This window comes from Brachionichthys hirsutus, chromosome 16 (assembly GCF_040956055.1).
Source record: "Brachionichthys hirsutus isolate HB-005 chromosome 16, CSIRO-AGI_Bhir_v1, whole genome shotgun sequence".
NCBI classification, from domain to species: Eukaryota; Metazoa; Chordata; class Actinopteri; order Lophiiformes; family Brachionichthyidae; genus Brachionichthys; species Brachionichthys hirsutus.
The window spans coordinates 6,401,920-6,469,296 of NC_090912.1; the positions used below are offsets into that span (position 1 = coordinate 6,401,920).

The following is a 67,377-nucleotide window of genomic DNA, read 5'->3' on the forward strand; positions in this document are numbered from 1 at the left end:
GAGGTGATCCCTCTTGACCAATCAGAGAGCTGCTTGTAATGCCGATCACACGCTCCACGCGAGAGAGAGGGAGCGTTGTCTGTGAACTCTCACGAGGTTACTGTCGGTCAAGTTCTGCACCAAACTAATGACAATTTCTCCATCTCTCTTTTATTCTTTTTTTTTTTTTTTTTTTTCACACTTATTCCACATTTTACGCTCTGCTCTCGTTCCTTCTGTTCCCGGTCCGGTCTGACTCAACCAGAACACTGAACCCAACAAGAGGAGGAATGAACGAGAGTAACCCCTGACTGGTGCGGGGGGGGCATACTCGTGTTCACTTACCAGCACGTTAGCATTAACTACCTAGCCTCAGATTAGCCGAAATTACAGGTGAAGACTTCATAAATACTAAAACAAATGATGTGAGAATGAATCCTATCAGCGCACAGATAGCATGGCAGCATGTAGCATTCAACGACACCACGCGCTAAAATGCAAACTGTGAACACATTAAAAGTGACACCGGTTAGCGCTCTGCCTTCTTACCGTCAATGTCGCTCAGGAGGGCCGTATCAATATCGCTGGGGTCGTGGAGCGACAGCGTCGGATCCAGGTTATCCAACGCGGGATCGTCGAAAGACAGATCGTTCATCTTCTCGCTGGTGTGTGTCTTCCCAATGCAGACTTAAAATCACGGCTTTCCACGTCCCGACATTTGCCGACGCGTCAGAATCACCGAGTGCGCCTGAAACACGCGCTGGACTTCACCTCGACCCGAACTACTCGCCGCTTCGCCCCATGATCGCCTCGGGAAACCCGTCAAACCGAGCCAAACACTGAACTCACCACCAACGCGCTGAGGCTGGTCAGCGGAACCATTCCGCCCGGTCGACGGTGATTGACAGGCACGCTAGCCAATCGCAGTCATTGACACGGATGACCACGCCCCCCAGTCTGTCAGGATTGTTTTGATTTTCAGACTGGCGGGGGGGGAGGGGGGGTAGCACATGGTTCATATTTATGAAACGCATATGATTATTATTGTAATCAACAAACTGATATGATTATATTTTACCTTTTGGGATCGATTCAACCAATCTACTATGGATAAATGTTATAAGCGTTTCAGGTGTAACACATTATCCTGTCATGTAAAGCAACAAGAGTATCGGGAATACGTTTCATCATTTCAAAGGACGGAGAAACAGCATGGACTTGTTTGTTTATTGTGGGTTTACCCCCCCCAACAGCCAATGAGAGCCTTAAGGGCGGGCACCACTGAAAAACAAGTTTGTTTGACTCGACACTAAAGGCACCTCCTGTAGAACCAGGAAACTCGTCCAATGGGAAGCTCAGGAACCGAGTGGGGTGATCTGACGTCACGTCATTGGGTCTAGCGATTACGTCATGGATGTCTGTCTTAGAATAGCCGTGCTGCAGCAGAGAAATGCAGTGCAGTGATATATAGGTAGTAAAAATAAAATAGATAAGCAGTAGATTTAGGCAAAAGAAAATTGTGATCAGCCTCCGAGACAATATATGCAGTTTCGTTTTTTTTCAGTGGCCACTAATTAATAATAATGTAAACAATGGGCAAGGAATGGATTCAGGATAGCAGTAGCTACAGTGAAAGTATATGTGAGTGTACTCATATAAATATAAACAGGAATACTGCACCACAAAAGTGAGGACTGAGGTCACTGACCTCGAGCAGCATTGTGCGGTTAATGGCATAGAAATGGAGGAATTTTAAAAGCACATCACAAACCTGGTATTGTTTGCGATGGGGCGTATTTGTGTAATGGCATGTTTTATTCACTTCTTCAGTACATGTTTAAAACTGCCAATTCAATGCTACACGTGCTTCGTTTACATCCAGTGTGTGCTGAGCTCCCGCAGCGTGGACACCATGTGATGATGAATGACCGTTGTAGTGGAAGGGTGAGGGTGGGTTGCATCAGCATGTGCAACGTGGAGAAGCGGAAGGGTATCCACACACTGTGGTTTGTAAAACAAAAACAAAAAAAAGAAACATTTGTGAGGTAGAATCGCACATTGCTAGTGTTTTATTGGGCAGTTCCAGACGTGCATTCAGTCAAACAAAGATTCTGACCATTAGAGACACCCGCCGACAGAAAACAAGCCCGTCTTCCATGACCGCGACGTATCAGTTTAATATTCTGTATTATCAATATTAGAATACATTCAGTAACCATTTTCAGCCAAATATTCAATGAATACATGTTCAGAATTAAAGCCTCGTAAAAGCAAAAAAAAGTAACACTGTTAGCGATCCAGAGAGATGTAACAAGAAGTTCCCTTTTATATATTTAGTAATCCTCTTCTTTCCGGCAGCGAGAAAAGCTCGCGTGAACACTGAATGTAAATTTAAGACCATTATGTCAGGAAACGCACCAAAACCTATATTTCAGTAGAACAAAAATGTCAAAGCTCATCAATCACTGATTTTTACCAAGAAAAAAATACATCTAAATATTCTGATTAGGTATGTAGACAAATTATTATTTGACATCATTGCAATTCCACTGTTCTGTACTGATAATTGGTGCAGAAATTAAAATGGAACATGGACAAGGCTTTTGGTCTTAAATGGACTTAGGGGGGGGGATTAAGTGCATAGCAGTCACAAAGCTAGGACGGAGAAATGCTTGCTTTTTGCCTCAAAGTCCAATCTTTAAAACACCAAAGACAAACTGAAGTCGCAGCTATTTTGGTGAAATCACAGAAATTCTCGTCAGCAGTTCACTATTGGACGCATGAAACGCACTGAAAAGTATTAATGCATGTCTTTCTACACAACTCAAGGATTCAGTTTGGTTAGTTTTGCTCCATACTTCAACCAAAATGAGAGGATGATGGTTGAAGACATTTCCTTTTTCACTTGAACTATTCTGGTTATATATGAACCAATTTATTTAGCCTTATAGAGAAACTAAAATCCTTGTCTATTGAGGTAAATAGATTACACTGTATAGAGTAATTGAATATGACCTACTGTGTATGAATATGTAGTTTATACTACTGCGCTACAGCAAGCTATACATTCTGTGTTAGCAGTAGGTCATGCTGATGCTATACTGTGTCTAAAATATTTAGGCCATTTTTAATCAAAGTTAAATTTCATAGTCCATCAATTCGTTTCAATGTGAACGTGTGCTGCAGCTGCACTATTAGAACATTTGTGTGCAAAATGTCAATCCAGACAACTTCCCCATTAAAAATACAAAAATAGTAATTTTGTAAACACAAAGGACAAAATACAGATGTGTGTTTTTGCTTCAAAGTCCACAAAAATTAATACAGCAAAGAAAGGAAAGTTTTCACATGAATGTTGTTACTGCTCCGAACTGAAATTCAGATTTTGTTTGCAATTAAAGCCTTAATATTCTTTGGAATGGGTAAAAAGCATTCAAGAGATTACTTTTCATTTGATTTAGCTTTCCAGATGGACGTGAAAAATCACAGGGGTTACATTCCTCCACTTTAGTCTCTTGAAATGCAGAAGACAGAATCCTAACTAGTGCTTTTCAATTCTGTTTTTTTTTTAAATTCCCTTTGGTTAAAGGAATGCTGGTAAGTTTATCTGAGCGTTGGATCATTAGCACGCCCCCTGCAAGCAGGATGGGTAACACACATTATGTTGACATTCAGCACACATGTTACAAGCACGACCAGAGCGCTGAGTATTTGAGCCCAAAGATCAAACAGATCAACAGTGCTAGTACACAGCAGAAACCAACACAACAAATGAATTATATAAATTAGCAGTTAGCTAGGTGTAGTTAAAAGACACCACATTAAATGCACGCCTTCATACTGACCCAATGCAGTGTCCTGCAGCACAGTTTTCTATTAATGTTGCAGTAATATACCACATTTTGAAGCCACATCAGACAAGCCACCTTTCTTTGGTGGTGCGTTATGAGACGGGCTGCGTAGCAAATCCCACGCGTTCAGATGAATACATCCCATCCATAGTAAACCACAACAGTTTGCACAATAAACATGTCGAGCGCCGGCATGTTAGAGCAGCATGGTGGCATGAGCATGACTAAGAGGTGTTGTTACACCACTTGGTAGCCAGCGACGAAATGGGACAGGAAGGATCGTTTGGGAGGAACCGTTTGGGTCAAGGATCTTGTGATGCGTTTGAAAAGAGATATTCCTAGGATAGTCATCTACAAAGCGAAGAGGGCATCCTCTGTCCGTTCGGCCTTTCTGTGGGAGCCACCGGGGGCCCGGACCGAGCGAGACGGCTCGGCTTCGGGGGGTGAAGGCAGAGAGTCTGCCACTTTCGCTCGCTCTTCCAGGAACTTATCGAACTCTGCAGAAAACAAATCGACAGAGATGCACAGATCTGAGGGCTGAACAGTGATTCATTATCAATCAGAACCGGTGAAAACGAATATATAACCTCACAGGTTGGAGCAAGTCAGACAGAAATAGCATATACCGTACCTTCACTGGTCACCCCTTCTTCTGCAGCATCCCCTTTCTATGAAGAAGGGGGGGGGGACATCATGACATAAAACCATTAATGGGCTTGTCTTTATTTGAGACTAAATGAACCAACGTGAACTGTATAAAAGCATCAAAACGACTCATATAAATGTAACACGATCTGAGATATATTCATAAAAGGTCACGAGGGATGCAGAAATAGCCCATCGGTCCAACGGGTGGACAACAAGTAACTCTTCTGAGCCCATCGCCACAGCCTTCACATGCATCCCTCAGCTAGCAGTAGCGCTTGCCAGCATTTGTAATTCAAACCTCAGAGGAAACTTGTCACACGACAGTGATTTGTGGAAAAGCTATTCGTTTACAGTGAATGAAAGGACATGTGAAAGGACAATAAAGTCACATTTTCAGAAGCGCATAAGGTGAATGGAGGGAATATGCTACCAAAATAAGAAATACACAACAAAAGAGTGATTGGGGAGAGAGAGAGAGAGAGAGAGAGAAAGAAGAGAAAAAATATAAATCAAGGTAAACAAGTCTCACCACATCGGCACTGAGCCATTCCTCTATGTCATCCATGACAGAGGACTGCGAAACGGGGATCTATGCAGCAAAGCCGTGGACAAACCAAGGAGGAACGCAACAGATGGACCACACAAGACAACAGAAACAGCAAAACACATGACAAATAACAGGAATCAACTGAGGCTCAGAAAGGAAAATGGTCAAAAAATATATTCGGCAAATTTCTTTTAACAAAAATCCGTCAAAATAAAGCACTCGACGCCCCCCTTGAGTCTGTGCTCTTATTTTGTCATGTGTGACAATCTGCTACTCGGCCATCTTTGACAAGGACAAGAGCTCCCAGGTTGTGTATTGCTCTCATTAGTGCTGTAGCGCTGACATGGCTTAACAGCTGCAGACTAATGTCACACAGCAGCACTAATTATTCCACAACATTAGCTAATTAGCAAATCACTAGAATGTGATTAAGAGATTGATTGCATGGGAGAAGCTGCAGGCGCAGGGACCGTCGAGGGGCAGACGCGTTTGTGAAGCGCGACCAACCACACAGAAACTGCACTCATGAATGCTGCATGGTTTGCAGGGACTGCGGTGATCGGCAGTGTGTGTGTGTGTGTGTGTGTGTAACTGGAAACTTGAACTTGTCGTCTTCCACATTGTTTTACTGCTTACATGATGAAGTCAAAGTCAGCGCTGGACGGTCATCAGACAAACAAAGCTGAATGGACAAATAGAACCTTTTCCTGTGTTCTTGTTATGCCACATTAAAAATCCAGGTCATGTCGCTGTGAGATCAAAGTTAATTTCAAAATAAGAGGTCCAGGCAAATGAAATTACTCGCAGGAAAAAAAAATCAGGCAACGGTGAACAGGTGGGGGAAAATAAGACATTACTTCACAACATCATCTCTAGTCTCACAAGGTTATCAGTGTTATTGCTCGTGGTTTAATCAGTTAGTTCAACTTAGTGTGATACTACTAACCAGCGCGTTATCTAAGATCCAAGGACTGTTAGAGGACAGCTGAGAAATACGCTCTACACAGCAAACAGCGAAGCAGAATTCCCTGATGCGTCAATCCTAGGAATCAGCCCATGCGTTTTGTCATTGGTTGATCCCTAGGACTGTCAAAATTGATACAAACACGTGTTAAAATGTAAAGTAAATATGGTATGTGCATTTACTCATACGAAATGCAAAGTACAAACCTGAGGTACTTTTACTTTATTTGATTATTTCTGTTTTTACATTTCCTCTGCACTACATTTAATAAAAACATAGTTGCTATTACTTTGCAGATTAAAGTTATTGATAAACATCAATAATTAAGATACATTTCATAATTTAATGCACAAATTACAATTGAGTTTGAGGACACAGATGCTACCGCTCCTGGAAAAACTCAATAGTACTGATATTTATAGGCCCTTTCATATACGACTGAGAAAACTGACATGAAAATCACAAAAGTTCAAATAAGCCTCGATGTCGAGTCCAAAACTCATATCGTATATTGGTTCTGATATTCGGTCTGCTTCAGTCCGTTGCTGTGTAGTTGAAGTATCTGTTGTTTTAGCATGTCGCAGCTAAGAAACTAATTCAGATCATGGAAATATTCCATCCAGGAACATTTGAGAGGAGCCACAGATGAGGAAGTATTACAAATGCTTGCCCATGTCAGCGCTACAGAGTTGGGTAATATGATTCAAACCTACATCTCTTTACAAATAATATTCTCTCACCAAAGTAATGCATTTTAATTTTTATCCTGGAATCTGTTGTATGAAATGTCCGTTTTCAATTAATCCAGTAAATTAAATACAAATAATCCAGTTTCCTGATTTGTAACGTTGCCAAAGGATTACAGATCACCTGCAGTTGATACGCTTTCAGGTTTTAACATATCATCAGATCACCCATCACTATATTATCTGCACATGACATGGAGGTAGATGTTCTCAGAGGGGGGGGGGAGCTAGGTTTGGTACGGGGCTTGAGTATTTCAGGACAGAGAGGTGAGAAGTGGCTGAAAAATGACGTGCAGCTCATGAGGGTAAAGCTGCAGGTGGTTGATGGCGGATAAGCGGGAGGGGCAAGGAGGACACACTGTGGATGGAGTCCTCACCATTCCTTGGGTGATAAGCCAGCTGTCTATGGGCAGCTCCTGATCTGCTGGATTATCATCCCCCTTTACCCTCAGCTGAATCAACAACAGAACAACACCTTACACCAAACGACGGTAGCAAGCCCACGACAGCGTAGCACAGAGAGAAGAAGTCAAATATGCAAGTGTGATTTAAAGAGGGGGGGGAGAACTGAGGGAAATGGTGAAAAAAGTTCATTTCACGAAGATGAAAGTGAGAGAAATAAAAAAGAAGGAAGATTCAAAGGCTCAGGATGCCTGCGGTAATAAAATGGTCATGTTTGTATACAGCGGTTCAGGTTTCAGAATCATCTGTACACACAGGGATAACCACCGATATATATATATATATACTGCTTTGTGTTCAGGCTGCAGAAGGTAACATTACATCAGTGTGAGGTTTTATTTAAATAAACAAGCCCCGAATGGAATACTAAAAAAAAAAAAAAAAGAAATCTGATACCTGCTTTAAAATCTGAATCCATGTTTGGGTAAGAGACAGAACAGATGTCTACGCAGAAGAAATGGCATTGATTTGTTTCTTATGAAAGGCATTTCAGGTTACAAGATATTATTCTAATGAGGCTCACTGCAGACAGGCCCGAATGTATTCAGTCATTACAGAGCGTTTCATTTAGGGCGAGGCCGAGGACAGACTGCTGCAGAGACGTCTTGTGGATGGACGTTGTGTTAAACTCCGCGCATCAGTACTCACCCCTCCCGTGTTCTGTTGTCTCACATCCAAAGCCGAAACCAGGCCGCCCAGAGCCTGAGGGTCCTCGTACTTCACACTGCGCATAAGTGCAAAGAACAAAGCAAAGTACCGAAGCAGCAGAATGAGAATGCAGAAATTAAACAGACACTATTAAAAATGAAGACAGAAAAAATGCTGTTAAATATGTCCCCGGCCCAAAAGAACAGGAACAGAACGGCAGAACGCGGTGAACATTTCAGAACAAAACTGAACATGACAACATGAAAAGCAAAATAAGAGCGTTGGGGCTCGGCCCAGAGGTGAAATCGAGAATGCTAGACCTACTTCTTGCGCTGATCGGCCAGAGAGCTGCTCCTGGTTTGAGCGAACATGTCAAAGTCATCCTGTTTGTGTCCCGACTGAGAGGATGGGACGCTGCTGTCTGAAGCCACATCTGGAGAGGGAGGCCGCAACAGGACAATGTAGAAATGGAACCGCGATACCGAGCACAGTAAAACGCAGACAATTCTGGACTCCAAGAATTGAAGTGGCCGGTCTTATTTCCGCTTCATAGCCAGATCAGGAATCGTCGCCTCTGCTGCCTGCAGAGGCTCGTCGGGAGGAGCGATGTCATGTTACAGCTCCTGGGAGACTGAATGCGTGGGCGTGATCCATCGGATCTCGAGGCATCAAGGGCCTTTTCCCTTTTCTCTACAGCACCGACACCATTTTGTTTTTACCTAGAGCATCCAGTGCAGAGGACAGCGAGGCTGTGGTGGGGTTACGGGCTGGGGAGGCAGTGGCCGTGGAGTTGGATGGGGAACTGGAGGAGATCCTGGGCGCGACCACAGAAGGGGAGCCCGGACCCAAATCTATCAGGTTGTCCTCTGTGGCTTCACTCAGCATCTGGAGGAAAGCGGAAACACATGGGGCTTCCGAGGTTTGTTAAAAGTGTCACACTTGCCTCCATCAGCTAGCCACAGCGTAAACAGACGGGACACGGCAGATTATCTTCAGAAACCGGCTAGCGCCAGCGCGTTAGCGACACTCACCCCGTCGTTCTGTGCTGCTCTGCCCGACCTGTACCTCTCATACCTGCAAGTGGCACAAAAGGGTTCCGTTAGAACCGAAGAAGCCTCTTGGATGAGAGACGGAACGTCTTCAACCAACTTTAAGCAAGTCCACTTCTCGAATACAAAGACCGATTGATAATTTGATTGATCGCACCTCTCGTATCGGAGGAAAATGTTGTTGAGGTCATCATTGACATGCAGCAGCTCCTCAGTGACTTCTTCATTAGAAACTCGTGAAATCAGCTCGACCATTCTCTGCTGCATTGCTCTGCAGGTTCTGTTCAGCTCCTTGATAGATTAGAACATCGACAGATTGATCATTAGCACTGGTTCACAACCAGGTCCATGAATATTTCCACATCCACTGCCGCTGGTTCGGTTGTTGCAGGGATGAGCGTTTTTGTCTGAAAACTGAAGTCCTTGCTCCCCCTGGTGGCTGAATGTAATCCCAACGGGTTTGAGGTTGACTTGTTTAAATGACAATTATATTTATGTTATAATATATGTGGAAATGTTCATGTATTAAGAGTGATTTATTTATGAACCAGACAGGATGCACTTAATAGACTTTTTTATGTGGGGAAAACATCTAATTTGATTGCTCTAGTTGTTTTTGCCTTGATCTTCATTTAAAAACAGAAAAGATACTAAGTTCACTTTAGGCTAAGCACAAGCTACAGCACGCAAACTAGCATTCATGAGTCTCTTACCTGAAGCAGCTCTAAGTCAGACGCGTCTTCCTGTCCAGGGACCATCTCCGTCAGCATCTCTGACATGACTTTGGTGTTCCCCCTCACTACCTCCAGCTCACTCCGCAGCCGCGTGATCTAAAAGTAAAGCAGGTCAAAGAGCCTCTTACTTACACCCGGCAGAGCAGACGCTCCTTCAGGAATCAGAGCTTCCAGTTATGAACCAAAAACGTAATGACTTTAGCTCGAATAAATCTGTATTACTGACGGACTGCAGTGAAATGGGCCTTTACGGATAAATGGCTTCACTTTAAGAGTGCTAAAAAAAAATCCATTAATGCCCATCACCTGCTCAGGGGTAGCTGTAATAATGCTGGGTACGTGGGGGGCTTGAGTGGTAGTTGAAGGCCTTGGGGAGGGGCTCGCAGTCCCAGCAGCAGGTGAGGCAGGGGGGGCGAGGTACTTGATCATACCCGGGTCCACCTCCGGTGTACCCTGGTAGAGAAACGGCGCTGTATACATTTACACAGATGTTGTTGTTGTTGTTGTTGTTGTTGTTGCCGTTACGGTTTGTTTCTCCTCACCCGTTGGGGCGTGTGGATGGGAGACAACGCATCCAGGTCTGCCATCGGGAATTCGACGCCTTTCCGCTTCAGCTCCTCATAGATGTGGACGACACCAGTTAGATCTGGGCAACTCCTGAAGGCATCGGCCCAGGCCTGCCACAACACACACACACACACACACACACACACACACACACACTGTGTGACCACCTGCACCAGGACGGTGGGTCGGTCAGTAAACAGAGGGGTCACTAAAAGAGACCCAATACCTGTATGAGGGACAACACTTTGTCTTGAACGATGGTGGGGGGGTTGGTTTTGGGGGAAATAATTTTGACCAGCACGCCATCAATGAAATCTCGGCTGGCCACCTGGACGTGAAATCTGTGGCCGCAGTTCTTCACACACGTCTCCAAAGCCTGCAGGAACAGAGAGAGAGCGGAGATGTGACATAGACAAATAGATTTTTTTATTTTTTTTTTAAATTGGAAATCAGGAGGCACTGGAGAAATAAATCAGATCAGGAACACTTTATTGATCCCTGCTGGGACCAGGTAAAAACACAAATAGAAAGACTGTTCTTATTCCACGAGATATCTCACTTGGGATGCCGTCATCACATCAAAGGGGCTTCTAACAGAGAAAGACAGACAAACGGCGCTCAGAAGACATGGACGTGCGAAGAGACAAGGAGCACAGCAGCTTTATGCAGCGGCGCCTGGACTAACAGCAGGACAAAACGTCCTGAGAATATAAACAATAATAATTCTGACCCCCCCTCACCGTCAGCGCCAGCATCACCTCTCTGTAGTTTCTGTTGCCACTCAGTCTCTTCTTCAGGGCCCGCATGGCGTCTCTGGGCCTGGAGGGAAACGGCACAGGAGAAGTCGGATAGCGTTCCCCAGCAGAGAGCGGGCGCAGTGTCTTTAACTGGAAATAAATAATGCATTTATCTGTAGCATCGCACCGTCTGTGTCTCTCTTTTCTTTTATCTGACTATTGATTTCTCCAAAGGGCTAAATCGAAGCCGAGTAGCCACACGCTACTCGTCTATTAGATGCAATAAGCTTCTTACGAATTTCTCAGTGAGATGCGGTACATTTATGGAGTGAGGGGGCTGAAGAGATGGAGAGGGAGACGGATCATTAAATCTGATACGTGGATTCTTTGGGCAGCAGTCAGCTTCAGATTTCGTCTCACAGACGTTGTTTGGTTTTGAATGTTTTGGTCACGCATTTGAAAACTGAGTTTTGACAAAACACTCGAGCAGAATTCTTTTTTTTTTTCCTTGCAGCATCTCTTGAACCGCGAGACCAAGTCTGGAGCCGCACGCACAACGTCTCACTAGTCGAAGACAAGACGCTCTGTGTTCTGCGGAGCCGAACTCCCGTCCTGAATGTGCTTTGGGCGTGACAGCGAGCTCTCCGGGTCGCATGCCAAGACAATGACGGTGTGTAGGCATGGGGAATGTGAGGGAGCGGGAATGGAAAGAGACAGATTCAATAATCCTACTGGCAGACATCTTTTCAGAATTTCATTTGTTTAGATGATAAAACTTTGTCATTAATACACCTCAGTGTGCGGAGCTAGAAACCTTTCTTCAATAGATAAGCGCAAGTAGCTCCAAAAGTTAGAAAACGTTTTATTGCACATTAAATCCCCTTAATATCTCGCATGGGGGAGATCTGATAGAAAGGAACCTTTATAAACGATGGAGAAAGCACAGCAACGTAAAATCAAAAGCGTGTCTTATAAACCCAGGGGGGACATCTTCTGACGGAGGAGACTGACATAAGTAGTTCATTCATAAATACACAGAGCCAGGCTTCCTGTTGTGCTGCTGGAGGCATCGAGTCACACCGTGTGTCACAAAAAACAGCGAACGTTGTTGGGGTTGACTAATTCAGGAACCAGGAGTCTTTCCCTACCAAATAGACTTGCTATTAAAATAATAGAATGTCCATAAAGTTGATTTTTAAGCGAGTGTTGTCGGTGTAATCGCCGGTGTAGCAGCTCACCCCTCGTCTGTCTCATTTATAATATCACAAATCTCCATGTTGAGGGTCCAGTCCTCCGTCTGCAGGCCTCCATCTGTGGCCCTTTCTGCAGGAAAACATAAAAACACAATCCATCACATGCTTTTATTTCCACATACCTTTTGTGACTGATAATTAGGTGTGAATGAGTGTGAGAAGATGTCTGTCGTGTAAGCATTTCAGCGAAAGAAATCTGTCGTTCTCTCTTTTTTATTTTTAAAGCTTTCTTTAGATTTGTGCACGTGCTTCGTTATTTCACTTCTTTAGGTTAGAGACAGATCTCACAGGAACGTGAAGCGATCTCTGTGCATGACTCAGCTGCGCTCTCAGCCAGAGACCCGCTTCCCCCTTCACACTCCACCCCACCGATTTAATAGTACTGTGGGCTGCAGCCAGGAAATCATGTGATCCAGACTGTGACAACCGGCAGCCATCGCAGCGTTCCTCGCTCCGTCTCCTTCCTCCCCCCACGTCCCCTGAAATCCATCCGTTATGTCAGCGTGCAAGGTCGTGCATAGCGGGGGTTAACAGACAAATAGAGAAAAGGAAAGAAATAATCATCTGTGTGAAACAAGCGAGAACGACGTCGAACGGGAGCGTTGCTGATGAAGCTCAGTGCCTCATGTGTGCATCTATTCAAAGTCAATCCTCCCGGCCCTGAGGATGGACGCCACCCCAGTCAGGCGTTAGCGGCCACTAAAGTTACAGATCTGTGCCCCTCTCAATCTCTAAAGGTTCTGTCCCGTTCTGATTCTTTCCACACACACACACACACACACACACACACACATTCCACTGGCGCTAATCATTCGTCCTCTTTTGACTGCATTTACACCATTTCTGTTATTTTTTGCTTCCGCTTTCCACAATAACAGGAGTTTCACAGCAGAAATAACCCAATAGATGCAAATAATAATGAATACTCTTAAGCGTGTAGTTAATAATACTTAAAGGAAGGCTGTCTGGTCAAATAGCCGAAATTCCTTCATTAGAAAACACAGAGTAAAATACAGATTTCGTGTATTTTCTCATGCATTTAAAGTCGCTTGTTTTATAAGCTTTTATACTTGCCCGTGTCTATTTACTACAACTGTGTACCCTTTGCAGGATATCACGAGGGGTTGACGAGCCTCAGCATAGCCAATGCAACGTTGCACACTCACGTTCACAACGCTGGACCATTCAGTGACAGATCAACATCACCTTTGTGCCTTTCACTGTGGAAGAAAGTCAAAACACCGAGAGGCGAGGAGGAGGAGGAGGAGGAGGAAGCATGCAACCTCAACACAGAAATACCCAACCAGCTGGAAGGTTTGAACTCAGGTCCTTCCTGCTGCAACATGACTGTGCTAACCACTTCACCACCAGGACGACCTCTCTGTACACACCAATTCACTCCGATACGCATTTGTTAGGAAAAATGGAATTCAGGGAGAACAGCGGGCAAAGGGCCTCGACCATGAAGAAGACAAGTAAACATGAAAAACTTCCCCTCATACATGACATCCTCGATAAATAGCTACGGCTGAGCGTAAACAGATTGTTGGACGTTATTTCACAGAATCCTCTGGCGGTATTTCATTTGTTGCGTATCAGATTTGTTCAGCGTCACGTCAACAGAGACCGGACCTTGACACACACACCCCTCTGGCTAAACTTGAGCCAACGTGGTACCCACCCTGCGTGGGCTATTCACCACCTTCTCAGTCACATAGAAACAAAACTCTGAGCTGTATTAGTTTTTTCAGAATGCATCACCCATCAGACGTTATCCGTCAGTAAAGATCTCTCACACATCGTCTCTCCGCACAGACACCTGGCTGAACAATGCCACACACTGCAGCAACGGAAGGCGACAGATGCCGCCATCTTTGTGATATGGATCCCAGCCCCCTGCGTACTTTAGGGCCATCTTGGCCTATCATGACACACAGCGGCTGACCAGAAGTGGCTGGCAAAATCCCACTCATTCAAATGGATGTCCTTCCTCCAAACTGTTTACATCCAGGGTACAAAGAAGCTGTTTAACAATTTAATTGACAAATTATTTAGAAAAGGGCAACACACTCTCCTTTTAGACACACAAGATGAGGTGGATTCGCAAAATACTTTAGAAAACTGCAGTGTTTGACAAAGGTCAACAACGAAAACATTATATGTTGATATAAAGTATGAGTTGGTTCCCAACTGGCAGAGGCTTAGGTAAATATGAATGAAACAGGAACTGTGGAAACTTCATAAACTTTTGTATTCAAATGTAATTTAAAAAAAAGTTTACAAATCAAGAAATTAAAAGAAAGGCTGGTCATATAACAGTGAAGACAGGTCAAAGCTGATATATCCAGATGCAGCAAAGAGGAGCGTTAATAACCTGAATAATCACCACAGCATTGATCCTTGAGTTTAAGAACTACAGACCAGGTAGACCAAGTGTCACCTTTTGTCCTGGAACTACAGGGATACTCAACTTCAAATTGGCTGAGGCTCAAAAATACATTTTACCCCATATGTAGCTTCATTACGCAGAATGTCTCCAGTTTTAAATGTCTTGCATTGTAAAAGTAAAGGCACTGCTCTGACAGCGGCGTTAGGCGTGTTAGATTAGCTGGCTAACATTAGCTAGTAGCTCGTTCCAAGCAGATGACGTTTGCTGTGAGGATGCTCGCTGGCGAGAGACGGCGTTTCATGTCCCGTAAATTATATTTTAAAGTCCCGAATCCCTGCCCAAACTCAAATTGCGTAAAGCGGTGGGGGGGTATCATATCTCTCGCGGATACTTTCGAGGCAAACGTACCGATACATTGTCCCACGGGCGTGCTGTAAGGATTGCCAAGCAAGAACTCCATCTTGACAATAAACAGTCCACTCGGGAATGACGGAGGCTGTGGCCACAGAGGCGGGGCTACTAATGGCTGCCTGAGAACTAATGCTATTGGTCAAAAAAACAGACCATTGATCTGACCAGCCAATCATGTTTAGCAACTCATGCTATGTTCAAAAACACAATTAATCTTGCAGTTATTCTCAGGTTTGTTAAAATAAAAAAGGGAAACTCGTGTGTCGATGCTAAAATCCAGAATATTGATGTTCATGATTATTATATCCACTTATCTCTAAGTATACCTCTTAATAATTGTATGCAAAATTTTGCGTCATCACGTCAGCAAAAATTCAATTTCTTATTGTCGTTACACTCAAATCCGAGTTAATGTGAACATCTGTTTTCATATAATATGAAAGTCTTTGAACGCAGCTTATCTGTGAGCTAGTTGCTATGCAACGGTGTAGTCAACAGAGGTAAGCAGTTTCTTACTTAAATGGTTATTCCATTCCATAATATCAATAGGAAAACAATGAAAACTAAAGATATAAGATCAAAATATATCTATATATGAATGAGTTGTTAACATCGAGTGATGTTTGTCTCGTAGATTAATCCATTTATTCGTTCATCCTCAGCTATTGATTGATAACGAATCTACCACAAACGTATCTACGCCATCGTGACTGAACAAAACAAGATCAAAACAAGCAAAACATGATCGAGTTTCTTTTATTTAGGAGACGCTTACGTAATTTGAGCCTCTAACCTCCCTAAGCAGCAGGATGGATGCGCGTTGGGTTCAATCTGAGCCCATCGTGATGGATGAGGAGATTGTATGGGAGGCAGTGAGAGAGCAACTTCCTCAAGACTTTGTTCGGTGTGTTGAAATGACAGAGGGAATCAGCTACGGTGAAATCCTTCAACTAAAACTGCCATTGAGAAGTGAGATATGTTTCTATATCGATTCTTATTTGCGTCATTATGTTATGTTGAGGTTAATTTGTTTTGTTTTGTTTTGTTTTTTTTCTACAGGAATTGCAAAAATTGGCCACTTATGTGAATTCACACTCTTGACCAGGCTGGAGTTGAATAACAATCTCATAGATAAGATTGAAGGTCTAGACAGTCTGGCTAATCTGACATGGCTGAGTAAGACCAAACTCTATGTTTTCATTCTGTTCACACTTTCTTACATAATTATGGAAAGATGTAGAGAATATCATAAACACCGCCTTAGTGACCACCAGTAATAATGCCTCTTACTGTGTCTTCCAGATCTGTCCTTCAACAGCATTGAGAAAATTGAGGGATTGGAATCATTGAGGAAACTCGAAGTGCTGAATTTGACCAACAACAGTATCTCTGTCATTGAAAACATGGACACGCTTGAGAAACTCACACATTTCCACATTGCAAATAACCTTATTGGACAGCTGGACAATGTAACATTTGTTTTTTTTTTTGTTTTTTTGCAGAAATCACACACTATGAGCAACCCTTGGGTGTTTCAAGTGTTTTATTTTATGCAATAAAATACCTAACCAAATGCAAATGTCGTGCATTTCAAAGGTGTTATATCTAAGGAAGTTTGTGGATCTGTTCAGCCTCATCCTACATGGGAATCCTGTCTCTAAGGATGACAGTTACAAACTTTCCATCGCAGCCCACTTCCCAAAATTGATGTCAATGGACAGTAGATTAATTGACCAGGACACAGTAAGTACAGTCATTTGTTTTGACACAAACTCATGTTTCATAATGTTTTGTTGTTGTTGTTGTTGTTATTTTGTATGGTGTTGAAAACTGTATACCTAACTCACATATGTCTGTGTGCAGAAAAAAGAGGCATCCATCAAATTCCAGTCTGTTATTGAGAAAATAAAATTCGACGAGCTGGAAAGAGCTAATGAGGCTAAAGTGGAAGCTGAAGTCAAATTACACAGAGTAATACTAAGTTGGATATGGTTATTTGTTTTCCTCTGAGCTCTACACAAGATATATAAGTTCAGTGCTTTCCTACAGAATGCCTTTGTGGAGTTCCTAAATGGGTCTGATCTGCTCAAGAACATGATCAAAGACGATCCGGAGGCAGAGAGCCTGTACTCTGTGCCTGGGGTAGCGCCTCTGCTGGAACAATATCCTTTGTTGCCTTTTTTTTCTTTTTCTAATCCATGCATGTGTATTATTAGTGGTGTATAAGATACATTCCTTGACCTTGGCAATTACATTTGAACAGAAAATGCTGGCATTGTTTATGCAGATATTTGAATTAGGCTTAGCTGAACACAAGCGCAGAGAAGCAGAGGTGAGCTCCTTCTACAGCGGTCACATGGAGGCTATGACAGACTGCCAGCAGAAAGCATCACAGATTTTGGTGGAGTTTGAGAAGCAACACAAAAAGGTAAATAAAGAGTGCCAGGATGTTTTCAAACTTACATGTGGCTACGCTCATCAAACTTTGTAAATGAGTTATTAGTGCAACATGAACTCTCGTATTCGCCCCTTTCTATAGGTAACGGCGGAGCTGAAGCAGTTGTCAGACCCAAATCTAGTGAGCGTCAAAATCGACCACCACCACAATAACATCGACCAACTCTGTAACAGTCTCCTGGCATTGGAGTGTCAGCTGGTGAGCCAGCTGGAGGTAGGTGTGGGTGGACAAACTCAATTTAACCTGATGAAAAGTATAGTCCCAAAAATCAAGGCTTAATTATATAAGTAACATGTCTTTGCAGGTTCCAAAATCACAGTTTAGACTTCATCCCACATCCTACATCATAATAAAGTTTTCTGTTTCAGGACATCACCCAAATTTTTGACGTCAGCATCTCAGACATGATTGACAACTTTGCTGAATCTGCTCAAGGGCTATATCCTTTTCTGATGTGCATCATCTTAAAGGCTTTCTATCATTTTTAATAATTCCGCTTCCTGGTCATCGCCGTTGGAATATTGGTGGTTGATTTACAGTTTCCTTGACACAGTTGTACATTTTCACAGTGTCAAGATTTGGACAAAGATTATCACGAGAAGGTAACAGAGATTGCTATGGAAACTTTGATGAATGCAACGGAGGATGACATGCCGAAAGAGGAAGAAATGGTGAGTCTCACTATCACAAGGCGTGAAGGCCAATTTACTATGTGGCCCTGAATGTGTCAGACTCAGATGAGGATATTTTTCATTGCCAGTGTCAGTTACTTTAACCCTTCGCGTGTGTTTTCTGTGCAGCTGTTTACAAATGAGACAGAAGTGAGGAGTGTTCTGGCCACCACCCATGATAACCACGTGGTAAAGATCAGGGACAGAGAAACTCAGCTGGTTACTGGTGTCAATGCCTGGAAAGCAGCTCTCGTTGAAGGGGTGTGGTCCTGAAATCCAGTTTAACAAACACCCATATTTACACTTTTTATAGATGGAAAAAACTCTCCTCCTAATCTGACAATGATGTTTTCATTTTGTTTTAATTGGTTGATATAGATCAAAGACAAAGTAGCCAAGCAACACGACATGCGCCTCGCAGATGTTCACAGATATGCCGTCCATTTGAGGAAGCAACTGGAGGAATCTGAGAAGAATCATCAAGAACTACTTCCCCAAAAATAGTGCCTGATGTATTAAGTGGGGGTGGGGGGACAATAAAATAAATAGAATGGGGCATATTCAAAAGTTAATGAACAATTATACACATTTCACTGTGTGCAACTGAATATATTTGTGTATTTTTTCCATATCCATTCAATATTTTTGAAAAATAATTCCACCATATTTGCTGTCTATTTGGAAATTTTAGAGATATTTTTATGATCAGTTTTTGGTTCCTTTGCTTGTTCCCAAAGCAATCAGATGCATGTGCATGTATTTATTCATTCATTCAGTCAGTCAGTCATTCATCTTCTGTCTTCAGCAGCTTATCCAAAATACAAGTCGCAAGGCTATGCTGTATAGCTTATCCCAGCTGGCTACAGGCGAGAGACGGGGTACACTCTGGATGAGTCGCCAGCTCAGTGCAAGGCCACAAATAGACAAACAAACATTCACGCTGACATAAACACCTACAGACAATCTAGACTAGAGTGTCCAATTCACACATGTTTTTGGAGGTGGGAGGAAGCCATAGATCCCAGAGAGAACCCGCTCAGACACGTGGAGAACAACAAAGTCCACACAGAATGTAAGACTTACAGAGTAACTATTAAAGAGTTATATATTCAAATTCACTAATTTAATTGGCACAAAATATGTGCAGTCAAATATCATAATAAAAATAGGAATCAGAAGAAAAGTACAAACTTTACATAGTTTTTCATTTGTTGTTTATGTGTAGGCAGACAATAATTGGATTGTGTCATCTATAAATTAAATATGAGAAACAGAAGAAATACATCTTTAGGAAACAGATCAAATGTTAAGTCAAAGCCAGAATAAATACAAAACGAGACCTTAATTATTGGTCTTAATTGTTTTCTTAATTGTTTTCTACATTGCGAATTTTTAGTATAGTAGAAATTTGAATACATCTCCCAGAATGCTTTGGGTGTGGCACATGAGTGCCACTCTCCATCCAATGAAATCCAGGGAAGTTGGATTCTGAAATGACGCGTTCTGCGTCCGCTCCACAAACATCGATCCAGTGAATGGATGAGCAAAGTTCCGGATGTCGTGTCGCTGTCGGACGATCCCGTCCCGTCCAGTCTCTCCGAGTCCGCAGCCGTGTTTTATTCATTCACAAAGTTCATGACGGTGGTGACGCTTTCGCGCTCACAATGCCTGTCCGTGCAGAGTGCTGCGGTCACACGGCCACGGCCTGCCGATCCTCGGCCTGTCTGGATCCCCCGGCGCCGATCAACACGCACCAGCCGGGGGCGGCCACCTCGCTGCTGTACAGCGGCTCGCAGTTTCGGGGTTTTCAAAAAAGCAAAGGCAACTCGTACGGCGTTGAGGTTGTCTTGCAGGTAACGTGAATTACTCTTTTGCTCTTTTGCATGCTGGCTGACGTTCGATAGTGACCCGAGCCAGCTCAGGTGACTCTACCTGGAACATTCACGCAAAGTGCCGCAGATTCCGGATTGTATGTTTTTCACTGTTCTCACAGTCCTCCTGTATTTATTATTATTATTATTTTATATTCATGACTTCGAATTTTAATACATTGATAAACTGTTCTTTTCCCCCTATCTTTGACAGCATGTGACAGTGGAAGACTCATGTTTGTGTGGATACCTGAAAATCAAAGGTCTGACTGAGGTAAAATGAATAAATACATGTATTAGACATACTAAGATCTACTCCATTATAGACTGAATTAAAACTTTTATTTTTTTGTTAATACAGGTTAAATTGTGATTAAAGTTTAGAAAATGTACGTAAATGTGAGCCGAGGATCTCGTCCTTAACTCAAGCCTGTCAACTACATGTTCGTTACCTTTTTTAACACACTGGAGGGGAAAGGTCAACAGGATCCTGGAGTGACCCTTGGCTGCAGCCAAGCAGCCGCAGGGTGTCTCTACGCCACTGAAGTTATGCGTCTGGTGTAAACTTGCTAATTACTCTGAAACGGCAGATAATTGTTGGTGTTTCATCCTGGGCAGATGATCAATGACAGCCAGAGAAAGCAGATCAATTGTGATTATCTTCATTTAGTAGAATATATTTGTATGCACACCTGTATAATATGCGTAGAGTATACAGGTGCAGTGTGATTTTTACGTGATCATATGATCTCCGCTCCACTTTTGCCTGTTTAGATTTTCGTGTCATTGTTTCCATATGAAACTAGAAAAGCACTCAGAGAGCGCAGACCTCCACCAAGCAGCTCATTCCCCTTGATTAAATTTACATGGTGATCTGGATCATCACAAAAAGGTTCTAAATTGTTCTTGGTATCTTTATACACCAACCATGAAAAGTAGACGTGAATCAGGGTTGGTGTGTATTTTTTTTAAACAGATTTTTTTAATCTGTAAAGGAAGTTTTCAATGTTAAAATGTACTAATATTTTTTTCCCTAAAGTCATTCTGGATCTAATCCAGATGAGATTCGGTGGAGAGATGGAAGCCCCCACCCTACATACCTTTGTCAAATTCCACAAACATCGATCAATAATCAACTGAGATATTGAGGAACACATTTTGAAGCTCCATTGACTGCAATGTTAACGAAAATTTCAAAGTGATCCAGAATCCAGGATCTCTTCTGGATCATCACCAAAATGTAATCATCTGTTCCTGTTAAACATTCCCAACATTTCCTAACAATTCCATCCAGATCCGTCCAGAATGTCTTGAGTTATCTTGCCAACAAGCAGACAGACAGACAGACAGACAGACAAACACCGGTGACTCCCTGACCCCCGCCTCGCCTCAGCACGCATCAGCCATTTCTCTCCTTTCTGTTGTCTTTCTTGTGACAGGAATATCCCACCCTCACAACGTTCTTTGCCGGGGAAATTATAAGTCGGAAAAGACCCTTTTTAACAAGGAAGTGGGACGCAGATGAGGATGTGGACAGAAAGCACTGGGTTTGTCCTGTTTGATTCTCTGCTGACGCAGCGCTAACATGGTGAAACCATCGCTGGGGGGGGGGGGGGGTCGTCATCTATATTTGCATGCTTTGTGAGTTGCTTTCCACGTGAATGTGGTAAAAGTTGGACTTCATTTTTAGTTTCTGTTCTTTTATAATATTTATTGGAACTCTTCACAGGGAAAGTTTAAACCTTTTTACAAATATGCCAGAAGTTTCAACTCTGACGACTTTGACTATGAGGCGCTGGACGACGGCGACTACGTCTTCATGAGGTGGAAGGTCGGTGCTCGATTCTGCTCTTGTCCTTCCTTTGGCACTTGCGTTAGCTTTAAGTTCTAACCTTCACTTCTCTCCCAGGAGCAGTTTCTGGTCCCAGATCACACCATCAAAGACATCAGCGGAGCTTCTTTTGCTGGCTTCTATTACATCTGCTTCCAGAAGTCGACAGCCACTATTGATGGCTACTATTTCCATCGGAGCTCAGAATGGTGCTTACCAGCATTTTACAGCAGTTAAATCCACTTTTTTTTTTTTTGCTAAGTTAATGCTTGCTCTTTTTTTCTTTGATTTCTACTTATATCTGCAGGTACCAGTCTCTAAACCTAAACCACGTTCAAGAGCACAGTATGCCTATCTATGAATTTCGGTGACAAGCAAGTACACGCAGACGAGTACTGCGTCAAGCAGGGGACAGTCCACACTGACCTGCGCTTAAATGGGACACGAATGATGAAGAGTCCTCTGCTGCAAAGAGTGGAGCTGACCTGGATTCCTCGCCGCAGGAAGACAATCATCCGGTCAGAAAGGAAAGAGTTTTGTTCAGTAAAACCCAAAGATTTGTGATATTGACCCAACACAGTAAAGAGGAGCACCGGCGGGTAATGATCTACTTCTCCTGCGAGCTCTGCAAGACTACCAGCGGCGTTATGGTCTGTTACTCGGGAGCGTTTGATCGGGGAACAGCTGAATGTGAGAGATAATTGGGTCAAGATTACCGTGAGGCCATAAATATCCAATTGTGTGTATATATAATAGACTTTAAATTAATATTTCTTTATAGAAGCCAAAGATTATTTCCATATTTTATAACCAGGTTGCTTTATTTTTTTAATCATAGCAGACCTTGGGTAGGATAACGTAAGACAATGAGGAGGTATATTTAATAACGGTGACCAGTATTGGAAGCTTCGATAGGAGTAATAAAACCTCCTTTGACACTTATGGGGAAAACTTGCTGCCTTATTTTTAATTGCTATAAAGTTTTCTTTAAAAAAAAAAGGGAATGATTATGTTTGTAATGTTTCATTTGAAAAAAGATTATGAATGAATGTTTCTGTGTTTGAAATGCAGAGCTGCCACTTTTGTTGCTTCCACACATGCAGTTGCAGCATAAGTCGATTCTCTTTGCTGGGGGGGGGGCGTTGCCATTCAGATGACTCTAAAATAATGAATAACATTTACACATTTTACACACAAAATGTTGCAAAGCAATACAAGGAATGTTAATGAGAGTTTCCTTGCGAATCGTGACTGAATAGTACACCAAATACTTCAAAGAATCTGTTGTGTTGATGAATCTTGAGTGCATTTTGTGAAGTGAAATAAAGAGTGATCTATTTCTTACACTGATTGTTAGTTGACATTTTTGCTTTCATTTTAAAGAGTGTAGAGACACAGAAATAGTCCTCGACTTGATTCATAACTTGGCACTAGATGTCAGCAGAGAACCGAATGTTCCAATTCCCTTCCAATCGCTTCTCACGGATTCCCAACCAAGCTATATAATAATAATAATAATTTATATATTATAATTGGCGCTTATCTGATTTACTTAATTCTCAGCGACAACGAATCATTTGTTTAGGAAGCTCCTCCAGAATAGATCAATGACTAATCCTTAATCCCTTCTCGAGAACATTATAGGCAATAATCTTAAAGTGTGGTTCGTCCATGGCGGACATAATGGACGGGTACAGTGACACACAAAAAACCCACAAAGTGACAGCATGGCTTTGGCATGGCTTTCTGTTGTTTGCATGAGCGGCATTAAGAGCTAAAGATAGCTCACAATGAGGAGTGTCCGGGTTCCAGCTCCACTGATGGGGAATACATTTATTCAGATGAGGGAGCGGACAGGACATTCCTCACACACACACACACACACACAAAAAACACACACACTCATAAACATTTATTCAAAAACTTTATTTTCATAAGGGAAAACAAGAACAACAGAAAAATAGAATGAGATTAAATAAAGATTTTTACAGTCACGTGTTTATTCTGGTGGATGGACTGCGCGCATTTAAACAGACCTGCCTCCAATCTGGGATTATTTTAATAATTCCCTTCAGGATCCATCTCGTCTCTTCTTCCTGATGAGATTACAATTATTAACAACCTTGCTGATTTTGAGGCATGCTGCGTAAATGAAGCTTGACTTGATTGACGAGCTGCAGCTTTTTGTGCAACGTCGGACTTTCCTGGTATCCATGCAGGTGACGCTGCGCGTATACGTGGCATCGGGACGGGCCACACCTGCGTGGGGCGTCGCTACAAATACACCTGCGGAGCGCGCCTGCTTCAGTAGCGGACCAAGGGCGCGACGTTGTGCCTGCGTCGGTGCACCATGGACGGCCAGCGGTATCCAATCAGCGTCCGACTAGTTGGAGTCATACGCAAAGAAATAGGCAAAGTAAGCGCCGCAGAGCGCGTTCACAAGGATCTGCGCGTTCATGCGGTGTGATTAACTATCATTTATTCCCTCTTCCAGATGTACATCGCTTCCGTGCTCTGGTCGGACAAGAATGAAATTGTGGTTTACAGAACTTTTGCGGCTTTCGAGAGCATGCACGTGAGTATAAAACCTATACTACAGCCTATACAGCGCGCGCACGGTCGCCCGTGCGTGTTTGTTAATAACACTTTCATTCATGCGGCAGAAACAACTGAAGAAATCGTTCCCTTCCGGAAGTAAAATGAAGAAGTCCGACAGAGTCATCCCCAAATTTCGAGGTATATATATGTGTGTGTGCGTAAATTGCGCAATGGGAATTACGCAGTCGCATCCCGATGGGACTCTGACAGCACGCGCGCACGCGCTCGCTGTGCTTTCAGACAAACATATGCTGAACACCAAACAGAAGAAGGGCACCGGGAAGTCTCTGGAGCGCCGAAAGTTCCTGCAGAGCTATTGTGATGATCTCCTGAACTGCGGCCCGCGGGTCTGTCAGTCTCCAGAAGTGGTCCAGTTCTTCCACCCCAACGACCAGGACCTCCAACCCGAGTTCACCAAGAGTGGGTAGGCGGAACATCCATATGCATCCATTGCCTTTTGGGTTCTGGACGAGAACTAACCTACATCTGCTGCACTTCAAAGAGGATGCGGAACATATTTTATATTATATGAACGAAAAGGCAGTCCATTACATCGAATTCTGCTTTAAAGGCCATTTTCCAGAACATGCATGAACATAATTTGATAGAACCTTTTAACAAGGACACAGAAGTAAACGATGCAGCCTTTGTTATATGTGTAAATACATATAACAAAGTCTTTGACCCTTTACTAATTGTTTCTTTGGAAGAGAATCAATATAGAACCCTCAATGGTGCAAAAAAAAAAAGTTCTTTACACAAATGAATGAGTTTGTAGTTTATCCCTAAAATGATTAACAATAGAAGGAAGCAAGAATGTAAAACAACTGAGATCTATAATGTTAAATGGCATCTGAGAGGATCCACCTGGAAGCGTTTTGAAAGGTGTGTGTGTGTGTGGGGGGGGGGGGGGGTCGTATTCTCTTTCTCTTTGCAAAATGAAACCACTCCTCTCCTCTCCAGCATCCTGATCATGCTGTCGGACGACGAGATCAGGCCCGATGCGGGGCCGGCTAGCATCAGCCACGTGACCCAGCCGTTCGTCACGGAGACGTACAGATGTGTGGCCGCTTACGAGACCAAAGACACGAAGAACAAACCGTTCAAAGTGGCCGCCGACGAAAAAGTCGATGTCCTCATCAAAGACAAAGGAGGTGGGTGGGAGAGTCCGTGTGGCGGTTCGAAATGCGCTGAGACCTGATGCGTGGTGTGGGACGCAGGGTGGTGGCTGGTGGAGAAGGAAGACAAGCAGATGGCCTGGTTCCCCGCCCCCTACCTGGAGAAGCTCGAGGATGATCTCGATGATGAAGATGAGATTGATGGGTCTTTTGAAAAAGGTATGGCGAGGAGTCTGATTTATGAGCGCTTTGCACACACACACAACGCAAACGCAGTCGAAGCGCCGCCATCGTGTCCTGAACTCTCCATCACTTTTAGCAATGTCCTACACGGCCATCAAGAACTACAAGGCCACCAAAAGCGACGAGATAAGTGTCGCCATCGGCTCCGTGGTGGAAGTCCTGCTGCAGTCCGACAACGGCTGGTGGCTCATCAGGTATTACTCCACTTTTGGCTGAACCGCAGCGTCATTAGAGAGACTATGTAGTTGCCACGGTCCCCCGAGACATGCCGGTGGAAGTCAGCGGGAAGGGAACGCGAGGATTGTTGCGCCTTTCACCTTTCCGGTTCGTAGGAATGATTAGGCGGATGCGAGAACAATCCTCAGCGACTGTCAGACAACCGAGAGAACAGGTTCTGGGCAGGATGATGAATGGACGTTGTGCAATGAGAGGAAAGCGATCTGCAGCGAAAGCGTCGAGCGTGAATTTCAGATTTCAACGCTGCATTCTTCTTCATTTGTTTGTTTTTTTACACACAACAGGCACAATGGCAAAACCGGTTACATCCCCACCATGTACCTGCAGCCCAACAACAACAACAGCAGCCCTCGACTCCGCCTCACTGCGAGCCAGCTCGACCTTAGCGTCCCCTCCCCCAACCCGGAGCCGCAGTCCCCTCAGCTAAGCAGCTCGCAAAGTAGCCTGCCGCCGCTTCCACTCATCAGGAGCCCCTCACCTGGCCTGCGGCCCCCGGAGGCCAGGCAGAGGTCCAACTCTCTCACCGTCCTCGGTGAGATGCCTCGTCCTCTGGCGTCGCCGAGGAACGTGCGGCGTGCCGCGCGCACCCCATCCCCCATGCCGTCGAGGCGTAACCCTCCACCAAAAATCACAGTGGAGATGGACGAAGACGAGCGGAGCTATCTGAGCGACAGCAGCGAGCTCAGCTTCAGCGACGACTTCAGCTCCTCCTCGGAAAGCTCGGCCCTCAGTTTGACCCAGAGCTTGAACGAACAGCAGCTGCGTCACAGAGATACGCCCCAGCCCAGGCCTCGCAGCCGCCTGAGCACGACGAGCAGCGCCGACACCAGACTGAGCCCCAGCCTCTCTGATGCCAACCTATTCAAATACCCAGCGTCACCCAAGGTCCCACCCAGACCGCATGCCAGCGAGATCCGCACCCGCTGTTCCACCGTCACCCGCAAGAACGCAGCCAAATCCCCGTCGCCCACACAAGCCCCGTTAGTGATCCTGTGAAGCCGTTTATATACGTTTCTATCGGCATAGATGAAGTTTCGCAAAGGATTGAATTCTGCTAATTACAACCTTTTCTATTTTCAAATAATGAGACATTAAGAAGAGAGAAATCCATAGCTATCAACTTCTTTCACCGTTTTCTTTTCTTCCCAGTAAAAGTGTAGAAATCTGACTGGTTAAAAACAGATATCCTTGATGTTTCACGTGTAATCTTTGAGAGATGCATCACTACTGAACATGTACAAAAGGATGCGTTGTAAAAATCATCAGCGTGCAGATCATTTGTCGGGACGGATTTCCCGATGCGCCTCGCCACCGTTTGGATTGATGCTTTATTTAGATACGTTTTGATCAGCGCTGTGCATCGCCTGCATCTTTAATGTGCGGCTTCTTCCCTTGACCGCAGAAACGTGTGCAAATACAACAATGTGCATTTGGTGGCTCCGATGGGCTTCCTGTTAAAAGCAGGTTTGCAGCCAACTCGGCCTGAAGAATGAGGTGTGTGTGTGTAAAATAATGGTGACAATCAGTTATGGGTGTATTCATGTAGAGCTTGAAAGTAATAAATGCATTTTGGGGAAATTAAAGTCTCTGTGGGTGTTTTTTTTCTTATGCCGCTGCAGATTTACTTTGATGCATACTTTCAAATAGTATTAGTTATTCTCTTAGCCTTGAGCTTGGATCAAGCTTCGTGGACACGGATTCTAAATTTCCCGTAATGGAACAATAGCATCTTGTCAGGTGCAACAAAGAAAGCATTCATCAAATGCATCGGAGGATTAGCAGCATTCCTTGTGATGACTAAGTGCTTCGTGTACACAGGACGATTTATAACAGCATTTCTGTCATGACTTTCATTACTGATCATGCGCAGTCGGTCAAAGGTTCGAATTCAGTGGGGTCAAGAAAGCATTTGGTAGCCACCGATTGCGCAAGTCACCCCCCTTAAAAAGATGAGGTTTGTAATTTTCATCATCGGTACACTTCAACTGTGAGAGACGGGACGGAACATAAATAAAAAAATAAAAAATAAAAAATAAAAACATACAGGAAATAAAATTACAGGATTTTTAAGCAATTTGTATGAATGGTGCAGAAAATAAATACTCGGTTGTCAATGTCAGAGGTCAAACCTTTCCTGTAGTTCTCGACCCGGTCTGGACACTGTATCTGGTATTTTGGCCCACTCTTCCATGCAGAGCTCTAGAGCTGGGATGTTTTGGGGTCGTCACTGGGCAACGCTGACTGGGTCTGGAGTCTGGAGTCCGGCTCGGCCACTCCTGGACCATGACATGCTTCTTACGGGCCGCCCCTTAGTCGCCCGGGGCGCTGGCCCCAAGTCGAGGGAGATTGGCAGTGATCTTGTACTTCTTCCACTTTCTAATTGCTCCAGCAGCTGGTCCTCTTCTCACCAGGCTGCTTGCCTATCGTAGATTGGCTTATCCAAGGCCTTGTCCACACCTCTAATTATGTCCCCGCTGTCCTTGGACAGCCCTCTGGGCCTTGGCCATGGTGGAAATTGGCATCTGGCTGTTTGAAGGTGTGGACAGGTGTCTCACCTACAGGTAACGAGTTCAAATAGAGGTAACGAGTGGGGAGCTAGCAGAGCTTCTTAAAGGGAAAGTAACAGGTCGGCGAGGGCCAGAGTCCTGGCTTGTTTGTAGCTGCCAAATACTTATTTTATGCAAGAATTTACAAATAAATTATTTAAAAATCATACAAGACTTCCTGGATTTTATTTTCTTCCATATCGTCTCACAGTTGAAGTTTAGATATGATGAAAATTCCAGACCTCATCTTTTTAAGGGGATAACTTGCACAATCGGTGGCTTCCAAATACTTTTTTTTTGTCCCACTGTATATAATCTAAGCTGCAACAAAAATACAAAAACATTAATTGGTGATTAATCTCTGTATAATTTCCCAATTGAAATAATTATAGTCTATTAAATACCAGAACAAATGGAAAGTGGCCAAATTAATTCCTCCAGGCCACCTTTTCCCCCCCCCCCCTGTAGCAAGAAATTCAACACCGTCTAATTTGAACATGACAGCTTAAAGCCGTGTTACACATTTATCACAAGGTCCTCCGTCAGTACCTGTAACTATGCTACAGAGAGTTGGCGACAAGTTTCAGATCAAGCGCTTTAAAGCGTGCGATCGACTCTTAATCTGTTCAATAATCTAGTCCAGACCTACAATGCATAGCAAGTGAGCCTGAGCATCGGTCCAAAATTCCAACGCTCGGCACACCCGGCAAGGATTTGGAACCTGTTTCTGGAAGGGTTGGAACGAGAATGACTCTTTACTTTAAGGCTGCTGCTCGTGCAAATTAACAAATAAGAAAAATGTCATCATCTTTTTATAAACAACAAATTTTATATCAAAACAAACATTTTTTTTTTTTTATCATATGATCATTTGAAGGCAGAGCAATTAAAAAGAAAAATCCATTGTCCATCTATAGAATGAGCCCTTTTGTGTTTCTGTGGTTTAGCCGGTCAATCAGGATCACAAGGTACGGGGGGGGGGGGGTCACATGCCTGACTGTTAATGAGGCTTTCTCTTCCTTCGTTCATTCATGCCCTCCGTCTTTTCCTTTCTGAAGGGAGCTCCCGCTCAGCTGGCGAGCGTCTGGCATGGGGGAGAAGAAGGAACTGGGAGAGGATTCACAAACTTGACCATCGTTTGATCCCTCTCGTCTTCGTCAATGTCCTCCTCCTCCTCCTCCTCCTCGGAACTCTCCTCACTTTCGGAGTTGTGATGGCCATTTGTTTTAACGCCGCCTCTGTTGTCCGTTCGCCCGCTGTCGCCGGAGGCTTTCCTGGTAACGCTGACCTCATCCTCCTCGTCCAGTTCCTCTCCGACGGGACAAGTTTCATCTTCATCTTGATCGCCGCAGCCGTCCTCTCCGTCTCGTTTCCCATCATCCACGCCGTCCACTCCTTTGTCCTTGTCGATTGTAAAGAAAGGCTGTGCAAAGGGAGTGGTATCCATGGCTTCATCCGGGCCCATGCTAGAGAGGGCGTAAGAGCACAGAGGTTAGAGCGGCTCAAGATCAGAAACACGGAGTGCACGTAGGTAATTATATATCTTAATCAATCTAAACAACAACATGCACGATCAACACAACAAACTTTTAATCCTAGCTGATTTATTTCCACACTGAACCAGCTGACTGTCAGATTAAAACTCTTCCTGCATTCGGAGAAGAACACTTGTGGCTTAATTTGTGCTTGATGAATTCCTATGAGACTGAAACCGGCTACACAACAACCACATTGTTGTGTAGCCGACTGTGTGACAACCGCGACTGGATCAATGGCATATTTTTATGTTGTGTTTTTAACTACATGGAGAAAAAAAGAGGGCATGGGGTTCTGGTTATTAAACAGAGTATCGTCTGTGACCCCAAAGTTTCAGCAAATGGCTTTTTTTTATTTTTATTTTTTTGCACAGCGATCACTCAATAGCGTTCCAAAAGCACAAGAGAAGAGATGGACGTCGAACGCCGGCTGATCGCCTCCTCTGCTCGAGCAGCGAGGAGTTCCGAGAACTCCTCCCTTTTTTTTCTCTTCCCTTTCGAGTTAGCCGGTCTTTCCAGAATCCAAGTCACACAAAGACTCCACCCACTCCACCCACATTCGCCCTGTTGCCCACTGGCAGGCGTAAGAGGGGAAAAGCCACCACTTCCAGATCTATGAATAGATTCTCCGTGTCATTCGATCACTCAACACAAACAAGCAATGATCTAGTGTAATAGGATAGTTTGTGAAAATACTTATTTCTTCTGGTTGAGGTTCAATTACCTTATGTTCAGTTATGCAATTCAATGTACTGATAAGGAGCCGCTTTACACTGACAATAACACTAATAAAGGTGCTTTCATGGTTAAGGAATCTAAAAATATAAACAAAATAAATGTAGCACAATGATTTTTGGTGTAAATCACAACATGGGGGGACTGAGGTGCTCGGTGGAGGTCTGCGTTCTCCGAATGCTTTTCTAGTTCCGTTTGGTGCAGCAGGGAAGCAGGAGACCCCCCCCCCCCCCCCCATAGCGCTCACCTGGACGGTGCCCCAGCTACTCGCATCTTCTGCCACATGTAGTTCAGGAACATGGATGCCTGCAGCAGGCGGCCAATCCGTTGCATGTGTCTCTCTGTGGGAGGGAGGCAGACGATGGTCATGAAATAGCATTAAATATGGGCCCCAAGTTCATTCATAGTTGTGGCAATGGGCAAGCAGGGTGTGTGTCTCTGAATCATGAGGACCCCCCCCCCCCCCCCCTCCATCCCATTTGTTACAGGTGTATTTTACCATGATCTGGAGAAATATCCTTACATATAAACTGTCTGCTCAGTGTCACACATACTATTAAACACACACTCAGCTGACCTGTGTATGGGATGAGCCCCTCCAGGTGGCTTCGGGCTCCCTGGTACTGAATCAGCTCCTCGGGTGGGACGTGCGTGAGGAGCACCTGCAGGACGGCCTGAGCATCCTGACAGTTCCTGCCGTTGGTGTTCCATAAAGCGCAGTAGCCCAGGAGTGACTCTGGGTGGGGGGGTTATTAAAGGGTTAATGGGGTGGAGGTCGTCCCACCAGGCTTTCCTTTCCACAGCGCGTCGAGGATTGGGTTTGTCATTTAAGTCATACACACAAACAGATCGGCCTTTTTAAACTACAATTCACTTTAAGAATAATCGCATTTTTATTCTTATTTATTTCTGTGACCTCTGATTACCTTTCTGATCCAGTCTCAGTTTCAGTATCGTCGTCTCCAGCAGTCCTTGGCTGTCTTCCACCTGGCGGATCGCTGCAGCATGAAGACGACAGATCGGAATCAAACATCTATCTGATAGAAAGACGCTGATTCTTGGCACACAGTCACAAATATCACGAGGGCTCAATCTTCACTAATCAGACTCTTCAGACCTGTTGCTGAGAAGAATTTCCCTTCTTTGACTCATGCTGCCCATTGCATGCCAGCAGAAATATCCTGGAGCCAAAAATAATTCTTCCCATTGCCATATCTCAATAGATTATTGTCAAAACAAACATTACTACAGCGCCGCAGGGCAGAATGAAAGAACAAAGCGCTGGCACTGGAATGTATACATTTAGTACACAGATGAACGGAGCTTCCACCCTGGGTTAATGATGACTTACTTAGACGTGCAACTTAAACCAGATCAGCAGATGTGCAAATGACAGAGCGCCTCCCTCCTCCTCGGACACATTTGTCGCAAAAAACCATGAACGACCGGAAAACGTTTTCCAGGCTGTGTCGAAAGAAATCCCTGCAACAATTCCCAAACGCGCAGGCCTGCAGCCAGAGAAGTCAGACCGACCTCAAAAAATGCATGATTATTGTTCCTCTCTTCCCCGAACCACACCTTCACTTTCGCTTCGCTCGCTCCAGAGGACAAATCCAACCCCGTTCCCGCGCCTGCTGTCGACAGCTAGAATCAGTCGTTTGTGACTCATCTCGCAGACGCGTGAACAACAATGTTAATCTCTGATAATTATCAGAGAAGGAAGCGCAGGGGGGGGGGGGTCGTCGACTTACGAGCGATGCGACTCGCGACAGTCCCGACCGCACTGAATAATGAATCTTTAGAATGATAGTTTCCGCGGTCTCGCCCACGATTACTTATGGTAATTTAACAAGGGCCGATTTGTGTGTCGTAAATCAACGACCCCCCCCCCCGAGGTCATAACAGGAATTTCCCCGCAATTTTTGTTTTCAATTCTGCTGGGGTTTTTTCGATCCGTGTCATGGAAATGGAACTTAAAGAAGTGCACATCACGTGCACACCAACAAGTCGAGTGACTCAACCGTCAAAACGGGTCGCTGACAGATTGAGGAGACGCCAGACGAGGTTTACCTTTGATCACAGTCAGCACGGTGTGAGGCTGGTCCAGGGCGATGGCCAGACCCAAAGCCTTCAGGTAGTTCTTCTCATGGAGCAGGTTGGACAACTTCTGCTTCCTTCACACATGCAACGGAAACACGGGGGGGGGACATGTTCATGCACCTGCATGTTAAACCCGACAAGAACGTCTGGATGGTTTCAAGTTACACAAGAAATATTCAAACTCCTTTGGATGGGAAAACGTTTCCATTTAGTACATTTTGAAATGCGTCTGTTCTAAGAGGTTTTTTTTACCTCCGCCATGGAGGTTAATGTTTTTGACGGCGTATGTTTCGCTGTCTTTTAGCAGGATTACGGAAAAACTGCTGGATGGACCTTGATGAAAATTAATCTGCCGATGGGTCTTGGTCTGACTCAGATCCCATTAAATTGCGAGAGCGATCCGGATTTGGGTGCCAAAAAAAAAATACATCTGGATTTTCTCCATTTCCTTATAATGGAGGCTTTTTCAAAATATCACATCTTGTAAAATATGCATTCAATTCACTGTCATCAGTGAATTGAATCAGTCATAAAGGGGTCCGATATGTTCAGGAAATCAGGAAAAATGTCTTCTGGATCTGATCCAGAATGAGTTCAGGATAAAAACAGATTCAAAAAGTGAATCAACTCTGATTCGCTTTTACTTTTGATGGTTGGTGTATAAAGATACCAATAACAATTAAGAACCTTTTGATGATGATCCAGATCACCATGTGAATGGTGTGTAAATCCTATTAGGAGGGGAATGAGCTGCTTGGCGGAGGTCTGCGCTCTCAGAGTGCTTTTCTTGTCTTAGGAATGTCATAATGACTTTTTGGTTGATGTGTCTGCCTGCTCATGAAGGATCTGTTACCACGCAGAGATTCAAACGTCCATTACCTTGAACGGACGTTTGAATCTCTGCCGCCTTCATTGGAATCCATCTTTCGTATCTTAAAGAGAATGTGTACGACTTACTTCAGTATCTGATCCTCCTGCTTGGCCTGCTCCTCTGCCAGCTCCACCTCAGTCACATCCTAACGGGGGGGGGGGGGCATTCTGTTGTTAATGGAAATGAGGGACAGGCCGGCCCAGATCTACCCAGATCCTCCGTGCGACAGCTCACGAATCACACTCACCACCCACACGGTGATGTTCGAGTCCGCCGAGCCCGTCACCATCTTGTCGTCTCCGCGGCTGCTGTGGAGACCCCACACTTTGTCCTGGTGGGCGTCCAGCGTCTTCACGCACTCGTTGGTCTTTATGGTCCACAGCTTCACTAAACCGTCGGAGCCACTGAGGACAGTTGGGAGAAATTCATTCAAGTTAGTTTCTCATTGAACCAGCGGGAACGCAGAGATGTCGCTTCAGGTTATCCAGGCTGCACCTGAAGTGGCGCCGCTTGTGTCGCCTGATCAACGGTTGATCAATATATTATTGAGATGAACCATTCTTTTGTTGGGACTCAGCCCCACCGTTTTCCTACCAGACCTTCCTTAGTTTTTGTTGTCTAATACCGAAAAGATAGAAAAAAATTACTTGATAATTTATTTCCATTATAAAATGAAGACGACGACCCGAGATAAACTGATAAATATAAAATGACCCTGGTGAACCCGAGCCGGATGCTCATGAGCACACAGTTCCTGAAACAGAAAACAATGAGAGGCTGTTTTTTATTTCTCTGCGTAGCTCGCAATCCAGCCCGCATGGCATTTCATCTTTTCTGCAGCGAAGGTTTGCATAAGAGGAGGGCGAGGTTACCTGGTGAGCAGCTGAGTACCTCGACTCACAAAGAGCACCTTCAAAACGGACGCATCGTGGCCTTCGAACGTCTTCAGGAATACAGAGCGAGTGAACAAATGAATAAACAAAGTGTTAGGTACTGTTAAACTTATCAGATTCGGCGCCGACACTCGTCACCTGGCCGCTCACCTTGAGGCAGCTGAAGTCTTGCAGGCCCCACAGTTTGGCGGTGCCGTCTGCGGAGGACGTGGCCAGCACCTGGTCGACGGGGGAGAAGCACACGGCCCAGACGCCACGGCGGTGACCCCGGAACACGCCCAGCAGGCCCACGCTCCCCTCCCCGGCAAGCGACCACAGCTTGGCCGTGCGGTCCTGGCAGCCCGAGGCCAGCAGCTTGTCATTGGGCGACACGGCTACGCTGTTCACGTCCTGGAGGAAGTGGAAGAAAACGGATGTAATTTGAGGCTTTAACAAGAAAACCTCTTTTGAGAAAGTACCGAATAAAAAAGGCTGAAAACAAAGGAGGGGTTGGACAGAAAGAGGTGTGAAGGTCTAAACAACAGCAGCCGATTCCATCGCTTCACAATGACGGTTATTGTGTCATTGTGCTACGATACGATCGCCGGCGACTAAAACCAGCTCGGTTGTCAGGTCTTATGTCAGGAGGCCGGCGTGTAAGGCTCCAGACGGAAACGAGGGGCGTGTTGGGATTTTCCGTTTCGGCAACCAAAGCTAATCAATTCCACCGTTCAGTTGGTGATCTGAAGGTTTTCGGCACTTCCTTACGAGAAGTCGGCTTAAAACTGTGAAAAAAGACATTGAGGCCGACTTGCTGGTAAATGGAGCCCAGCCATATGATCCATTACTTGTATTCACGGCCTCCGCAGCAGCCTGGCGCCCCCAACTGGTAGAGGAGCTGCAGGTGCAGCACTCTTTCACCTTGGGCCTTCAATTGATCCCAATCGCCACCAAAACCTAACAAATCCTTCCTTGGGCCGCCCCTCCCTCTCCCTAAACCCTCATTTTGTACCTTATCGTGTGCCTTCTCCGTGGTGCGGGGGGTCAGCTGATGCACGTTGTCCCCGGCCGTATCCCAGTCCGCTGGCAGGGGCCACACCTTCACGGTGCAGTCCTGGCTGCCAGATACTATAAAAGATGCTTTCAACCTTTCACACACACACGAAAACGGCGGATCATTCCCTGAATGCTAGGCTTGTGGGTTAGGGTTATGTCTGTATTAAATCATGTTGGAAGGAAGTGGGACGCACGCACAAACACACACACACACACGACTGTTACCTGGAGCAGGCGATGGAGCCCACAGCGTTAGCGTGGCTGGAGCCCACGGCCACACACTGCACCCGGCCGCTGTCTCCGTCCATCTGCCACACGCGCACTGACCTGTCCTAAAGGCGCAAAAACTCTTGTTAATGTGAATGCATTTAAATATTGTGCCTTTATAATAATCATAATAAAAAAAAGACACAGATGTGATGCCATTTGTGGATTTGTGTTAATCTTGTTTGCAGAACTGTTTCCTTGCTGCTGGGATGCATCAACCTGAGCTCACCTTGGCACAGCTTGCAAAGAGGAAGCCCTTTTTAAACACGTCCAGCGAGAGCACGGTGTCTGTGGGAGAGGAACGCAGTGGTGGTGGTGGTGGGGGGGGGGGCAAGCATGTGAAAATGAAACTTTCAGATTGTGCTACATCGTGCTGCGTCTACAAACACACACTCCGCTCTGCTCTGCTGGTGACTGACCTGTGTGTCCATACAGGATCTGGCAGGTGTTGGTGAGCAGCTCAAACACCTTGAGCTGGCAGCTGTTGGTGGCCACCACAATGTGGCTGTCGTCTTTACCCAAAAACTTCACATCCAGCACTTCGTCGCTGTAACCCACAAACTGGGAGACCGAAGAGGGCGGCGTCCATTAATTCTGCATACGCGATCATGAAATCAGTCCTGGAAGTCTGGTGTCTTAAACGATATGTACAATAATGTGCAATAGGACGGTCATTCTTTTTTTACTCAGTGAATTATCCATACATTTAAACTTAGATATACGTACATAAAAAAAATTTTTTATCTATGAAATATAAATAAAGTGCAAAAATCTCCCCTTCATTTCCCAGAGACAAAAGTGGCTCATCTATCCCAATCAATAGTCCAAAAAAATAAAAAAACTCTCCACTCACTATTATAATTAGCAATGAAAAGATGCATCGGCTTCAAACATTACCAAAAAAAAAAGAAAATCTAAAGAAATAACAAATATTTGCAACTCTACTGTCCAAAGAAAAGAAAAAAAACGATTTGAGAAAACTCAAACTGTGTAACAAATCCTAGCAGATGTCCGGTTGCCCACCTGCTGCTGTGTGGTGAGACCGGGCAGCTGGTAGAGCACAATGTTGTGTTCTGCTGTGACTGTGGCCAGTCTGGAGGACGCAGGCAGGTGAAGAAGAAACGTCAGGCTCCTGGGGTCATCGTCATTTTCCTCCTCCTCCTCCTCCTTCTCAGAGGTGGTGACGTGTTTCTGGGTGTAGACACAACGTGACGTGCTGGCATTCCACACTCTCAATATACCTACAAGTGGGGATGGCAGGAAGAGGTGAGTGGGGGGGGGGCAGGGATGTGCTGCTCGGGATGATTCAAGAGTCTAACCTTTGCTGCCAGCTGTGATGAAATGCAAGTCCTTGCTCTTCACTCCGATCTGAGACAAAGCCTTGTTCTCAGGCAGGAGCACAACACCCTCCACAGCCTGGATGCAAACGCACATGCAGAAATACGATCACAACATGAGGAATACAAATTATTTTACTGCATTATTCTTAAACCACGTACTCTTACCTCATAGACCGGTACGGTTCTCTTGGCTTTCAGACTCTGCAGGTCCCACACGGTGCAGATCTTGTCTCTGCCAGAACTACAAAACACAAGTACGCACAATGTGGTCAAAGAAATAATAAAACAAAAAGAAAAAAAGGGTATGAATGTCAATGAGTGTCTGGATGTCCAATACCTGACCATGGTGTCCCCATCGGGGCTGAAGCTGAGGGAGGTGACGGCGCTATAGTGACTCTGCAGAACACACACACACAGACTACGGCGTAGATCCCACAATCGAATGCCAGAGTCCAGGGAGGAGGAGAGGAGCTGCAGTCTGCTGATGTCTGGGTGAAACCGGACCAGGCTGCAAAGAACAAATAGGACATGTATTCCCTGTATTCCTAACACACACACCCAATGCTAAACATTTCCAAGTCCAGATCTTGACTTACTGCACAACCCCAGATGACCCTTTCAAGTTATGGGTGCAGTACTGCTTCACCACATCCCAAAGCTTTATGGTGCCATCGCAGCCTCCTGTGAGACGAGAAGGAACAAAACGACCCCTCGTTATTCTCTCGAAGAGACCAGGGAGGAGAAATACGGGACACCAAAAACATGTTTCGTGCTGTCATCGCTGACCAGTGGCCAGGAGGGTGGAGGTGGTGTCAAAGGTCATGCTGGCTACAGGAACAGTGTGAATGGCCTTCCAGGAGCGAGTACACTGAGCTTGCCTCCAGTTCCACTGCTTCAGCAGCAGAGCTCTGCTGGCTGTTACCAGCAGCTGCGGGAGGGACACACGTTAACAGGTGGAATGAAGCGTGACTGATGTGGGGGCGCTACCAGGCTGAGATGTTTGCGTTACCTCATCATCACAGCTGAGTGCGAAAGATGTAATGTCCTCTTGATCATCCTGAAATTACAATATGGTCAGTAAAGACAGAAATTAATTCAGAGGGACAAAAGCTCCAGAAGTTTCTAATTGAGTTCTTTTTTTTTTCATTGTGAAATTAAATTTTCAGTGAGAAAAATGCAATTTGCTGGCCTTTAAAATATAAATTGTCAAAAATGTTCACTAAGCTTACGTTATTCTAACAAAACATCAAGATATTACATTTTATGCAGAGCAGAGTAGCTACTCTTTACATTTGAGCATCTGGAAACAATATTGTTTTGATAAATTGGTTAAATAATAATCAATCAAATCTGTTCTGATGGCATGTTCCTGGTTGTTGTGAATATTAATTGTTATTCTGAACTCACGTGCTCAATGCTGTGGACAACCTTCCCTGTGCTGATCTCCAAAACATTCACCCGAGATCCACAAGTACAGAAGATATAGTTTTCATCTTTGCTGATCTGAAGGAGAAAGCAGAAAGAAACGTTGAAGGGGAACTCGTGCAATTCAAAATACCTCAGAGGTGCTTTACTCTGGTACAAGAGCCGTTGCACAATAAACACAACATTCTTGAGAAGCGAAACGGAACGGACAACTCACCTGCACTTTTCCACCTTTGTAGAACGGCTCGATCTTACTGGAAACAGCATAACTGCAAGAGAATACCAGAATATCAACGCCTCTCTGCTGACACTTTTAGCACGACTGGCCAGCTAGCATGACCGCAGCTAGCAAAGACTTACTTGGTTTTGAACTGAAGGTTGGGATTTGCCATCTTGCTGATGTCAAATACCAAATAAACCAAATAAACTCGAAACTACGTTCGCGGGATCGATTATCTTTACACTCAACAACACGCCGACTGAAGTCAACACATCGCTTCTCGCATGTGGGATAACCGAGTCGCGCAAATTAAACGTCATCTGACCGCAGTCATCTGTGATTGGTCAGATGTTTTTTTTTTTTTCACGATTGCGCCTCGAATGTGTTGTCAATCAGTATGAATCTGATTTAAAAAGCTTTCATTATGGGTTTAAAATAGAGTAAATACATGTAGGAAATTAGATGAATTAAATCAATTAAATCAGTTTCTTAAAAATGTTGCCCTCCAAAAATCCCAACAGGCCTCAGCGCTTGAGCCTTTTCATGTTCTAAAGCTCCCGTTCGGCGTGTGGACGGCGAGCTTTGGTGCTAGAACAGCAGGGAAAGGACGCGCCACACGAATGATCGTGCGTTGAGAGGAATGTTCATGTGTGTTGTATTGATCACTGCGTATAGTTCGGTGTGTAACGTGAGAGGAGCGACACAGAGCGAGACGCGCTGCTGATGAAACACGTTAAAACGCAGGAGTTCATTATGGTGAGTGGACAACTGTTTGTGAGTATCATTCATTTATCTCATTTAGATTGTATTCTCTGGCTTTCAGAAATATATTTATATATTTAAACATCGTTTTACATGTGATAAGGGAATGCCATGGACGTTGTGTTTTGGTTTTTTTTGTAAAATACTTGACTAAAAAGTGTACAAATATTTTAAAGTTGCCTCCTGTTTTGTCACAGAAAGAATAGTTTTGGTAGAAGTAACTCCTTTTTGTAGTCATATAAGCGGTCATATGACTCCAGAACAATTCTGTTGTGTCATGTCCCGCCTTTGTGTGGACCGTACAGTGTCCCAGAGATATAATACTCTCCTATCAGTAAGCTGGAATGTCATTCTGACATAAATAGTAATAGTAACCGATATAGAAAATAAAGTCGTATTTATTGTATATTGGTCACATCCAAGGCGGACCCAGAAGTATCAACACAGAGTGGGGGCTATGATGTGGAGCTGTTTGTGGACACCCCAGACTATGATCTGATCTGCACCATATGCCAGGGAGTCCTCAGGTGTCCAGTCAGGGCTGGCTGCCAACATGTTTTCTGCAAGAAATGTATTTTGCAGTGGCTAAAGAGGTACTAATTTTAATTAAGGATCAATACAAATGGATAATATAATGTAAAATGCTTGCTATATTATTAATGTTGGACAGAACTAACTGCCATTTATTCTCTGTAGGAAGGAGACCTGCCCCTGTTGCAGGAAGCCTGTTAACCCAAACTGGATCTTTGTCATGTGCAAACTGAGCAAATCTATCGGACGCATGAAGACCAAGGTAGGAAGCTGAAAAAAGGTTATGTGAAATAAAGTGATTTATAATTTTATATATCACTTGATGTGCGTCTGTATCTTTTTGCAGTGCAAGAATGAGGTCCGTGGTTGTGCCGCGACCGTCCCGCTCTCGGAGCGGTACTGCCACAGCATGAGCTGTCTGTTCGAGGTGATCCCCTGTCCGTACCAGGGCTGCCGGGCGCAGTTTCTCCGCAGGGACCTGGAGATTCACGCACGCCATTGTGAACACTGGCGTCAGCCCTGCCACATGGGCTGCGGGACAATACTTTCCCACAACACGCAGGATCAACACAACTGCTACAAGCAGCTGAGGCAGGAGTATGAAGCCAGGCAGCGGAACCACAGGGCCATTGCCACTAACCTGCGTAGGAAGATGAGGAAGATGCAGAGCACCATGGCCCACGTGAAGAGGCAGATAAGGTTGATCTGCGAGAGTCTGGAAGTGACGGATGACCTGCATGAAGTAGACGAGGAGGACCTGTTTGAGAGCAGCGGCAGCTCCATCCCGACTCCGTGTGGCAACAACACTAACAGCTGAGAAAGAAACCAGTCTGTTCCTGCTGCTGGTTGGCCGCTCGCTCGTGTGTTTAATTTCTGCATGTGTTCCTTTCTTTGAGGGTGTGTGTTTTTGAATATGTAAGTGGTGATTCAATTGGGTGACTTTTGTATCAAATTTGTTCTGTAGTTTCTCATATTTTGTAAGTAAAGAATTTAACATTGAACTAATTTGATAATGCGGGACATCTGGTCACCCTAAGAGGGCTTCATGTTTACCGCATTCAGCGGGATTCAGTGAATAATCTTTTTATTCTGCTTAATAAAGAACATAATTCCATAATCAATTAGGATATACTGTTGTATAGTATTCTAGTATAGAAGTATAGTATTAAGGTCTTACGACATAGTCAAAAACCAAGTGTGGTATGGCGCCGATAGGGGGCGTAGTTAGTTGACGTATTCTTACAAAAGTATCGCGAGAACAGCTCATATAAAACCCAGCGAGACTTCCTTCCGGTCTTCTTCCTACTTCACAGATCACGTAAGTGGAGTCGCGAGACAATGCGTTAGCAAGGATCTTAAATTATCTCACGCATCCGTCTACGAAATGCTTTAATAATCTAAGCGATGTTACCCGACAGTCTCTTATAATTACCCCTGCTCGTATTTACATGTATAATTGACCACCCTTGGAATATATCGGGAGGAATGTTGTCGATAGACAAGATATGGCGGCTAATCAGACATTAGCTGGCGGATCGTATGCTTGCTGATTTTAAACGGACATTACTGTAGTTCAAGATTAATTATGGTTCGGGTTTCTTTATCCTGTAGCAAATGGCGGACGACGCCGGTGGCAGAGGAGGTTTTCGCGGAGGCTTTGGCGCAGGTGGTCGCGGCCGGGGCCGCGGACGCGGTAGAGGCCGCGGAAGGGGCCGCGGCGCCCGCGGCGGCAAGGCCGAGGACAAGGAAGTAAGTCGTTGCCCGTGACTACCGAGTAAAATGTGAACATCCGTAAATGCGTTCCGGCGGTGACGCTCGTCTTCCGTCAGTGGATTCCAGTCACCAAGCTGGGCCGCCTGGTTAAGGACATGAAGATCAAGTCCCTGGAGGAGATCTACCTGTACTCTCTGCCCATCAAGGTAAGCGGCTCGGAGCAGATGTTGGTGCTGTAGGACAATTTCACTCAAATGTTTGTTATGAAAGGTCTCGTACGTTTGTTTGTGTCGCTGTAAGAGACCGGGGGCGTTCTGCTTCGCGTTCGTACGAGCGCAGCGGGAAATCTAAAACCGTTTCTGCTTGTAGGAGTCGGAGATCATCGACTTCTTCCTCGGATCGACCCTGAAGGACGAGGTGCTCAAGATCATGCCTGTCCAGAAGCAGACCAGGGCGGGTCAGCGCACCCGGTTCAAGGCATGTCGGCTGCGATGGCGTTTCTATCGGTCTCGTGTTGCCGCGGGTCAGTTTGTGACGTGGCGTCAATCCGCTTCCCTACAGGCCTTTGTTGCCATTGGCGACTACAACGGCCACGTGGGTCTAGGCGTGAAGTGCTCCAAAGAGGTGGCCACAGCCATCCGTGGGGCCATCATCCTGGCCAAGCTGTCCATCGTCCCCGTCAGGAGAGGCTACTGGGGCAACAAGATCGGCAAGCCCCACACCGTGCCCTGCAAGGTGACCGGGCGCTGCGGCTCCGTCTTGGTGCGTCTCATCCCCGCGCCCCGCGGTACCGGTATCGTGTCTGCCCCCGTGCCCAAGAAGCTGCTCATGATGGCCGGGATCGATGATTGCTACACCTCGGCGAGGGGCTGCACGGCCACCCTCGGCAACTTTGGTGAGTTTCCTCTGGGGTCTGTTGCTCTGTTGGGGTTTCTCCTCGCTCTGCCCAGCTTCACCTTTGTAGTGGCGTCGCTGACGTTATCAGGAGAGAAAGAAACGAGCATTAAAATGCACGGCAGAAGGACCCGTGCTTTGTGGTCTTCTCTGTTCCCCTTTTCTGTGCTCTACATTTTGTTTCTGAAAATGATTGCAGCGTTTATACTCACAGCAACAACTGTAATTTCGTATTTTACCAGCAAAGGCAACCTTTGATGCCATCTCCAAGACGTACAGCTACCTGACCCCCGACCTGTGGAAGGAGACCGTCTTTACCAAGTCTCCCTACCAGGTATGAAAGGCTACACGGGCAGGTTTTTTAAACGTGTAATACTTGTGTATTAATACACTTTCTACTTTGTTTTTAGGAGTTCACTGACCATCTGGCCAAGACTCACACCAGGGTGTCCGTGCAGAGGGGACAGACCGCCCAGCCGCCGGCTTCCTCCTAAAAGCTTTTTACATGGGATCGTTAATAAACGTTCCGAAACGTCATTGTCTTGTGATCAATTTAGCATCAAAGGTTGTTTTTGGAAATAGTGGATAACAATCCACATCGATTAAATTGCAGTGAGGAAATCACGTAGATGGACGAGATGAATAGTTAAAGGAACACAATCCAGCTTCGTCCATAACTTGCTGGTTGGGTTTCTGGCAGATGTTCAACATCATCTAGTGGCCAATGTTGATGTTTGCAGACATGAGAACCTTTAAAAGCTTGCAATAACATTGATTTTAACTGCATGTGTGCTCTCGTAGATGGGACCACAAAAAGGCTGAAAATAGTTACACTTTTATTTTACAATTATACAGAACAAAATCTCATTGAGCAGTCGGGGCCTGAGCAGCAATCATCCTTTCCTTCTGCTTCATTAGACATTTCCTTGCACTGGCATACATCCCCAGGTCTCCGTCTGGAAAGAGATGCATGTAGTAACGGTCGCACAACATAAAGATCTGAAAACTGCAAACAGTTTGCAGAGTTGAGATGAAGAAAACGAAAGAATTCATCTTTACCGATGGAAATAATCCCTTAGCCTTTGAAAGCCGTTCATGGGACGTGTGTGATTCTTAAATACTTGTAACGCCATGAACAGAAAGTACTTACATCGCGACATAAAGTTCTTGGACACCTCTTCGAACAGCTGCATTTCTTTGACGCAGCTCTGCTCGTGGTTCTCCCCTTCTCTTTGCCGACAGTTTCCCAAGCGCTCCTGGATCAACTGCACAATCTCCCGGTCCACTTTGCTGAGGAGTGGATGCAAAAAAAAAAAAAAAAACATCGAGTGAGACGAAACCACTCATAGCGGCACGCTTTCCCACCACAGTAACTCTACAGGCTCCATGCCTCAACGCCAAGACATACACAACTACTGACCCGACGTTTGCAGATACTGCTGTGTGGGGCAAGAAAATAAAAACAAATGGCTGCATCATGTTCGCTGCAGGCTTGTTGTCAATAAACGCAGCCGTGTTACATCTGGATAATAATCTTATTAACCGGTTACTTACAAGTCTCTCTTCCACTGCATCTCGGCCTCAAAGTAGCACATGTAGTCTCCGAGGAAGCATTCCGTCAGGTCCGGAACACGCCGGTACTTCTGATGGTAATAGGCGGTCTTGTCCTTTGAACGCACGCTCTCTACAGCATCTGCATGAGAACAGACGAGCAGAGGCCAGGATGGGAACCTAGCTAGCGCAACGACTAACATGCCTACGTCATCACGTAACTACGTAAACCAGGCACGGACCAAATACATTACAGGAAGCTAGCTAGCTAACTATGTCCATTATTACCAGTCAGATCTACGAATCCTACAAACCAGAAGCGTGTATTTTTTTTTTTTTCGCAAAGCCGAGGTACTATCGTTAAGACATGCTAGCTAAATGGCTATGTTATGCTAGGCTGTTAGCTTCGGTTACCTCTAAATGCGGTGACAGGCACGTCCACGGCGTAATAGAATAGCTTAGATAGAATCACGGCCGGGTTCGGGAGCGCCGTTTGCTTGTTCACGGCCGGAGTCTTGCTCGGAGGCTCCGGGTACGCGTCTTTATCAAAGTCAGTTGGCATTTTTGCCTCACTTTCAGACAAGACGCAGAATTCGACCTCGACGACTCTCCTCTGAACAGCGCATGCGCAGAAGTCAACAGCATAATGGCTACTTTGAGGTCTTTGTTTTTTTCAGGAAAACGCGACACTTTTAAATACGCTGATTGTTTTTTTTAAAGTATATTTTGGTACAAAAATTATTCGTAAATATGAATTTTGTTCAAATTGAATGACATTCTTAATTTTAAAGGTCAACCATAGTGATGTGTTCATGGAAGCACAGCAGATGGCGGTGCAGAGCCATAGAATAACACAGAGATCAGTGGATCAGCAAATGTTTGGATGATTTATTAAAGCAGGGATCTTTTGAAATGGTTCTTATTATTCACATCGTGGAAAAATGACATTTTATTGGTTCATACTGTTGCACCGTTCTTGCAGCTCAGTCTTCAGGTCATTGCTTATACACCACAATCCTGCGGTGGTTACAGCAAATACAATCAGGGGCCCGAACCAAGCGGCATGGCTGCACAATCCTTAGCAAAAAATAAATAAACCCTCTGTTGCCCCTCAAAGGTATTACTCCGACAGGTAATCTTGGGACTCCATGGAGGATTGGTGGGAGGAGGAATGGATGGAGGATTGGAGGGATGCAGGTGGGTTATCCAGACCAGATGTCATCAGGGGCAGGTATAGATCGTCCATATTGGGCATGACAAACACTTTCTGTCAGAGAAATGAACAACCTGTTCATTAATACAATAAGTAAAATTAGATATCGCTGATTTTAATGATAGTAAAAATATTTTTACTGATGGACTGACCTGGAACTCACACTGTAGTTTTTTCTCAATCCACTCGGTAACGTGAGTGAACGTGACTTCCGTCTCGCCGAGCGTCGGACGCACATGAAGGTCTAACCTTGGAGGCACTTGGAAACTGTACCTAAATGAGGAGAGTGAAAGAAGAGATATTTATGAAAAGAAACAAAAGAAAGAAAGAAAGAAAGAAGAGAAGCTCAGTACCATATTCTGTCAGTAGGGGGCGGTGGGATGTTGATGGCCAGGGTGCCGGAGAGCTCCAGCACCTCCACGCTGAGCATCAGAGGCATGTTGGACACCTCAGCTATCTTCTTCCTGATGTACTCGTTTTCAGTGGCTTTCTGGAAATACTTGGACTTCGCTATCTTGTCCACAAATCTCAAGATCTTCCTACCTGTGCTGCCACCGGTGTGCCTGCATGGGGTAAGAAAGGACGAGGGCAGTACTGGGAGAATAACCACGACTGGGACATTACTTCAGAAATCTGCAAATGCTTGAACTAAAGTAAAGTGATCCTCATTCACATATGATTTAGATAGCGTTGCATATTCATTATGGCAGCATAAGCCACAGACAGTCCTTTTTATCTAATAATCTGAATTTGACTCCGAGGTTTGATGTTTATATTTTGCATGAACCCAGATCCGGATACTATTTCTGTTTTTAACCTCTAAAGATACTAATACAATTGTTCATTTACCCTTCAGCTGCTATCGGCGTGCCTTTATCTCCCACAGACCCCTGTGGCTCAGGTGGGAAGGCATCTTCTTCATCAGACGAGTCTGCACTGGATGACTCTTCATCGCTGTCTGCCAGGATGCACAGCCTGGGCGGCTTACAACTGAAAAACAAACCGGTGGTACCTCTTCGTGCAAACTACCGAGCTTGGAAGACACGCTTCTTTTTCATGCATGTTCACCCCCACATTTTCTCCAAAATGAATAATATGAAACGGAGATAGCCCTCACCCTGCTTGCTGGTTTTCTGGAACCCTCTGAGCCTCGTCTTCTTCCTCTTTGCCCAGCTTGCACAGGTTCATCTTGGTCTCCAGAGTCATTTGAAGACAACCCGTGTACAGCAGCTCCAGTTCCAGCCATAGCCCTTGGGGGGGAAAGGGAAGTTAGGGAAAACTGAAAGATGACACTTCAGATTTCTTCAAACCTGTGGCCTGGCACAGGTTTGTTGCCAAAGCGACATCGCTCCAGTAGAGAATATAGCTTTTGTATGTTATTGTGAGTTAGGCTTAGTTGAGGCCAAGCGGACTGCTGATCCTATTTGATGCTTAAACAGAAGAGAGTCAAAACCGTGAAGATGAGAAAGACTGTAATGAATGAAACTACACCATGGCCTGCGCTGAAAGAAGAAACCCATTGGGTAAACCTTAAATGATGATTCCTCCGCATATACCAGATGCTGCTAGTCGGGGCTACTGATTAAAAGGGCCAAAGATAACTTCTTAGACAACTCACCTCTGCGGTCCAGGGTGGGATTAGAAGCACTGAGGACTTGGGGTAGACATGTGCCCATGTCCAGTTCAGCCAGAGTCAGCTCATTCATGAAATATGGCAACTGTTATTAAAAAGAAACAACAACCCAAAGGCGCCTTCAATTAGAGACCATGCGGTGTCCATATCAGCTATAAACATCAGCAAAATGAATCTGTTAATCAAATAGAGCGGTTCCACAAAGGCTCACTTCAGACAAATGAGGGAGCAGAGCCAGCCTGCAGTGTGTGTATGAGTTTGTGTGTTTAGAACAGAGGAGTAAAACGATGCTGTGTGTGGAGGAGGAGAGCAGGAAATGAGTAATGAGACGATGCGGGCCGTCATTCTTCCTCAACTCACCTTCTGCCTTTGGGAGGAGAGAGAGTGCATTATAGGCAGAATGTCTCTCTCTCTCTCTCGCTCTCGCGTGCATGCGCGCACACACACACACACACACACACATACACCGCAGAGAGCTAGTTCATTGATACACCTTATTATTACATATTTTGACCTTTTAAACAAACCCATTTGAAGGTAAGAAGAGAATGACAATACACCCACTGTTGCCTAGCAATATCATCCGTCAATGTGAAAGTGATGATTTCACACGTGAGGGCGTGAAGATGAAGATGAAGGTTGAATTTCACAAAAAAAACAAAACCATTTTGTCACAGAGAGTTGAAAAATACAATCCTGTAACACCACCCTTCCCCACCCTCACCTTGATCTTGCTGAGTTTCCTTTGAATCTTGTGCGCCACCTGATCGGTCCAGTACTTCTCTCTGAGAAAGTCCCAGAAGATCCTTCCCACCAGGGAGTTCACCCAGGAGGGCTGGCCCTCGGCAGAGCACCCCCCTGCTTCTGGATCTTCGCTGGGCTCGGCCTCAGCTTGGCCTCCAGGTGCGTGCTCCTCGTTGTAAATCTGCATGGAAAACAGAGAATTTGTGCTATTTTAAACGCAGTGACCAAATTGAGCCAGCTATTTGCCATTTTGCCATGCTCACAAATCATCAAGCCCCATTTATGCCATCTGCAATGCTGATTCTACATCTTTCTCCACCAGACATCTATCTATGCGGGGATGCAAATCCAAAACCAACCCACCAGGATTCGCAGGTCGGCCAGGTATGCTGCAGACGTCGGTCATTTCCTATCAATAATTCTGCAGCCAAGTGACACCTGATATTTCTGCACGCTGACATTTAGTCTCAACAGCGAGGATGTGTTTGGCTTAGCCTCGGATCAATAGTTTTGTAGAGTATTAGCGCAGCAGCAAGAGGATAAGAGCATTCACTGACCTTCCTCTGGATTTTAGGGCTTCCCTTGCCACTATGGGCGGGGCTGAGGGTGGGATTGCCAGTCTGAGAGGCAATCAGTTGAGCCATGTAGGCGCAGTAGTCTAAAGTTGTTCTTGTTTTCAGCGCGCCGGACCCCTCCTGCAGCCCCTCTGCGCTTTCTTTAAGGGCGTCTCCACCGCAATGAGTTTCTGGGTGTCAAACAAAAGACAGACAGGAAGTGAAGGAGCCGGAAAATATAACATACAACTCACGGAATGACGTACCTGCGTTCTCCTCCTCGCTCACACTCCCCTTTTCCCCGACCCGGGAGGCAGACTGGAAGTGCTGGAACCACTCCTCCTTCTCTCTCCCCGTGCGACCAAACAGGTACAGGGTGAGAGAAGGCTTCTGGTCTGGGATCGTGTGCCTCTCTGCCCACTCTTTCTCCTCTTGCTCTTCAGCCACCGTCTCCTTCCCCACCTCCTCGTCAGCCAGCGTGATGCAAATGGGGTATTTCTTGTTCCACATCCTCTTGCGAGCCAAAGTTGGTGGCAACAACGACACCTGAGATTAGAATTAGCAAAGAAACGATGACGGTAAATAAGATGCTGGCAGGCAACAATGGAGCGGTTGGTCCTGGCATTATTCTGGTCTCTTCACTCCTCTTGGGCTCTCGCCTCCTTGTTCGGAGTGATGAGAGTGAGGAGCTCATCGTGCCTCCTCCTCCTCCTCTGAGCAACATGCCTGCCTCTTTGGGACCCGGTTTCATTACACTGACCTTACAGTTCGCCAGCTGGTAAGTGCGCGAACGCAAAAACACGGTGTCGTGGAGCGTCTCGTGGAACCTTGCCCACCGGGGGATGTTGACGCGTGGGCATGCCAGGTGCAGCCAGCTTCCCTCCAGGGTCACGTAGACAGAGTGTGTGGCGGAGGCGTGGAAAGTCTCAGGGTCATAGCTGGGAGTCTCATTCATCCACCCCTGGAGGCAAATAGAGATACTGTCATTACTCCAGTCGAACCAGAGTGAAAGCTTTGTCGAGGCTATACTCATTTAGCTTTTAAATCTAGCACAGACGCTAATCAGACCAAACAATGTTCACAATGACGACTGCAGTTTGCTGCTTTCATCTCTGCAGAACAAAACGGCTCATTTCAATCCAGTCAAATCACAAAACAAGGAGCAGGAGCAGCTGCAGCGGCTTCTCTGTGCAAACAGTGGCTCTCTTTCCCACGAGAACACACCCACTCAGTTCAACCGGGAGAACATCACACTTACATTAAAGGCGGGTTGACTTGACAACAACTAACAACGTACCTGAGAAGAACGACGACCTACCCAATGTTGAACTGGGTTGTTTGGGTGAGAGTAAAATGCCATTGTACTGCAATCTTGACAATCCCTTTGATGACAATGTTAACAATGCGCCTAATAATAGACCTAATATTCAGTGACCTCTGTGAATCTTGAATTGATGGATTATCCTGAACAAATTGTACGTGAAGAGGAGCACCAGTTTATTTTCTCTTTAAAAAGACACCCTGACTCCAGACACTAAACAATATAAACTGTTTAAATGGGAAAACGAGACTGCAACTATTTACTCAGATGTTAAAAAAAAGAAAAAGTCAAACTGATGTTTTACCTACGATACATATCTGTATTATTGCGACACGTGTGGATCATTTATTACCTCTAGGATTTGTGTCTCTGCAAGCTCTCGATCCAGGACATCCATGTTCAGGGGGGTGGATTTTCCCAACTCAGTTCCCTTGTTGCTTCTTCCCGTTGAGTGCTGTGGGGCAAATATGAACACCACCACAAGGCCCAGCATAAAGCCACATGCCGTCCCCACAGACAGACCGGTCACATAGGAGGGCAGGGGCATCACAAAGAATCCATACGCCAGGAAAGCCACGGGCAGGAGCCAGTAAAGCGGCAGCAATGAGCCCGGCAGTGTTACTCGATGCTGGGGTTCAGTTCGATGATGGGCTCCTCTGGATCCACTCTGGGTGTCAACATTGCCACCTGTGCTGTGGGTGAGGCGCTCTGGAGAGACAGAGGACTTTGTCAAGGATCCTTGTTGGAGTCTTTTTGGTGGCATGCCGCACAAATCTCTTTGCTCACCCTCAGTTCTCTTCCGGCACCTGATGTCTGTGTCATGGCTGCCTTCGTCTCTCCCACAGCTGCCTTGGGAAGCTGGTGAGTCCCCGGCTACAAAGGCCCTCCCCTGCTTGGGGCTGCCGGCGCTTTCATCACCAATGATCTTATTCAGCATGCTGAGTGGATCCTGCATCGCCTCGGAGAACTTCCTCCGTGTGTCCTCCAGCTCCGCGATCAGGGAGCTGCCCCGGGGTTCGGCGGACACTGTGCTTCCTGTCGAAGGATGCGATACCCATTCATCCCTTTCACTCGGCGCCCTTGCTTCTGGCCTGGCTTCTGGGATCTTTGCATGGGTAAGCTGCTTCTGGGGATGCAAATGCAGCTTAGAATCTGACTTAGAGAGGTTGACCTCCGGTTCAACCCGGCGGGAAATCTCCGTACTGAGGGACTTGACCAAGCTGAGCAGAGGTTTTCCTCGCACAGAGCTGCTCTCACTGGGGTCAAGGTCTGTGGAGGAGGATTTGGTGAGGTTGGTGGTGAGAAGCAGGCCTGCCGATGATGCCGATGGGTCAGCTAAAGAGCCTGGGGATGAGGGGGAGTGAGGCAGGAAGGTAGGCTGGGAGCGGTTGCCTTGACTCAGGTTCAAATCCATCCCGAGGCTGAGGTCAGGCTGGCTCTCCCTGCCTCTTGGTTTGTCTTTGGAGAAGGCCACAATGGGACCTTCATCGTTATGGTCCAGGCTGAAGAAAAGCTTGCTCTCCTCCATGTTGGCAATCAATCAAGCACTACGGCGAGATTTCGATCAATCAAATGGAGAAGCTGAAGACATGGAGCGCGGCGCTGGCTTGTAGCATCCTGTTCGGATTGTTTATGTTTTATCGTACTGGTCACTGGAAAAAAGAAAATGATATGAAAAAGGTGATTTCTTAAATATTTTAGCAATATCTGATGACAGCATAAAGTATGTGTTTGTGTGTGTGTGTGTGTGTGGGTGTGTGTGTGTGGGTGGGTGTGTTTGTGCGTGTGTTTGCGCGTGTGCTGTCAAGTCCAAGATAATGCTCGGGTGGATGACTGCTTTGTTTCTACATTCGTCATTAGGAGTGATTAGCACAGAGCTTAATCCTACAGTCACAGCTAATCCCAAATTAGATTAAGTTTATGCCAAGATGAGATGTGTTGCATCCAAGTACAACACTGACCAATCCCCTTTGTCATTTTAGATTTGTAATATATTTAAGTCTGTTACCACTGAAACGACCAGATTATTCACGTGGTTCAAGGATGGAAAGCATAAAAAAACATGCTAAACTTGTAGCTAAACAAGAAATATATCGAGGGAGATACAGGAAATGTGATAGTGATACTCACACTGACACTTTTATCACTAAAACCCGAACAATCACTAAAAATAAAAAAGGTCTCCAGGCTGTGCCAAGAGAAACTCCTGCAGCAACCATCACCGCAAGGAGATCATCAATGGCTGTATCATCGCACACGGGACATGATACAAGCTCTATGGTCATGACGGCTATCTAATTTTAGGAACCTGGAGACTCACTTCTGCATTTACGTGTTTATAATTAAATCTTCATACCCTCAAAAATACATTTTCTTTCACAGACACATGGAATCCTGCAATATGTCTGCAGTGTCTCTCTACCCCTCTCTATTAATGTTCTCTAACTCAATAGATATCACACTCCTCCAACTTTGTATGTCTCTATTTTTACAGTAATATAAAAGATGGAAAAGCAGCAGATTGTCCCATTTGGATAGCACAAGCCAAATGATGAAAGCCTTATAAAATAACTATCAACTATAACCTTTAATCTACTAAACGTCTTGGTGACATATTTGTTTTAATACAGCAACAGCAGGCCCCTGAACTGACTATAATAAAAATAATGCATGTTGATACAAGAAACGCAAACTTTATTCAGGTTGTGGTTCCTGACTGTTCGTCGGTGTGATCTAAATGAAGCCGATTGTTCTTCAGAACAAGTGCAGACATGGAGGGTACCACTTAAAATGAAACAAGGGGAAGTGATAGCTGAACCTGCATATTTGCTCATGATGCTGCAGGCACATTCAAGAGACTACCAATGAAAGGAAAGGCATGCAAAGTACATTAAAATGGAGAGGAAGGAACAAAATGATCCGGAGACCACCTCCATCCATGCTGTTGGTATAAAATCAAAATTCTGATAAAAAGAAAAAACAAGTATTTCCTACTCTGATCTTCTGGTGGCCTCAAAGTAAAAAAAAATGGAATTTTATTAAAGTGCTATGTAGCACTTAACATCAGAACATTTACACACGTTGATGCTTCCGTGCTGCTCGGAGTAAAAGTTACCTGAACGCAGCATGATCGATCGGCTGCCTCTGAACCACCAGTGTCAGGTTGGTGAAGAAATGCAGGCTGCGGTAACCGGGCTGCGGACTGCGGCGTGCTGCGCACGGGGATGCGCACCATCCACCGACCCCCCAGGAATCAAAAAAATATCCACTGGATAGATCTCGGATTAATGAAAATCTTCACTGCAAAATCATCTCTACGCGGTTAAAAAAAGAAAAATCTAAATCCCCAGATCTGCCTCAATGTTTAACGCACCGCTGCTTCCCGTTAGACATCGTTCGGTCGCAGAATAATGTGATTATTGGAGTCCTGGCTGCAGGAAACTAATCCGGATTAGACCCGAGAGGGAAACAACAGTTGACAAAGCGACGCTTCCTCTCTGTGCGCCAAACGCAAACTGCGCTCAGCCTTTAGTATATGCACATTTATGTAATTACACTACCAGGAAAAATTCACGTCAGAATTACTGCTAGAATATATTTTATCATTCTGAATGGTACGTATTTCTAAATGTGGTCTTTTTTCCATCATCTAACCCTAATGTGAAAAATTGAAACTTCATCCATCCATTAAAATCTCTTCTCCTTCAGTTTCTATACGGGGTTGGAAAAAAATAAAAGAATGTAGAGTGAGGGGCAAGATGTGACGTAGGACGCACTGAGCTGCTGCTCCTTGATAGAAGACACTACATGGCTGGAAATCAAAGTCAGGCCGGTGCAAATAATCAGTTCCATGCTGAGTTTCTCTCTTTTATTTCAGCCTCCGACGCCGTCAACGCGTCAATCATTCTCGCGTGTCTGCTGCCATCTGCTGGCCAAACTGCAGAAGAAGCGTCACCTTCCAACTAGCAGGGCGATGAGCTCGCCTGTCAGGCCGTCTGAACTCCCATTGAATATTGGGTCCAATAGAAATATACACAATTATTCAAGTACTTGCATCAATTAAAATCAAGAACAGCTCAATACAACACATATTACAAGTATTTTCCCCCACAATATTATGAAAACTGCAGTACTGCAGTCTCAAAATCACAACAGACTCATTGTTGTTTTCATTTTTCTAGTGAAGTTGATGAACATCGGTCTTGTAGTTTTTTTTTATAGAATTACTGGACTGAACTTTTAAAGTAAAATAAATAAAATAGACTTGCAACAGCAGTTCACAAAGTCATAAATTAGACAGTTCACTTCATTAAAGTGTTTGCAGACACTAAAGCCAGGCGACATCCCTCCAGCTATAATATTTTTACCACTATGAGCAAAGCAAGAAGGGAGTATTAATATTTATTCACAAAAAATTCTACACGCACATAAAAAACAACACAAGTACTGAAGTGGAACTTTTGCCATTTGGTGATTTTTGCCCCTTTTGTTCCATTTTTAAGGTAACAAAGAGGACATTTACATAAAATGCACAAAATGCATTGATGAAACCTTTCCATGAGAAATGCCCAAATGCATATCTCACCTCATGAGCTGAAATGCCTCCCGATGACACACCATACCTTAAACCTAAACCGAACTAATGGCATGCATTCTGAAATACCTGGTATGACAAACTAAATCGGAATTATTTGCAGTCATGAATGAAAAACAACATATTTTGCCATGCATTTAAACTTTTTCCTGTCTAACTCAAATCACAAGCTCTGAGCAGCTGCCTTCTCGTGAAGTTGCAGGTGCTCTTTAAGACTCGGCGCAAATCTGTATCTCTTCCCGCAAACGTGGCATACATATGGCCGCTCCCCCGTGTGCACGATTTTGTGACTAATCACGTGTCTGCTTTCATGAAAACGTTTGCCACAGATATCACAAGGGTATGGTTTCTCTCCTAAATGGTACCGCATGTGTATTTTGACCTTACTGGTGGTACTAAAATGTTTATCACACAGGCTGCATGGATACGGTTTCTCCCCTGTATGAGCTCTTTTGTGATATAAGAGATGCTGGCTCTGAGTGAAGGCTTTACTGCACACATCGCACTGATACGGTTTCTCCCCGGAATGGGTTCTCACGTGCACAATCAGATAGTCTCTTCTGCGAAATGTTTTGCCACATTCCTGACATGTAAAGTCTTCTTTTCCCGTGTGCATTCTCTCGTGCTGCTGGAGATGACGGCTATCAGGAAAGCTTTGTGCGCAGATGCCACAAAAAGGCGTTTCGTTGTGATAGCGCTTCAAATGAGTAATCAGCTGCTTGGTGGACCGGTACGTTATCCCGCACACGGTGCAATCTGTTTTCTTCTCGTGCGTTTTGATGTGCTTCATCAAAGGACCAATGTGCAGGAATCCTTTTCCACACAAATGGCAGAAACTGCGTTGTTCTTCGTTTTTGGAACATTTCTCATATGGCGATGCCGACGAGCAATTCGTATTACCGCGTTGGTCTTGTGGTTTCTGTCCTTTCCAGTTCACTTTTTCTGTCTGTTCTCCTTGGCTTTTCACCAGCTGCCGATCTTCATCCTCACACTGGGCCCCAGAGCAGTCAAAAGGAACTGAATGAATTTCATGCAATGTTTGCGTCTCACCTTTCACAATTTCAGAAGGAGTAACAACGAAGTTCTGCGCCTGACTACTCTCCCAAAGTTCCTCTTGCTCTTCCTTTATCTTGATTATATTGAAGCCTGTCTCAGCTACGCAGTCGTTCCAATGACTCTTCTCCATATCTGTCGTGGTTTGAGGGAATCCTGGGGCCTCAGCGCTGAAGCTCGACGGTTCTGCTGACGAGGGTCCGGGGTTCTGCTGGAGCAGTGGGGCCTCACATTCAGTTCCGCGTTCTGCTGTTCTACTGATCAGTGGAGGGTCTTCAGCTACAAAAGAGATGGAGGCGAAAAGTTACTCAACATCAGAGAGACACCATGTGAAAACTGTCCTCTTCTCCATTTTTCTGAGAGTTTCCGAAATACGTGGCGGTCATTACACTTTGAAGATATACAGTATTAAAATATTTCCACATTGTGAACTGTATTACATGGAACGACCACTCCTATCTGTTATCACGCCTGCCGCCGTGCATGGTGCCATTACTACGTTTTAATATGTGATAATATTATTTGCAAGTAAAAATGTAATCCAGTATTACAGAGCGAAGACAGCGTAATAAAGTCAGTGAATACATTTATAAAATCACAACAATCGTGCATCTTGTGTACTGCTATCGTGTAGAGACAGCGTAGCCTACATTCAAATTATATTTATATATTATAATGCTGCAGTCCAACACTTAGCAATGGCGTTGTAGACGTATGCGTCCAGGTAATAGAGGACTGATTTTCACGACTGCTGCTGCAGCACAACACATAACAAGCGACAGTCGGTGTGCGCATGCGTGGACAAGCATCCTACCTGACTTCTCTTGCAGCAGGTATAGCTGGTGTCGAAGGTTGTCCACCTCCTCTTTGGCCTCATACAAAACTAACGTTATGGTTGCCTCCAACTCTCCGACGATCTCTTCTGCTGCTGTTGACAACCTCTGATGAACAAACGACCTCAGTTGAAACAATGTGCCGTCCATGTCTAATAAGGAGATATTGTTCAAAACATCCGCTAGGGTAGCTCGATATGAAGGCGTTAACTCAGCTAACCGAGCTCGAACATTTGATTTAACCGCTTACTGTGCCACGATATTAGACAAAAACACGATTCCAGGCAGCAGGCAGAACAGGAAGTGTGACTGGTAAACAGGAAGTGTGACTGGTCAACCGAGAAGCTGACTGGTCAACGTCATCAACTCGTCACGCCAATCGGAGGCCGAGGGCGGGGGGGCTGTCATAGGGTCCGTGGATAAAGGACAATGATGATTTGATGATTGGTTTTCATGGCGAAAGGCATTTCAGTATAAGCCAATCAGAGGGAGAGAGGGGCGGGCCTTGACAGCGATATTTACGGAAGAGGTCATTCGTTCTCGGAAGACGAAAACAGAAGCGTCGGTCGGACAGCGGAGGAATGTCGTTTTGTAGATTCGCCGGTGGAGAGGTCTTCAAAGACCATTTCTCACCAGGTACTCTCACACTTTAACTTCTTCTTCTTTTTTTAACAAAATTTTATTCAAGGTCTTTGTTTAGCAGGCAGCTCTTGGGACAAGAGTGGAGAAAACGTAAAGTGGCTATTGTTAGCAGCTGTTAGCGCATTTACTGTAATGGTAACAGTGAGGATTATGAATCAACGCAGAAAGAAAACAGGACAAGTTAGCCGCTATCCAATCTAGTTGGTTTACTTTACAAACATGTCCGGGTTACACAAGCGCTTTGTTACGAAACGTGATGCAGCGTTATGTTACAGATAACAATTTAGACTTTCAATTTATTAGACCCTTAAAAAAGTGCAAACATGCAAAACATGCCAAAGTGATGCTTGTGAAGTGTTAGCCACGAAAGTGTGTTAAATCCATCCTTCGTTTATGCAACTTGAATTTACTGTCGTGAAGCGAACATCCCGTGCCTTTTGGATCGATTCGACTTTTTAATGATCCCCGTTTTGCAACCATCGTTGGTGTCAGCTGCCAATCAGGAGCTGACTCACAACATTGCGACATGATTATGGATAGATGCATGTTCAAGTTCTGATAAAACAGAATACAAAGCTCTTTTTCCAATTTGTTTTTTGTAATTACATATCAATAGTTATCTGCGTATTACAGTACAATAAATCAAGTAATATGAGTTGGGTCTTGTGTATTTATTACATGACGAGGAACGCATTTAATTAGCATTTATACATTTGTATAAACAATGCTTTGATAAACAATGCTTTAAACATGTGAAATGTCTTATAAAATATTATTCTCATTAAAACATTAAGGTAAATTATCTGAAAAAACCAAAATCAAAATTCAGAATGATAAAAGTAACAAAAGTTAGCCATGTTTTGTGGTCATCATCTCCCGTCTTTGTCCTCAGGGATTTATGTATGTGCTCGCTGTGAACACAAGCTGTTCTCCAGCCACTCCAAGTACGATCACTCGTCTCCCTGGCCGGCTTTCACAGAGACCATCACGAAGGACAGTATTTCCAAATATAAGGAGAGATCTGGGGCATATAAGGTACAATTGATAGCTAACATGTTTATAGTCCTTATAAACCAGTCCAGACTTTCATTAACAGTTTTTGGAATCGCACAAAATCCTGATTCAGCTCTGTGTTGTTCAAGGTGCTCTGCGGGAAGTGTGGAAATGGCCTTGGTCATGAGTTTGTGAATGACGGTCCAGCCAAAGGGCTGTCTCGCTTCTGAATATTCAGCAGCTCACTGAAGTTCGTCCCTAAAGGTATTACACACATATATATATATATATATATATATATATACACACCAGGCACAAAACCAAATCGACCTGTTATCCCACAGACCCTCATTTCTTTCTCTTTGTCCTCCACAGGTGAGGTTGACGGACAGTAAGGTGAGCCGATAGGACAGCACTGCTGCTGCTGGACTAGGGGACGTTTCTCTGTGTTGCTGAAGGTGTGGACAGCGGATGAAGAGTTCTGGGACAAATCTCTCTGGGAGCACCAGGGGTCTGATGAATGATGGCCTTCACTGTAGAGCAAGAGCAGAGGACTGGTCTCAACACTCGTCATACACGCATACAGGATCAATCAATACACAATGACCAATCATGTTTGACATTTTCTGACATTCTAATTAAAATTTGGATTTCTCACATCTGAATTCTTATAAGAATTAACGGTGTGTTACTTTAAAAAAATGACCGAGCAGTCATGCCGGTTAGTTTTGATCGAACCGAACTTGCAGAGTGAACACACCCTGAGCAAGTTATCTTTGTCTTCCTTCTGTGATTAAATCTTTGAGTGACCAATCTTCCAGAAACATTAGTAAATAGACTTAAGGATTTGAAAAGCCTTTCTTACTATAGCTCATGATTCTTTTCCAGCCGTTAGACAGCAGCCTTTATCTGCAGAGTTTGTTGTACTAGAAGCAGAATATAAGTAAAAAAAATACTCTATATTTTCACACTGTTGAGAGGCTTTATGTGAATAGAGCACAGTGGCTGATATTCAAAGTGAAATTAATATATTTTAAAATAAAAACCCTCTGATCTATGCATGGCTTCGTGTGTTCACTTTTTCAAGTTGTCACTTATCCACACAGTAAATAATGAGACTGTTAAGCTCAGTTTGCTGTAGGACACGCGTTCCAGACGGATTGGAATTTCATATTTACTCTGATGGCTTGAAAGATTCCGGTTCTGTCACTTTGAGACGAGAATGTCAATACTGAGCTCACCCTCATAAAGTGGTTAAGGCTCGCTGATCACGTGATTGATATATATTAATGAACTATATTATTATGCTGCATTCATACCCATATATGATATCACCTATCAATTGCCCATCATGGGTTTGTGACCACATTTGGCTCGGCCCCCTGAAGGCTCACCTAAGCAGACATTCAAAATCAGCATAACCAATCAGGCAAACGAGCGATCTAACATAACCGAAAAGAAGGAACAACATGAATCACATCTGCAGGCTGGTACGTCTGCAAGGAGAGAAAACAATCTCTTCGTGTCACTGACCATGGCAGTTTATCCAACCCCTCAATGACTGACCACTGCTGCAGGAACGACACCCCGCCCACAGGGCCATCACAGGCAGCCACACCAAAGTGAGGCACTGCAGACACTCAAAACTGCCCTCACACAAGCACCGGCCCTGAGATTTTATGACCACAAGAACCCGCTAACTCTACAAACTTTACTTTTAAAATACGCAACAAGCTTGCAGGTGGATTTGTCTTTTAGTCTTTCTCTAATACCCAGTGAGTTTAATGTTTCCTCTGATATTGCATTGCACTTTGCACCAGTGTCAAGCTGGAATTTCACCTTTCTCCTGTTTATGATCAGATTCTGTGTCCTGCCATGTTGCCATGTCAAACTCATTTTCTCCGAGGGCCAGATCAGCATTATGGTTGCCTAAGGGCCAGTAACAGTGTAAATGTAACGAAATGTAACCACTCCTTAACATGCTTATTACTTATTACTACTACATAAGTAAGTTACAAACTTTGCATTTGCAAATTTATAGTTGTAAAAATATATGGATAGCTTATTGCTGTATTTACTTCCGCCGAGGCGAGGTTATGTAATCGCCGGCGTCTGTCTTTCTGCCTGTTAGCAAGATAACTCAAAACGTTCTGGACGGATCTTGATGAACTTTTCAGGAAATGTTGGGATGTTACCAAGAACAGATGACAATCCAGAAGTGATCCTGGATTCTGGATCACTTTGAATCTTTTGTTAACATTGCAGTCAATGGAGCTTCAAAATTTGTTCCTCAATATCTCGGTTGATTATTGACCGATGTTCATGGAATGTAGCACAGTCATGTAGGGCGGGGATCTCAACCTCACCACCAATTTTCATTTGGATAGGATCCAGAATGGGTCAGTACAAAATATTTAATTTCAACATTAAAACCCCATTTAAGGATTTAAAAATCAGTTAAAAAATACACATCAACTCTGATTCACTTTTACGTTTCATGCTTGGTGTATAAAGATACCAAGAACAATTTAGAACCTTTTAATCCAGATCACCACAGGACGGTGTAAATCTAATTTTGAGGGGAATGAGCTGCTTGGTGGATGTCTGTGCTCTCTGAGTGCTTTTCAAGTCATAAAATTAATCATTTGAATTCATCAGGTTAAGAAAACAAAAGACTTTTGTTATCAATTAAAATTATCAATAAACAATCAAACTTATTCAAATAATTAAAAGAAAGAAAGAAAAATATCATACAACACAAGTTATGGCATTTGTTTGGTTGTTTGTTTATTTCGAATATGTTAACATAACAATTAGGCAAAACACCTTATTTGTTACTGGCATACTGCTCCTCACCCATATCCACGGTCATGAAACAAGTTCTGAACTTCACAAACTGTTGCCGTCTGTTCAAATAGCTCTTAAAGTGAGCTCTGACTGGTTTGACAAATCGGTCTTAAAAACACAAGAATTTACCTTTACTACGTAAATACATAGACAAAAATATATAACTATTTCTTATAAGATATAAAATCCATTTTGTTTGGGGGCCGCCGATGTTGTTTACGTCGCAAGGCATTCTGGGTGTGACGTGAAACGGCTGCAGGCACCCAGCTCACTGCTATTGTTTAGTATGGCAGCGATGAGCTCCTCCGTTCAGCCTTTACAGTCGGAACCACACTGTCAGCAACGACGGGAGAATAACATCGACGGGAGAACGCTAGATTTGGTCAGGGGAGGGGGCACGGAGAACAAAACGACTAAATCTAGAGTTCTCCCGTCGAATTTTAATCTCCATTTAATCTCTGGCTTCTTCCTCAATGTTCTCCCGTCACACCTCAGGATCCCCCCCCCCACACACCCTGGAAAAGCTGGAAGAGGTGGCTGCGGGGAGTCTGTAAACTGGGGAAGTTTGAGCACGCTTGATTTACGTCACATTATGTGACGTGCTCAGTTTTTTGGCGGCATGAAGCTTGTGAAAGCGGGAAAAATACGTAAATTAGCCGCGTCCATTGCATAAGCCACCAGGTTCAAAGCGTGGGAAAAAAGTAGCGGCTTATAGGCCGGCAATTACGGTAGTCTATCTGCAACTGCTTTCCTCACTTTTCGCCCAAATCTCCTTGCTCTCCTGTGAAGTAGAGGGCATCTCCTCGCTATTTTGCATCTTGGAACTAGTATGGGGGCGATTTCCCAAACTTGTGTCTTGTGGCTCTGCCTGCTTTGTGGGATAAATTTAGTTTCAGGATTAACCACTCTCTTCCGACATGCTGGCTTCTTCGTCACTGTCTCCTTTTTGTAGAATGAGACGAGGGAAAGGGATCACCCTGTCTTTATTCTCATTTTTTCTGTTCATATATTCTTCAATGCTCGTAAGCCAGGATTTTACCATCCTTTTTTCTGCTTTTGGATTACCAGATGATGATCCCACAGTTGTGTTGATCGGCTCTGTAGTGCAGGTTGGGATTGGGGACTGGCTGCTCTCCAGGCTTTTGTTGTTTTCTATGTGCTTGCGCTTCCGTGTTGCTTTAGTGAAGGCGGGCCTCGGGTTGCTTTCCTCGCTGGAACTGGTATGAGAGTTCACCACCTTGCTGCCTTGTGTTCCTTCAGTGTAGAGGGGCTCCGGGCTGTTTTGCTCACTCAAACTGGTATTGGGGCTCTCCACCCCGCTGTCTGGTGTTGCTTTAGTGGAGAGGGGCATCTCTCGTGTGCTAGATTGAGGTCTGGACTCCTCCACGTTGTTTGCACTTGTTGGGTTCATGGGACATGACATACTCAGTAGATATTACTGAATTGTACATTACACTCAAAACTAATGCTCTCTTTTTATAGGTCTTTGAAGATAATATGAGCTTTAATGTCCATCAATATTTCCCTTTGATGTTTTCCTTTGACGAGGTTGAAGTTCGAAGAAGGATTAGATAACTGAAGTTAAAATGCTTACACAATGGAGGTTATTATTCTAAAGAAGTCAATTGTGAGGGTCAGTCAAGCAAAAACATTCTTGATAGCCATTTATTTGTAAACGGACAAAATCTTTTTTTTTGTTTAACATTTTGCATTCATCCTGACAGAAAGTTAAGGAACTTTCTTTCGTGTCTGTGGTGCAACAGGACATTCAATGAATGCGAGATTTTAAATGTTTTTGTAATGTAATGTACTCTGTTTTACTGCTGCTCCCCTTCAAGCGTGTTTTTTTTAAAATTGTAATTACACTTTTCTACCAGTTGATGGTGCTATGTTACTTCAAACTTTGTTTTGTTTTGTTTATGTACACTGTTATAACACATTTGAAGATTCAGGATTCAAAGTTTACTGTCAAAACATGTTTCCCCCTGTACAATGCACTGCAAGGAAGTAGATTCCGCGTACCGTACTCCACTCGATATATTACATGCACTTTCTCCGTTCTCCATTCGAACGTCTATAAGAAACACTGTCCAAACCCAGAGACTGTATTGTTTTTTAATTCTAGGTAAAGGTGTATTTCATTTGGTAGCTATTGCTATAAGCCCCTGCAGCGAGTCACGAAGACGCCCATGAATGTGAATAACCCTCAACTAATTACTGCTTTTGAAATACTTATGATTGAAAGACCAATACCAGTTAAAAAATGTATCCTGTGCTTTTTCAGCACAATTACTCATGGCGACATGTTTCTTGGCTCGTGACGTGGTGGAATTCTAAACATGGTAAAGGTGGGCAGGGATAGGAGGGGAGTGGAGGGGGGGGGGGGCACATTCAACAACTCGAGCGATTTTTTTTTTTTAAGTTCAGACGACGCAGGTGTGGAGCTGCTCCTTTCAAAGGCTCAACATCAGAGACGGGGGGATGAAAGCTGCAGCGTCAGGCAGACGTTCAAGGAAGGAAGTGCAGACATTCATACTTTGTAATGATGTGTAGTAAGGAATTTAAAACAAATACTGTTTTGTGTATTTGATGTGACGATGGCTTCGTCCTGAAAAACCCTCTTTACAGGGAGCAGGTGTTGCTGAAGTGCTCTTGTCCCTGAGCGGCGTTACTTTAAAAGTTGAGCTCTGAGCTAAATTAAAAATCTTTGCTTTAAAATGGCTCTCTGTTGTATTGTTAGACGCAGCTGGCACACAGACCTATGCTGTCCTCGCAGGGTGATGTCTGCAGGAAGAGGAAGGAGAATTATAGGGGGTACGCGCAACAAACTCGACATATCGGCACACAATAAACCAAAATACATGTAGATAAACCACATGTGACAATGGGAGCTGCACAGGGAAGAGGAAATTGCCCCAAATACACAGGACTGTAATTAACATTTGCTATCTGTGTGAACGCTCTTCCTGGCTGGCATCTGAGCCCAGCGACATGGCCGAGAGGAAGCAAACAGGAAGGAGGAAGTGGTAATCCTCTGATAGAATCACCAGACGGACCCAAATCTGCTGACCTCTGGGGCTCATCCTGCTCTTATAAGCAAACAGGATCCTCAATTACATTAAACCACCACTACTCCCCGGTCCCAAAGGCTGGGCCTGGAGCCACAGCTACACATGTGTGTCTCTGTGTGAGCGGCTCCACTGGCGAGACATCTTGGTTTAATTGTGAAGTATGCGACCGGGTTGCTTAGATGTGGATGTTTACCGGCAATGCACCTGCTTCTGTTTTGAGCCATGAGGGGGAAAATGTGGTGTGCATTTACACACCACAACGTTACATCCAGTTCATGAAGGTAAGTGTTCCCTACACGCACGCGATCCTGCGGATCTGCTTCACACGCACTGCAGAAGATGTGGTCACTTCGTCGCAAGCCTGAAATCGGTTCTGAGTGCGTGACAAAGAGAAATAAAGAGTCTCCTTTCATCAGGGAGTTAATATTCGCAGTATGTGATATAAGGAAGCCGCCCTTGACATGTAATAGAACCCGCATATGTTAGCCACAATCTCTGTGTAATGAACAAAAGGATAAAAAAATGCGATTTCCGTCTGGGTCAAAGAAAAGTTCTGGAATTTCGAGGCACTCCAGGTTGGGCATTGTAAGTCAGTCGGCAAAACATGTGAATGAAAGACACGGCGCTTGCATAAAACCACAACGAGAATATCTCTGCTCGTCTCATCATGAACTGAAAACACTAGAAAACTGTGCTGAGGGAGTATAAACAGATTTTATATGTGCATGAGATGCACATCTTTGACACGTCACATTGGTTACAAACGCAATAAATGTCGATTGGGTAGCAATAAAATTACAATAGCATTAAGGACAAAGCAAGGAAAAGTTTGTTTCATCGTAAAATCAACAGTTCAAACATGTGGGATCATTTTGCACAGTGAAAACTCACAAAAACAAAAAAAAGCATGAGGGCTACCAAAGACAAAATAAACAATACCGTAGCTTCTGCCGCTTCATTGTCGCCTTTATCGCAGCATCGCATTCCTTGTTCCTGAGCGCCACTGACTTCAATAACGCAGACGGCTTTTCAACATACATGCGTTTTGCAAACATCGCCCGCTATCTTTACTGTGATCTGCTTTTGCCTGAGACAGGACCCCGATCCCCGACACAGACGCAGAAGGCTGATCTGGAATCTTCAAAGGGAATGCTTAAGGTGATGTGGCACATTGTTCGCGGAGATCCTTATTTTCAGGCCACACCAGGGTGAGTCTGGTTGATTGTGCGTCCGCTTGTCATCTTTTATGCTCCCCTAATCAGAGATTTGGGTACAGCACCACAGACCGACTTCGCCCACCCCCCCAGCCAACCTCCACCCACCCAGCCAAACCTAGCCCAGCTCATCCTGATCTCCTCTCTTTCTTGATTAGTAATCCCGGTGGGCTTCATAAGGTCCAGATCATAGTGTTTGTATGTCAAAAAGAATCATATGCTTTTCCTTATATGATCACACACACATTTTCTACGTATTTTTGCGCGTTTCATGTTCATAAATACAGGCATTTATACAGTATAACATTTTGGGGCCCCGCGGGCCCCCGCAAGCACCGGATGGGTGGTCTTAATAGTCAAAATTGCTCCTTTGGTCGTGCTGATTGTTAACTTCTGTGCAGAAATGGTTCGGAGGTGCCTGAGCGCTTTATTCTCATCAGTAATCATAACCTTATCAGAAACCTATAATCAACATAATTCCCAGTATTATAATGGAGCTGTGGAGGTGTTCGGCCTTACAGTAAGTCCTATCCTCAGAACAATTGTTTTGTGAAATACCTTCTGGTAAGAAGCCGTTGATCACTCCACTACTTTTTGTTCATTAATAAAACAATATCTAACACTAGGTTAGCCCAGTGAAGTTTAAAGCAGACAAGGTAACCTAGCTTATCTGTCCCAACATGGGCCTGGGAGAGGAAACAACATCAAATACTTTGGATTTTAAAGCCCAGTTCAAAAATTAAGTCCAGTTCAACTTTACTGACTAAATATTAGTGTTATCGTAAGTTACTATTGTGACTATAATCTCATCAATGTGAGTCTAAATCAAGCTGTACTTTTAAAAACATTTTTATAAAAGCTGATATACAGGCTAACTGAGGGGCAAGGGTCCAAAACAAATGTTCATCTGACTCACCACCACCGAGCTAATGAGCGTATTTAAAGAACATTCATTCTGCACAATGCTGCATGTTATATGTTTACTTGTGTGAAATCTGGATCCCCCTTTTTACATGGATGAGGGGATTTCACTCAGCATTGCTTTATGCCCTTTGGCACACACTTATCTTTAAACAGCGACTACTTTGCCAACCCTCTTTCCAAAGATGTGATTCATCACCTGGTTTTAAATTAAATGAAATCCTTTAATGTGTATTTTAATTTGGCACAGAAACTTGAAATGTCCCCATTATCTCTTTATTATTTGATTTCTATGCCAGAAAGCAAACCACCCTCTAATTTTGCCTGTCAGTCACACTTCAGGGATTATTTCTCTGATCTCTCACCGTCTCCTTATTGGTTTGACAGTGTTCTGGATTTTATGAAGAATATGCTATGCCAATATGTAGACGGAGCGTGTGCATTGTGTTTTCCTTCATGTGTCTCCATAACAATTATTTCAGGGAGTGAATGGTTGCGGTGCCAAAACAGAATCCAGATTAATTTTAAATATACTGTGGGGAAATCCACAGAAAAGCCATCCTGCTGTCATTTGGCCAAACAGCTCTGTTGTGTCCCCAGAAACACAGACCACAAAACCCAAAGTGAGACCAGATGAGCGCTACAGGAAGGAGAAGAAGATTTGTGAGTGAGTGTGCGTGACTGTGCCAGTGTTGGTAAAGGCGTTGAAAAAGAAGAGGTCAAAGGCTCAGAATACGTCCCCACAGGAATGAGGCTCGAGGACATCGCGGTGTGATTATCAGCTTTACGACAACGTGAGGGTGTGGTGGGGCTCTAAGCGATGTGGTGGCATTTTAAAGCAAGAACAAATACCCAGCTTCACAATCACGACTCAACACCAGGGTAATATGCAAATTCTGAAAATATGTTACAACCAAATTATCACATCAAAATTTGACTCGTCAAGAAATGCTGTGTGATTTTTAGAAATCAGTTAATAATAGAGTAAATAACCAGAATCCATTTAGTTACCTTAGAGCAGGGGTGGGCGACCTTTTGGATTCGCGGGCCACAATGGCATCTAAAATATGACAGAGTAATGCATTCAAATACGGGCGCTGTGACACGACAACAAACAATTTCAGATTTAAAGCACAGGTGCTGTTTAGTGGTCTCATGCTGTCTATCCCTCAGGATAGGTCGGAAGGCTCCAAGCGGAATCAGTTCAGACTGATTCCAGTGAGGTGCTTGGCGGAGGTCTGCGCTCTCCGAGTGCTTTTCTAGTTTACTTATGAGTTCAAGTCGCACATGAATTCACATTCCTGTAAAACGCAG

General features: G+C 44.5%; 12 protein-coding genes across 12 annotated transcripts in view; 6 read left to right on the forward strand and 6 right to left on the reverse strand.

Moving 5' to 3' along the window:
* srebf1 (sterol regulatory element binding transcription factor 1) overlaps positions 1–634 on the reverse strand; it is a 9,364-nt gene extending 8,730 nt beyond the window's left edge. The window contains exon 1 of the mRNA XM_068750452.1: positions 529–634. Coding sequence (XP_068606553.1) covers positions 529–634 — 106 coding nt within the window. The remainder of the gene's footprint in view (positions 1–528) is intronic.
* A 3,547-nt stretch (positions 635–4,181) lies between these two features.
* LOC137905408 (target of myb1 like 2 membrane trafficking protein) lies at positions 4,182–15,043 on the reverse strand. Its single transcript, XM_068749644.1, has 16 exons — positions 14,983–15,043; positions 12,171–12,255; positions 10,936–11,014; positions 10,422–10,571; positions 10,171–10,305; positions 9,935–10,081; positions 9,608–9,724; positions 9,052–9,185; positions 8,877–8,919; positions 8,565–8,730; positions 8,170–8,278; positions 7,846–7,921; positions 7,113–7,187; positions 5,008–5,067; positions 4,462–4,498; positions 4,182–4,327 (listed from the first exon to the last, which is right to left on the reverse strand). Exons 1-16 carry the CDS (start codon positions 15,032–15,034, stop codon positions 4,182–4,184), a joined length of 1,611 nt encoding a protein of 536 aa, XP_068605745.1. The 5' UTR covers positions 15,035–15,043.
* A 751-nt stretch (positions 15,044–15,794) lies between these two features.
* Positions 15,795–18,618, forward strand: drc3 (dynein regulatory complex subunit 3). Its single transcript, XM_068749812.1, has 12 exons — positions 15,795–15,954; positions 16,045–16,161; positions 16,288–16,454; positions 16,582–16,728; positions 16,849–16,956; positions 17,035–17,147; positions 17,239–17,413; positions 17,525–17,656; positions 17,812–17,882; positions 18,003–18,114; positions 18,244–18,375; positions 18,493–18,618. Exons 1-12 carry the CDS (start codon positions 15,795–15,797, stop codon positions 18,616–18,618), a joined length of 1,560 nt encoding a protein of 519 aa, XP_068605913.1.
* A 922-nt stretch (positions 18,619–19,540) lies between these two features.
* Positions 19,541–22,187, forward strand: gid4 (GID complex subunit 4 homolog). Its single transcript, XM_068749813.1, has 7 exons — positions 19,541–19,594; positions 19,707–19,967; positions 20,200–20,259; positions 21,425–21,532; positions 21,715–21,816; positions 21,895–22,025; positions 22,124–22,187. Exons 1-7 carry the CDS (start codon positions 19,541–19,543, stop codon positions 22,185–22,187), a joined length of 780 nt encoding a protein of 259 aa, XP_068605914.1.
* A 1,979-nt stretch (positions 22,188–24,166) lies between these two features.
* noxo1a (NADPH oxidase organizer 1a) lies at positions 24,167–27,580 on the forward strand. The gene is made up of 8 exons (XM_068749996.1): positions 24,167–24,232; positions 24,311–24,391; positions 24,480–24,552; positions 24,655–24,838; positions 25,378–25,568; positions 25,635–25,751; positions 25,852–25,969; positions 26,297–27,580. Exons 1-8 carry the CDS (start codon positions 24,167–24,169, stop codon positions 27,006–27,008), a joined length of 1,542 nt encoding a protein of 513 aa, XP_068606097.1. The 3' UTR covers positions 27,009–27,580.
* A 1,849-nt stretch (positions 27,581–29,429) lies between these two features.
* On the reverse strand, positions 29,430–39,151 carry tbl3 (transducin beta like 3). The gene is made up of 23 exons (XM_068750196.1): positions 39,120–39,151; positions 38,977–39,028; positions 38,742–38,837; positions 38,344–38,391; positions 38,121–38,262; positions 37,931–38,015; positions 37,672–37,842; positions 37,500–37,575; positions 37,314–37,410; positions 37,018–37,235; positions 36,414–36,555; positions 36,224–36,282; positions 35,953–36,059; positions 35,684–35,819; positions 34,843–35,082; positions 34,672–34,742; positions 34,047–34,203; positions 33,886–33,944; positions 32,899–33,002; positions 31,755–31,826; positions 31,406–31,564; positions 31,076–31,169; positions 29,430–30,024 (listed from the first exon to the last, which is right to left on the reverse strand). The coding sequence occupies exons 1-23, from the start codon at positions 39,149–39,151 to the stop codon at positions 29,628–29,630; spliced, it is 2,814 nt and encodes a 937-aa protein (XP_068606297.1). The 3' UTR covers positions 29,430–29,627.
* An 867-nt stretch (positions 39,152–40,018) lies between these two features.
* Positions 40,019–41,089, forward strand: rnf151 (ring finger protein 151). Its single transcript, XM_068749814.1, has 4 exons — positions 40,019–40,075; positions 40,165–40,334; positions 40,438–40,534; positions 40,619–41,089. Exons 1-4 carry the CDS (start codon positions 40,019–40,021, stop codon positions 41,087–41,089), a joined length of 795 nt encoding a protein of 264 aa, XP_068605915.1.
* Positions 41,090–41,573: 484 nt separating this feature from the next.
* Positions 41,574–43,416, forward strand: rps2 (ribosomal protein S2). Its single transcript, XM_068749903.1, has 7 exons — positions 41,574–41,590; positions 41,884–42,021; positions 42,102–42,191; positions 42,355–42,462; positions 42,547–42,880; positions 43,122–43,213; positions 43,290–43,416. The coding sequence occupies exons 2-7, from the start codon at positions 41,887–41,889 to the stop codon at positions 43,371–43,373; spliced, it is 843 nt and encodes a 280-aa protein (XP_068606004.1). The 5' UTR covers positions 41,574–41,590; positions 41,884–41,886; the 3' UTR covers positions 43,374–43,416.
* Positions 43,417–43,698: 282 nt separating this feature from the next.
* ndufb10 (NADH:ubiquinone oxidoreductase subunit B10) lies at positions 43,699–45,047 on the reverse strand. Its single transcript, XM_068750061.1, has 4 exons — positions 44,845–45,047; positions 44,434–44,572; positions 44,030–44,169; positions 43,699–43,835 (listed from the first exon to the last, which is right to left on the reverse strand). Exons 1-4 carry the CDS (start codon positions 44,990–44,992, stop codon positions 43,744–43,746), a joined length of 519 nt encoding a protein of 172 aa, XP_068606162.1. The 5' UTR covers positions 44,993–45,047; the 3' UTR covers positions 43,699–43,743.
* Positions 45,048–45,493: 446 nt separating this feature from the next.
* tex2l (testis expressed 2, like) lies at positions 45,494–51,423 on the reverse strand. The gene is made up of 11 exons (XM_068749646.1): positions 50,248–51,423; positions 49,335–49,535; positions 48,841–49,120; positions 48,578–48,765; positions 48,001–48,201; positions 47,262–47,361; positions 46,761–46,893; positions 46,493–46,633; positions 45,997–46,206; positions 45,796–45,916; positions 45,494–45,697 (listed from the first exon to the last, which is right to left on the reverse strand). The coding sequence occupies exons 1-11, from the start codon at positions 51,421–51,423 to the stop codon at positions 45,551–45,553; spliced, it is 2,898 nt and encodes a 965-aa protein (XP_068605747.1). The 3' UTR covers positions 45,494–45,550.
* A 2,338-nt stretch (positions 51,424–53,761) lies between these two features.
* Positions 53,762–56,525, reverse strand: LOC137905569 (zinc finger protein 852-like). Its single transcript, XM_068749815.1, has 2 exons — positions 56,357–56,525; positions 53,762–55,821 (listed from the first exon to the last, which is right to left on the reverse strand). Exons 1-2 carry the CDS (start codon positions 56,523–56,525, stop codon positions 54,653–54,655), a joined length of 1,338 nt encoding a protein of 445 aa, XP_068605916.1. The 3' UTR covers positions 53,762–54,652.
* A 397-nt stretch (positions 56,526–56,922) lies between these two features.
* On the forward strand, positions 56,923–59,067 carry msrb1a (methionine sulfoxide reductase B1a). The gene is made up of 4 exons (XM_068750094.1): positions 56,923–57,011; positions 57,910–58,052; positions 58,160–58,274; positions 58,386–59,067. Exons 1-4 carry the CDS (start codon positions 56,957–56,959, stop codon positions 58,403–58,405), a joined length of 333 nt encoding a protein of 110 aa, XP_068606195.1. The 5' UTR covers positions 56,923–56,956; the 3' UTR covers positions 58,406–59,067.
* The last annotated feature ends 8,310 nt before the right edge of the window (positions 59,068–67,377 follow it).

Coding starts and splice junctions, on each gene's coding strand:
- LOC137905569 (XM_068749815.1), bottom strand. CDS start 56,525: ATGGACGGCACATTGTTTCAACTGAGGTCGTTTGTTCATCAGAGGTTG. Junction 55,822..56,356: donor CCTGCTGCAAGAGAAGTCAG/GTAGGATGCTTG, acceptor TCTCTTTTGTAG/CTGAAGACCCTCCACTGATC.
- noxo1a (XM_068749996.1), top strand. CDS start 24,167: ATGGACGGCCAGCGGTATCCAATCAGCGTCCGACTAGTTGGAGTCATA. Junction 24,392..24,479: donor CGGCTTTCGAGAGCATGCAC/GTGAGTATAAAA, acceptor TTCATGCGGCAG/AAACAACTGAAGAAATCGTT. Junction 25,970..26,296: donor AACGGCTGGTGGCTCATCAG/GTATTACTCCAC, acceptor TACACACAACAG/GCACAATGGCAAAACCGGTT.
- gid4 (XM_068749813.1), top strand. CDS start 19,541: ATGCTTTGGGTGTGGCACATGAGTGCCACTCTCCATCCAATGAAATCC. Junction 20,260..21,424: donor AAATCAAAGGTCTGACTGAG/GTAAAATGAATA, acceptor TTCTTGTGACAG/GAATATCCCACCCTCACAAC. Junction 22,026..22,123: donor TTCCATCGGAGCTCAGAATG/GTGCTTACCAGC, acceptor TTATATCTGCAG/GTACCAGTCTCTAAACCTAA.
- tex2l (XM_068749646.1), bottom strand. CDS start 51,423: ATGGAGGAGAGCAAGCTTTTCTTCAGCCTGGACCATAACGATGAAGGT. Junction 49,121..49,334: donor ACCAGCTGGCGAACTGTAAG/GTCAGTGTAATG, acceptor TTCTAATCTCAG/GTGTCGTTGTTGCCACCAAC. Junction 46,894..47,261: donor TCCCACCCTGGACCGCAGAG/GTGAGTTGTCTA, acceptor TTCCCCCCCAAG/GGCTATGGCTGGAACTGGAG.
- rnf151 (XM_068749814.1), top strand. CDS start 40,019: ATGTCCCGCCTTTGTGTGGACCGTACAGTGTCCCAGAGATATAATACT. Junction 40,076..40,164: donor GATATAATACTCTCCTATCA/GTAAGCTGGAAT, acceptor GTCACATCCAAG/GCGGACCCAGAAGTATCAAC. Junction 40,535..40,618: donor TCGGACGCATGAAGACCAAG/GTAGGAAGCTGA, acceptor ATCTTTTTGCAG/TGCAAGAATGAGGTCCGTGG.
- LOC137905408 (XM_068749644.1), bottom strand. CDS start 15,034: ATGGAGTTCTTGCTTGGCAATCCTTACAGCACGCCCGTGGGACAATGT. Junction 9,186..9,607: donor CTGACTTAGAGCTGCTTCAG/GTAAGAGACTCA, acceptor TAATCTATCAAG/GAGCTGAACAGAACCTGCAG. Junction 7,188..7,845: donor GACAACAGAACACGGGAGGG/GTGAGTACTGAT, acceptor TTGTTGATTCAG/CTGAGGGTAAAGGGGGATGA.
- rps2 (XM_068749903.1), top strand. CDS start 41,887: ATGGCGGACGACGCCGGTGGCAGAGGAGGTTTTCGCGGAGGCTTTGGC. Junction 42,881..43,121: donor GGCCACCCTCGGCAACTTTG/GTGAGTTTCCTC, acceptor GTATTTTACCAG/CAAAGGCAACCTTTGATGCC. Junction 43,214..43,289: donor TTACCAAGTCTCCCTACCAG/GTATGAAAGGCT, acceptor CTTTGTTTTTAG/GAGTTCACTGACCATCTGGC.
- drc3 (XM_068749812.1), top strand. CDS start 15,795: ATGGATGCGCGTTGGGTTCAATCTGAGCCCATCGTGATGGATGAGGAG. Junction 16,455..16,581: donor TTATTGGACAGCTGGACAAT/GTAACATTTGTT, acceptor TGCATTTCAAAG/GTGTTATATCTAAGGAAGTT. Junction 17,657..17,811: donor AGCTGGTGAGCCAGCTGGAG/GTAGGTGTGGGT, acceptor TTTCTGTTTCAG/GACATCACCCAAATTTTTGA.
- ndufb10 (XM_068750061.1), bottom strand. CDS start 44,992: ATGCCAACTGACTTTGATAAAGACGCGTACCCGGAGCCTCCGAGCAAG. Junction 44,573..44,844: donor GCCTGTCACCGCATTTAGAG/GTAACCGAAGCT, acceptor GTTCTCATGCAG/ATGCTGTAGAGAGCGTGCGT. Junction 44,170..44,433: donor ATGCAGTGGAAGAGAGACTT/GTAAGTAACCGG, acceptor TCCACTCCTCAG/CAAAGTGGACCGGGAGATTG.
- tbl3 (XM_068750196.1), bottom strand. CDS start 39,151: ATGGCAAATCCCAACCTTCAGTTCAAAACCAA. Junction 38,016..38,120: donor CTCCACCCTCCTGGCCACTG/GTCAGCGATGAC, acceptor CTCGTCTCACAG/GAGGCTGCGATGGCACCATA. Junction 37,843..37,930: donor GGGTCATCTGGGGTTGTGCA/GTAAGTCAAGAT, acceptor TGTTCTTTGCAG/CCTGGTCCGGTTTCACCCAG.